General features: G+C 42.7%; 3 protein-coding genes and 1 long non-coding RNA gene across 5 annotated transcripts in view; 3 read left to right on the forward strand and 1 right to left on the reverse strand.

Moving 5' to 3' along the window:
• Positions 28,181 to 31,097, reverse strand: LOC110435905. Its single transcript, XM_021462007.1, has 4 exons — positions 31,049 to 31,097; positions 29,173 to 29,583; positions 28,921 to 29,003; positions 28,181 to 28,512 (listed from the first exon to the last, which is right to left on the reverse strand). Exons 1-4 carry the CDS (start codon positions 31,095 to 31,097, stop codon positions 28,495 to 28,497), a joined length of 561 nt encoding a protein of 186 aa, XP_021317682.1. The 3' UTR covers positions 28,181 to 28,494.
• LOC110435906 lies at positions 31,276 to 33,009 on the forward strand. The gene is made up of 4 exons (XM_021462008.1): positions 31,276 to 31,327; positions 31,900 to 32,108; positions 32,354 to 32,627; positions 32,726 to 33,009. Exons 1-4 carry the CDS (start codon positions 31,276 to 31,278, stop codon positions 33,007 to 33,009), a joined length of 819 nt encoding a protein of 272 aa, XP_021317683.1.
• On the forward strand, positions 33,305 to 35,435 carry LOC8071832. Its single transcript, XM_021460699.1, has 4 exons — positions 33,305 to 33,484; positions 33,566 to 33,658; positions 34,082 to 34,186; positions 34,750 to 35,435. Exons 1-4 carry the CDS (start codon positions 33,350 to 33,352, stop codon positions 35,113 to 35,115), a joined length of 699 nt encoding a protein of 232 aa, XP_021316374.1. The 5' UTR covers positions 33,305 to 33,349; the 3' UTR covers positions 35,116 to 35,435.
• LOC110435431 overlaps positions 69,229 to 72,089 on the forward strand; it is a 3,242-nt gene continuing 381 nt past the window's right edge. Inside the window, exons 1-4 of one of the 2 annotated variants that reach the window (XR_002453090.1) lie at positions 69,229 to 69,520; positions 70,787 to 70,887; positions 71,448 to 71,491; positions 71,781 to 71,829. This is a non-coding gene — a long non-coding RNA (uncharacterized LOC110435431). Of the gene's footprint in view, positions 69,521 to 70,786; positions 70,888 to 71,447; positions 71,830 to 72,089 lie in introns of both variants that reach the window. The other variant, XR_002453089.1, reaches the window with a different exon arrangement.

Consider the following 72,089-nt stretch of genomic DNA (forward strand, 5'->3'; position numbering starts at 1 on the left):
CGAGATATCACTGATTGTCTGAGCTGTCAATGTTGGATATCGCCCAGAACAATTCAGATTTAATTATCTCTTGTATTTATCATGTTGGATATTACTGAGATCTGTTTCTATACCTTGGAATGCAGATGACAGCAAGGGGAAGAGGCAGTGGCAGAGGATGTAGTAGGGGTGCTAATGCCCCAATTTCTGTCGAAGAGCTCATGCAGACTCAGATGAGATGATGCATACTTTTATGCAACACCTTCAGCATCAACCTGCGAGGGATAAGCGTGGAGCATTTATGAAGGGAAGACCTCCGGTATTCACTTATTCTACTGACCCTATGGAGGCGGATGATTGGCTACAGGCTGTGGAGAGGCAATTGAACATAGCCCAATGCAATGATATAGAAAAGGTGTTGTATGCTTCTGGACAACTTCAGGGAGCAACTTAGACTTGGTGGGTGTCTTATCAAGCTGCCCGTCCCAACAATGATCCTGCTGTCACTTGGCAGGAATTTTGTAGAGGTTTTAGAGCACAACATATCAATGAAGGAATGATGTTGCTCAAGCAGGAGGAATTTAGATCTCTCAGAATGGGCTCTCTAACTGTGGCTGAGTATCATGATATATTTGAGCAGTTAGTCCGCTATACCCAGAATGATGTCGAGGACGATGCTGATAAGCAGCATCTATTCATGAAAGGTCTTTACTATGAACTCAGGTTACAATTCGCTAGAAATACTAATCCTACTTTCTAGGCTCTTGTGAATCGTGCTATTGTGCTAGATAATATGCGCAAAGGTTAGGATAAGAAGAGGAGATGCTAGTACAAGGTTCTGCTAGTAATAACCACCAGCATTTTAATTCTTAGTAGAGGTTCTAGGGGCCAGTTAGTTAGTGGAACCACAACCAGCAGTCTCAACATTTCTAGAACCAACAAAAGAATGGGAGTCAGTGCCCTCCATTCCAACAGCGTAATCCTAATCAACAGCAGAGTGGTCAGCAGACACCCCGTTCATGAAATTCAAATGCCACCCCTATGAAGAGTAGTGCTCCTAATACTCCTAATAGGTGTTTTCGATGTGGGAAGGAAGGAAATCTATCATATAACTGCCCAGAGAAGTTCAACCAGCAGAACAACAATCAGAAGTCTACTTCTTATGTGGCAAAGGTGAACCATGTGTCTGCAGAGACAGTTCAGGAGGGACCGGAAATTATGATGGGTACGTTCAACATCAACTCTATCCCTACTGTTGTTTTCTTTGATTCTATAGCTTCACATACATTTATTTCACAAGCATTTGTTAGAGTTTATAGCATTCGACTGGTTGCCGGGGAGGGACTATACTAGTTTCTTATTGTTGCCCCTTAGCAAGTCTTTCTTGAAAGGAGTTAGATTTCCCTACCAGTCCTATGGTTTTGAGAACTTCAGACATATATATGATATTGGGGTTGGATTGGATGAAGAAATATACCATGGAAATTAAGTGTAAAGAGAAAGTAGTAGTGGTGACAACACCAAAAGGGGGCGGATCAGTGTTGATGTAGTAGTGTAGACTCCACCCATAGCTACAGTGAACTAGTGGGATGATGATTTTGATCCTCAGGACCGTGTAGTGAATGAATTCCCAAATGTTTATCCAGATGAATTGCCATGTATGCCACCTGACTAAGACATTAAATTTATGATTGAATTACTACCTGGTACTGCACCTATAGCTAGAAGACCATACAGATTGGGGGTTAATGAACTAGAAGAACTTAAGAAACAAATAAAGGTATTGAAATATAAAGGGTTCATTCATCCTAGTTCTTCACAATGGGGTGCACCAGTTATCTTTGTTTATAAGAAAGATGGTAGTTAGAGAATGTGTGTTGATTATCAATCAGTTAATGAGGTTACTATTAAGAATAAGTATCCTCTGTCTAGGATTGATGACCTATTTTATCAGTTAAGAGGTGCTTGTGTGTTCTCTAAGATTGATCCACGATCTGGTTGTCAACAATACAAGATTTGTAATTCAGGTATGCCAAACAATCAGTTAATGAGGTTACTATTAAGAATAAGTATCCTCTGTCTAGGATTGATGACCTATTTTATCAGTTAAGAGGTGCTTGTGTGTTCTCTAAGATTGATCCACGATCTGGTTGTCAACAATTCAAGATTTGTAATTCAGGTATGCCAAAGACAGCTTTCACAACAATGTATGGGTTGTATGAGTATACAGTCATGTCTTTTAGTTTGACCAATACACTAGCTTACTTCATGTACATGATGAATAAAATATTTATGGAGTATCTTGATAAATTTGTAGTGGTATTTATTGATGATATGCTGGTGTTCTCTAAAACAAAAGAAGAACATGTTGAACATCTGAGATTGGTCTTACAGAAGCTTAGAGAGCACAAGTTGTATGCGAAGCATAGTAAGTGTGAGTTTTGGTTGGAAGAAGTTTCTTTTCTTGGACATATTCTGTATAATGGTGGGATTGCAGTGGATCCTAGTAAGGTGAAAGACATGCTGAATTGGATGCCACCTACAGATGTAAGTGAAATTCGTAGCTTTCTTGGTTTGGCTGGTTATTATCATAGATTCAGTGAAGGATTCTCAAAACTTGCAAAACCTATGACTGCTTTGTTAGAGAAGATTGCTATATTTTTGTGGTCTGATAAATGCCAAGCTAGTTTTGTGGAATTTAAGAAGAGATTGACGATTGCACCTATGTTGGTATTGCCAGATTTGAGTAAGAGCTTCTCCATTTATTATGCTGAACAGTTGTAGCATATGCATCTAGACAGTTGAGGAAGCATGAATTGAATTATTCTACTCATGATTTAGAGTTAGCAGCTATGGTTCATGTGCTGAAAATCTGTAAACACTATTTGATTGGGCATAAGAGTGACATATATACTGGTCATAAGAGCTTGAAATATATCTTCACCTAGACAGGTCTGAATTTGATGCAATGTCGATGGTTGGAATTGATAAAGGATTATGATTTGGAAGTGCACTACCATCCTAGAAAGGCAAACGTCGTGGCCGATGTACTTTGGAAGAAACATGCTATGAGCTTCAAGCGACACCAGAGTCTGAGGAGTTGTGTGCTGAAATTGCACATTTGAACCTAGGAATTGTAGTTAATGCTATGAAAATAGAGGTGACTCCTACCTTAGAGAAGGAAATATTGAATGGTCAGCTAGAGGACGAGAAACTAAAGGAGATAGCACAGAATGTGGTACAAGGAAAGGCACCAAGAATCAGAATAGATGACAATGGTACACTCTGGTTGGGAAAAGGATGTGTTCCTGAAGTGAAGGCTATTCGTGATATTGTTGACGGTCCTTAATGCTCACATTTAACCATCAACTAATCATGGAAAAGGATCCAAATGCAACCAACACCTAGACTTAGGGTTTTATCTGATAGAATTCCATGAGTTTTGGTGTTTGTCTATTTCTGCAAGGGGTTATCAGGAAATACGGAAGAAAGTCCCACACGTCGGGTTTACATAGAGATATTAACTTGACGCGCAATTATCTACCATCTAGAAGAGTCCAGAAGCCACGGGAGCGAACGGGAGACGTGACGGGGCCGGGCACTGGGCGCCCGCCCTCCCCCTGGACCGATCAGGGTGAAGCTCGGGGATCATGCTCCACCGACCTAATACTTCAAGGAAAACCACACGATCAATGTTGGTTTGATCTGACAGCCCAGATTCATCTGAAAAGACTATATAAGCAAGCCCCCTGGCCCCTGGAGATCATACCTCTTCTACAGAATTAAAGTTAGGGTTTCAATTCTTCATCCAAGTATAGAGGATCCCTCTAGTTCTTCTAGTTCTACCTCTAGTTCATCTAGATCTAGTTCTAGTTCATCTAGTTCTTGTTCTAGTTTCTCTACTTCTAGTTCTAGTTAGTTCTAGCTGTAATCTAGAAATAGGGAGAGAGAAGAGGAGAGCGGATGAGGAGCCGGATCTGTCGGATCTTCCTCAACATTGTACTTTTGCAGCAACTGGTTCGTTCTTCATCGTTCTCCAGGTTCTTCAATTCATAATTCCTGAGTTCTTTAATTACTTTTATTTACATTCAAGTTATTTATTGGATTTCCGCTTGCATCAAGTGCTCTAATCTTTGAAACATTAGAGTAGTAATTAATAGATTAGACGTGGTGTTTAGTCTTGCAATTACCTGGAATTGCACCCAATCCTGCAGATTGTTGTGGTAGCCTTAGGGTAGTGACAGCCCTAACGGTCGACGTATTCCACCTCGTTCGAATCGGTGTTTGTAGGACCGTAGTCGGAGCTTCCTAGCCCCCTTCTCATCTCTTTCTGTGGTTAGTGTTCTGATGTCCCGAAATAGATAATCTTGAAGTAATTCTTGATTCTTAGATGAACTAGAGAACTCTCAGGAAACTTCCTCTCTTCCCACCAAAAATAATTATATAGTTATCCTTGGGCGATCTTGGATGGAATACTCCCGGGTGAAGGCTATATCGGTATCCGTGCGCTTGCGGATTTTTTTGTTTGCGTTTAAAATACCCAACAAGCTTTCTGGCACCGTTGTCGGGGAACGGTAGCTGTGCTAGTTTCGAACTAAGTCGTCCGTGTATCCTTTTTCTTTTCCTTTTTGACCACACTCACCTTACCATTTTCACCATACCACATGGATTTCACTCTAAGCATTAATGAGCATGGAATTTATTTCATAGCCACTTCATTAACTCCATGCTCATATGTAACATCTTCCCAATCCATTGGTCTCTCCAACATCACCACATTAGAGATCTCCAATCCCCTCATCCTTTCTATTTATAAAAACTTTAAAAGGGCGGTTGTCGATGCATATGTCTATATTAAATATTGCAGATCTCGTTGAGTTGATCTTGATATAGGTCAGCATTGGAGGGGAAACCACTTCGCCGACATGAATTGATGGTTTCCCAAGGACAAGCTTAGTGTCCTAAAACAAGCACTGATCAGATCGTAACATGAGCTTTTAATTATTTGCAACATTACCTTGTGTATTGAGCATATAAGGATAATTGTAAAAAAATTCCTTCGGGTATTCTTGTCACTAACCTTTCTAGGATTGGAGCAAGAAGATCGGATGAATGACAAGCACAAGGTATGTACAACCAATCATCATACAACATTGAATTAAATTCATCCAAACTTGAATTTTGCAAAATTCAAGCTTGGGGGAGTACTTTATATAAAAACATCATTTGCCAAGTTGCTATGTTGGTTGTCCCTACCTTTGAGACATGCTCAATTTGTTAAATAGTAATCACACTACTTCATCTCCACTTGAGTAGATCTCTATAAAAGCCATCACACTACCTTTGTTTATCCTAGTAAGTGTTAGTTTGGAAGTACTGTACATACTTCTATTGGTTTTTAAATTAAGCATGGTGCTTAGGTTAAACAGCCTTCCTTAATCTAATTAGACATGGAGTTTGGTTTGGTTATTGAACTAAAAACTGCTTGTGTAGACATTGGTATAATTTGTTGGACTAACCCCTGCCGGAAAACTTTCAATATCGACCTAGGAAGTCCTGAGATAAACTCACATTGGAGACAAAGAGAGACACACATGAAGTTTAACAATTTACACAAGGAAGGCATAGCTCACAAGAGATGATCCATGGTCGGTGCCACAAACACAATGCACAGCCGCTAAGAGAGGAAAGCTTCCACAAGGTGATACTGTACCATCACTTTTCAAGTAAGGTAACATCTTAAGGTACTTGACTATCACTTCTATAAGCTTCTCCTTGGTTCTGGCGTTCACATGAATAAAAGAGACAAACATGTATGATCTACAACTCTAGATTAACCAACCCAATCGATTCAGCATGTTTAGTCCTTCCACCTTTGTGATTCCACACTCCTAATCATATTAGCTAAAATATTGCACACTCAATCTTTGGAAGATATAAACAAAACATATATATAGATAGATTATCTTTCCATAAGGTTGAGCAATCTAATCTGACAAATGTTAAATGCTACACTCATGATCTTATTATCCATCAACTTTGTCTTGCTCACTATGCTTGAGGTTAGAGAAGAACAAATACACTTTTGGTTCTGTTGGTGTTTTCCACCAACAGGGCCCATGCACTTGATCTCTGCCTTGTCTCTATGAGTACCTACACTTCGAGCAAAATATGAAGGAGTTTTACAACTCCCAGACTCCACCAAGTGAAGAACCTAGATATACGGGCACAAACACACTGGAGATACTGGACACTCATGCAAACACAGCCCTGAGATGCTTGAGGATGTAACTACTAGAGTAACCTCGTTGTGGAAGTAATTACTGACCTTCTGCCGGTCAAGAGAGACAATCCAGGACGCCCCGTCATCTCGATCTCCATCGGCATGGTGGACTTCCCAAAAGCACTCTGCGACTTTGGCTCCAGCGTCAACATTATACACAGGGGAGGCCATTCCTGAACACCTCGGGAGCTGTCATCTATGCTAGGGCTACCAAGATTAGTTTCTACATCAAGAGGAAGAAGGAGACGTTTTCCTTCAAGAAACAAGACTACACAAATCCCAGAGCAATTCCGACATGAACCAAGGAAGAGGACCAACAAGAGGAACAAGAACAAGCAAATGTGTACCGAGTCAGCTAAGATGGTCACTGCATCTCAAGGAGGTCAAGATCATCAACTCAAGTCACCTTTCTTGATCAAGAAGGACGACCCTGGTGTTCCAAGCATCGAGTGCACAATCAACGGATATTCTTTTCAGAAGACACTCTACGACACCGGATCCAACGTCAACATAATGGCCGCAGTCACTTATCAGCTCCTACATGGAACCATGTCCCTACAACCAACATACATTCAGCTCTAGATGATTTTAAGGTTATTTACATAGGAGAAGACAAGTATGATCCTCCATCATCCTTAGGAGACCGTTCCTCAGCACCGTTAAAGCAATCATCTACATTGGAACCCGAGAAGTCCACATGCACTTCACCTCTAAGAAGGTACGCCACTATTTTAACTATATAGTTGAAGACTCTAAGTAGGTCAGGACAAGAAGGAGATGGCGCAACCACAACCAGAGAAGGCAAAATCATCAAGGACGGATGGGTAGACTATGATGGAGAAGTTGTAAGGTCTGAAGACATATAACTTGAACAGAACTGTCCTGAGGAGACCGTAGCACCGAGTCAGGTGTGGAGAAAGAAGATAGTTATAAATGAAGAGCAGGCCCCACCAGAACCACCGACTACGCCATCCAGCGAATCCCAGGACGACTGAGAAAATGGAGAGTCCCGTTCAGAGGACTTAAAAACACCGAACGCCTTGCCATGAGGTAAACTTGGTAGTTATCTTTTTCCTTTCAACTATTTAAAATAGTTTGCTTAGTTAATTAGGTTCATATCATCTTGAAAAGAAAATAAAAATGTTAAAAATAGAAAGCCCTATGTGAGTATGCTCATGGCATAAAACCCATAAGTACATCCACTGTGGTGGCGTAAAAATGAAATAAATATATTCATGTCCTATAAAAAATAAATTTATAAAAATAAATTTATGATCCTACTAAAGAGAGTAATATTTATTGAGGAGGCTCAACATGATAAAGGCTAGATATTTATGCTAACACTTAACTAGTTCCACAAAGCTTTGTTGTCTATTTGAGCTCCGCAGAATTCAAGGATCAAAGAAGACTAGCAGACGGAGGACATCCTAATCGCTGTGAGGGTGCTGCTGACATTCAAATACACCTTCACCACTTGCTAGCTACATTAGAAGAAACTACGTCAAAATCCAACTTAGGGGAGAGCACCCCCATTTATCCAGCTAAGTGTTTTACTCATGTTTATACTTTACTCAAATAATAAAAAGATGCACAATCATAAAAACCCAAATAAAGATTTTGTGCTTATATATATCTTTGCTTAGTTTGCTAAATAAATAAATAAACAAAGTTTGCTATGAACCCGCATGATAAGCTCTCACATGGAAATGATGAATAGTTGCTCTGCCATGACTAGTTCTCAAAATTAAAATCTCTCTCAAGTTTAGGCATGACTATTATTAATTAAGATTTGCTCTAAACCTGAACTTGTGGGAAGAGTACTTGATCTGAAGTCTAAGTCGTTAACGGATATGATATGGGAAGGTTGAGCTGCTGTTTATCTGTTCCTAGAGATGCTAGAAATCTGGAGAATTTTATCTTTGAAAATATTTAAAATATCACATGATGTGTTCCTGTATGATGAGAGTTTAAATTCCTACCATAGCCATATATACATACTTGCTAAACTTTGAGCCACACATTTACTTTACTGCTTATGAGCATTGAGTGTGGTCAAGCTGTGTAGACCCTTAGGAGCTTGTCATATGGTTAAATCAAGATTCACTTGCACGTTCAGTCATACATGCTGCTTCTACTCCGGAAGTACGCATCCACATATATCCACCCATTTCCATCTCCAGAACCACCAAAAAATATTCTACTCCTAATCCGGGTGAGAATAGCCAAAAACATTTCTGTTTTCCCCTGTGAAATAAATGCTCAAGTTATCTTGGTTACTACCACTTGCTACATTATTTCAAGAGATGAGTGCTCTAAAAAAAAGAGAAAAAAAAGGATATGAGGAAATAAAAAGGGGCAAGTGCCCAGAACCTCGAAAGAAAAGAAAAAGTGAGACGAGAGGTAACAATGGACAAGTGTCTGACAGTAGAATTAGGGGTACAAGATACCCACCTGAGAGAAAAGAAAAAGAAAAAATAGAGCATCTCATTCTCCTCAAAAAGTTTCAAAAGAGCAAGGAAGGTATGTATCCCCTCAAAAGAGCAAAAGCAGAATTAGACTTTCACCATCATTATCACCATACACCATTCATTCGCCACACATGCACATCTTGATTTGACTTATTGACTTGTTCTTCTAGATCCATGGTTTGACTATGCAATAAATGTCTTAAAAGTATGTATTAGCTGTCTCCCACCTATGAGCTCCAGATATCAAAACCTTATTAGAGTAGGGTGAGAGAGAAGACAATGTCACTATGCCTCATACCAAAAATACCACATACTTTGAGAGAAGGCATACACCTTTATTGCCTTGGTAAGGATCCAGAAATACCACAAAAGAGAGACTAGAGAGAGTCATACAAGGAATCTCTGAGTTTTATTTGAAAATCTGCAAAAAACTCCAAAGCTTTAGTTAATCGAAGAACAAGAGACATAGTGCTTGATTAGACCGTTCTATCTTTTAACTACTCAAGACAGAAGTGACGGTTACAAACCCCATGGTGAAAGGTAATATGAGTAAGTTTTAAGTCTTAACAGTTTACTCTAACCCAGAGATGATATCTTGTTTAAACGCATTTGTATCTTTAAGTCATAAAACCACTGCAGAAACTCTTGAGTCCATCTTTGCTCAGGGACGAGCAAAGGTTAAGCTTGGGGGAACTTGTTGACGGTCCTTAATGCTCACATTTAACCATCAACTAATCATGGAAAAGGATCCAAATGCAACCAACACCTAGACTTAGGGTTTTATCTGACAGAATTCCACGAGTTTTGGTGTTTGTCTATTTCTGCAGGGGGTTATCAGGAAATACCAAAGAAAGGCCCACACGTCGGGTTTACATAGAGATATTAACTTGACACGCAATTATCTACCATCTAGAAGTGTCCAGAAGCCAAGGGAGCGAACGGGAGACGTGACGGGGCCGGGCACTGGGCGCCCGCCCTCCCCCCTGGACCAATCAGGGTGAAGCTCGGGGATCATGCTCCACCGACCTAACACTTTAAGGAAAACCACACGATCAATGTCAGTTTGATCTGACAGCCCAGATTCATCTGAAAAGACAATATAAGCAAGCCCCCTGGCCCATGGAGATCATACCTCTTCTACAGAATCAAAGTTAGGGTTTCAATTCTTCATCCAAGTAGAGAGGATCCCTCTAGTTCTTCTAGTTCTACCTCTAGTTCATCTAGATCTAGTTCTAGTTCATCTAGTTCTAGTTCTAGTTCCTCTAGTTCTAGTTAGTTCTAGTTGTAATCTAGAAAATAGGGAGAGAGAAGAGGAGAGCGGAGGAGGAGCCGAATCTGTCGGATCTACCTCAACATTGTACTTTTGCAGCAACTGGTTCGTTCTTCATCGTTCTCCAGGTTCTTCAATTCATAATTCCTGAGTTCTTTAATTACTTTTATTTACATTCAAGTTATTTATTGGATTCCCGCTTGCATCAAGTGCTCTAATCTTTGAAACATTAGAGTAGTAATTAATAGATTAGACGTGGTGTTTAGTCTTACAATTACCTGGAATTGCACCCAATCTTGCGGATTGTTGTGGTAGCCGTAGGGTAGTGACAGCCCTACACTACAAGAAATCTGCTATCTTATGACTTTTTCCCCATGACATTAGACTAAATAGTCACTACCTTGACCAATTTATGACTTTTTTTGAGAGCCTAACTAAACTTAGTGACTTCGATTAATTTTTGTCATAAAAAATGTCTTCTTGCTAGTAGAATGGTAGTTTGTGACTTTATTTGTCATGTCATAACAACCAATTCACTATTGTCATATAGCAAATGGTATATTGTGACAAATATGATATGTCACAAAATATTTTATTGAATTTTTTGAACATTGTAATCCAAGGTGGCATATGGGTCCACTTGGCAAACTGCCACATCATCAAGTGGGTCCCATTGGCCATCTAGTTTTTTCTATTTGTTTTTGCTATATGTATTATGCCCAGTTTTGTTTTTTGAGATAATTCAGCCCAGCTGAAGCTGGGCCGCTGGCCCAATTCAAAATAAGCTAGTAAAACGCAAAAACTGCTGCTGTCTTGAGGGCTCGAACCTTGGGCACCAGCACCCTAACTTAAGTCCTCACCGCTGAGCTACAACAATGTTTTTGTCTATCATGGCAGTGTTCACTATTTTATTCTTTATCTGTGTATAATTTCCAAAGAGCTAGAAACAAATAGTTCTGAAATCGAACAAGTCCAAGTGCTTAGCGCCGAGCACCATGGACTTAGGAGCGCCGCCGACGGTCGCGTGGCTTAGGAGGGACGCTGCTTAGGAGCGACGCTGGAGCAGCCATGCACCGTGCGCTGCTGACAGCCACCTGCCTTTGGAGCGTCGCGAGAGCAGCCTAGCGCCGAGCGCGACGGGCGGCCGAGCTCCGCGGGCGGCCGAGCGCCGCTGGTGGTCGAGCGCCAAGAACCGCGAGCGGCCGAGCACCTGAGGAGCGCCGCCTGTTGCCCATTGCCCTAATGCCGCATATGTGAGGAGCGCCACCAGCAGCGCACTCCTGATCCCCTGTTCTCCAGAAACTCGATTTGGATCTGCTCGTTGTGGTGGCCTCCCAGGAATGGTACTGCCCACCTCTATTTGAATCCCCTTTGCATTTTGTTTGCCATCAGTGATTCTATGATGTCCAGCAATGGTAGTGCCCACCTCTACTATTTTTTATGTAAATTAATTAACCATGCTATGCCTATCTGAATGGCATCTATGTAAAATGCAAAGAGTTTGCTTAGGTTTCTCTGTGCTGCTTTCAGTTATTAGGTGTTGTAGAAATTAGATGAATAGATAGTTATACTTTGCTCAATCATCTTAGGCATTTTGTTTATCAAGTTTGTCTCATGGTTTTGTGCAGATGGACAGATCTTGGGTCCATAGTAGGATGTTCAGCAAGGAACATGTGGCTGGTGTGCAGGATTTCATGACCTTTGTTTCTGAGCGATTTACTGATGACGAACAGATTCTATGTCCATGTCGTCGCTGTTTGAATCGGGTTCACGGACCTAAAGGACAAGTGGAGGATCACTTGTATATTCATGGCATGGCTAGCACCTACACTAGATGGATACATCATGGAGAATCATTGGATGTTGTACCACATGTAAATGAGGGCCATGTTGATGAGCATGTTAGTCTCAATGAGGATCTTGTCATGAATGTGGATGAAGAAGATGACCCTGATGATGGCATGTATGGTTTGGTACAGGAGTTGTACACTGCTGAAGATGAAGGGAAAGGAAAGAAGTCCATGTTTGCAATTCTATTGGAAGAGATGAAGCAGGAACTCTACCCTAATGCCCAATGTTCAAGATTTTCTTTTGTGGTGAAATTGCTTCATATCAAGTCTTTTTATCGGATTCCTAATGTTGCATTCACAGCAATACTAAAATTGTTATCATCGTCATTCAAAAATTGCTCTATTCCTGAGTCATACGAGGAAGCGAAGAGGCTTATTCGTGCATTGGGGCTCGGATACAATTCAATCCATGTGTGCCCGAATAATTGTGTTTTGTTTCGAAAGGATCTAGAAAAAAAAGATGTTTGTCCAGTTTGTGGTGCATCAAGATGGAAAGACAATGATGGAAGAAAGAAGATTCCTGAGAAGGTCCTGCGACATTTTCCATTGATTCCAAGGCTAAAGAGGATATTTTCTTCTAAAAAAATGTCAGAGGGGGCACAATGGCATAAGTTGAAGAGGAAACCAATGGAGAATGAGCTCAGGCATCCAGCTGATGGCGAGGCATGGAAAGACTTTGACCGAAAATATGGGTGGTTTGCCGAAGATGCAAGGAACATCAGACTTGGCCTTGCTACCGATGGTTTCAATCCGTTTGGAAAAATGAGCTCCTCATATAGCATGTGGCCAGTGTTTCTTATCCCGTACAACTTCCCTCCGTGGGAGTGTGTAGAGCAATCTAACTTCATCATGGGCCTACTTATCCCTAGTCGAGAATGCCCAGGAAAGGATATTGATCTCTTCTTAGAGCCACTTATTGAGGAGTTGCTAGAGCTTTGGGAAGGTGTCCCTACTTATGATGCAATTACTGAGAAGAAGTTTGATCTACATGCTGCTGTAATATGGTGCATTCATGATTATCCTGGTTTGAGCACATTGTCAGGAAGAGTCACAAGAGGTTATTATGCTTGTGTGTATTGTGACAAAAATCCTTGCTCCAAAAGGTTAAGGAATAAGATATGTTATATTGGCCATCGTCGTTTCCTTTCTGTGGACCATCTATGGAGGAGAAGTAAGTTGTTTGATGGTAATGTTGAAAACCGTGAGAAGCCAGAGGAATTTACCACGGATGAGCTGATGGAGCAACTAGAGAGGGTTAAGGACATTAGACCAGGAAAGCATCCTGAAAGCAAAAAGAGAAAACGGGATGTAGAGGGCCAGTGTTGGAAGCGAAGGTCATGTTTGTGGGATCTACCATATTGGACAAGTTTAAAGCTACGACATAACCTTGATGTGATGCACATTGAAAAAAACATATGTGAGTACATCCTTGGTACATTTCTAGGCATGGCTGGGAAGTCGAAGGATTCAATAAATTCTAGGCTTGATTTGGAAGACATGGGCATTAGGAAGAATTTGCACTTGGTCCGTAATGGGAATTCATATAGCATTCCTCATGCCCCCTACATAATGACCAAAAAACAGAAGACTGACTTCTGTGATTTTCTGAAAAGTGTAAAATTTCCAGATGGATATGCTTCCAACCTAGCAAAATGTGTTACAGCTGATGGATGCAACCTCCAGGGATTGAAAACCCATGACTGTCATATTCTTCTTCAGAGGATTATATCTGCTGCTGTTCGAGGAATAATGCCCAAGGACATATATGAAGCACTTGCAGAATTAGGAAACTTCTTTCAGCAACTTTGTGCAAGAACTTTGAAGTTAGATGTGTTGGAAACATTGAAAGCCAATATCCCAATCATTCTGTGCAAACTTGAGAAAATATTTCCGCCTTCTTTCTTTGATGTGATGTTGCACTTGACTGTTCATTTACCTGAAGAGGCAATTCTTAGAGGTCCAGTACAATATGGATGGATGTACCCAGTAGAAAGAAGGTTGTTGACATTGAAACAGTTTGTGAGGAACACAGCAAGGCCTGAAGGATCCATTGCAGAAGCATATGTCGCTGCTGAGTGCTTGACCACTTGCTCAAGGTACTTCAATGATGATGTTGAGACATGGCACAATCGAGTGGGCAGGAATAGAGAGCATGTTGATATGGTGAGAAAAGGTGGCATGTCTATTTTCAAGCATGGAGTCGAGGTTCTTGGAGCACCATGGCTAACGTATCTTGAATGCGATTACGAAAAAATGGTTTGGTTTGTGCTAAACAATTGTGAGGAGGTTGAGCCATATATTAAGTATGTCACCACATTTTCTGTTTTAGCAGTTTCATATAACCAAATCAATAGTTCATCCTGTTGATGCAAAACTGATCTGCAAACACAAAGGGCTAATACCCGATTCAAACGTTAAGGCGTGCCAGCCGATTTGACCTTGCTATCGGCAAAGGTGATAACTCGAATACTTTAGTCCTGACAACAGCGATGCGCCCGGATGTCACGGCTAAGAGGTACTCACGCGGAACTTGAGAACACGCCAAGCTTAAGTCGACGAATTCCTAAGAACTCGTAACAAAAGGAAAAGGTATGACGAAGTCGTCGAAAAGTAAATGCTGGAATATGAGTAAAAACGTGTGTTTGATTCATTGATTGATTTTTTATTACAAGGCCCTAGGGTCTATATTTATACCCTGCTCAAAGAGCTACAACCAGACACGATTAGAATTCGAATTCCAAATTACACGGAATCCGTATACAAAACGATGCAAATAATTAAGGAAATAACAAAACTATCCCTCGTGACAAACCGAAACTCCTCCACATAACGACCGGCAGCTTCCGGACTCCCTCTTTGCATCATCGGCAGACCCTTTGCCATAGTCATCGGCAGACTTTCTTATCTAGCCATCGGCACCATATTACTGCCTGTGGACTTAGTCACGTTCAACTTCTCCCTCATCGGCAACCATCCTCATCGGCAACCCACTTTGTAAACATCGTACTGCCACCTTATCCTGCCATCCTAGACACATGCCCAAAAACGTTGTCAACACATGCCCCCCAGTTTCGGAGTATAAAACTATTAATGCTCCGAAATTCTCTGCAGTAATGATGCCTTTTCCCGCAATTAATGCTCCTAATCTGGTAACCGACAACCTCAATCTGAACAACTCTGATCCTATTCCTCCGCAGATTTCTCGAAATCCCCAACTTCCTAAACGGGCATTTTTCTCAGCCGTACATCGGCAACAATACCGTTACAAAGATCTGCCGATGTTCTGACCAGGATATTCGCACAAACGGTTACTTCCCTTCTATCCGCCCATCGGCAATATGACCGTTATAGAATATTGCCGATGGACCGACCAGGAGATCTCGCACAGTAAAATATCTTCAGATAATGACCGCTTCCCGTCAAATCACCTGCACAATCCCTGGATTACCGTGCGAACAGTTACCATATCCACCTGAGTACCCTCGGATTTCTCGGATGCGGCAAAGAGATAAGTCGGATTTGCCCTTGCCCATTTTGTCCTATAAATAGTTCCTTCTTGGGTACTCCTTGCCCATCACACCATTCTACTACCCAACTTTACTTTTCCAGCGGCGGCGCCACCAAAAACTCCCAAGGTCTCCGACAAGTACCCCTCTTCACCAACTCCGGCGCCTTCAAACGCTTCCTTCGCAGCAAGATGGCCGTCGGGTTCGTCGTCCCTGAGGTCAAATCTCCACCCCGTCTTCTGTATTTTTCTTCATATCCCTGTTCACTCGCAATTCATTTTACTGAACATCTTCCTTTTCTTTCCTCTTTGTATTTCTTTTTACGCCCAAAATCACTAGGAATTGTCTAACAAAATTGTCATCCCCACCGATCAACCACACCTTCAATGCCTCGGCCCTCTAGGGGACCCAGATCCAACTGACCTTATCAACGCAGAAACCAACAGGATCCCCTTCAGAGCCGAAAATTTTCCCTTAGATCTGTGGAAGGACACCTTCCGCTCTTGGCCCAGCCCAACTGTAGGGTGGAAAGACTGGTTCTTGAGGGTCAGCAACTCTAATGAAGTTCAGTGGGGTGAAAGGAATCTAGCCCAATGCATTAGATTGTCCATTGCCGATATGCATAGGAACGAGTCACTGCTGATAGCTGCATCCTACTTTTGGTCAGACACCCTCAATGCTTTTGCCTTTGGCCACGGCCCTGCTTCTCCTACTCTTGCCGATGTAGCCATGCTTACTGGTCTAGATATATCTTCTACCGATAGCACCCACTTTTTTGATACTGCCCCTAGTGCCAAAGTGGAGACTCGCGCTATCGGCGGTTGGTCGGGGTACATTCAGAAGTGCCGTGGGAAAGGATCTGTCACCATAAAGGAACAAACCACCTTTCTGAACATATGGCTGGACAAGTTTGTATTCTGTGGTCGATCGGCAGGACCGACTTCTGTCTACCTATCGGCAGCAGAAAGACTGGCTAACGGTGGCCGATTCCCTCTCGGCCGATACTTGCTTGGCGCTGCTTACCACCTTCTCCATCAAGTAGCCCAGAAACTTCTGCTCGGCCAATCCACTGGCAACTTGGGAGGCCCCTGGTGGTTTGTCAACATGTGGCTCAATCTGCATCTGCACAAGCGTCTCAACTTCAACCTGTTCACACAGCGTTTCCCAAGAGATATAGCTGAAAACCATGTATTGGGTGAAGAGGAATCGGCAACACGCGCCCCCTTGAACTTTGGCGAAGCTGTCATAGTTCTGCCTGGTTCAGGGGGTAATCCAGATCAGATCGGCCGATTCTTCCAGACTCTGTATGAGGGTTTGACCAGAGACGAACGACCATGGTTGGCTTATGATGACCCAGATAGCATGCTCCCTCTGACCTTCAATCCATTTGATGAAGCTCTCGACAGGGACAATGAGGCGATGATGGCAATTGTGACTCCCAGAATCATTCCAGTGAATTTCTTTGGTAGCACAAAAACCTCCCCTCAAACTTGCGAATTTTACAATCCATCGGCATTAGCTCGCCAGTTAGCTTTCGGCCAGTTGCCGATTGCACTTCCTTATGCCGATGTGATAAAACCCAGAGAAACTATCAACAACCTTCTTGAGTGGACTCGAGCAGCCCAACTACCACCAAACGCCGATATAGATGTAGATCTGTCAGAATGGGCTCCGGCTGCTTTTATCACTCAGGCATACAAGTTATGGTGGGCAGAATGGAAAAAGCATCTATTCTGCAGATCGACACTTTCATACCGCGGCATGATTGACACCGAATACGAAGTTCCCGATGACACTGTAAGTAACTCAAACCAACGTTTCATTTTCTCAATATTACCTCCATCGGCAGCTTACCCTTGTATTCTTTTTGCAGGTTGACAATATTCCTCCATTGGTTAGCAGGAGTGGCAGGCCGATCGACTTGTTTCCATCAGGCCTGATTTCCTCAATCGGCCACAATGCTCCCACTCTAGCTTCCATCGTGCATCGGGGTGTACGCCTCAGGAAAGTCATCACCAGAAGAACCCAGACATCACCAACGGTAGCTGCTCCCACTCTTGCGCGGGCTTTCAAGGCAATTTGTCAAATCTTTTCCTTTATGCTGACTATCTTTATATCGGCTATATTTATGCTTATAAACTCTTGTTCATTATTGCAGCAAACCGGCGCATCGGCGAAAGCCAGGTGTGAGAGTACCGATGCCCCCCAGTCTAGCCAACCCAAGAGAAAGGGCACCACGGGTGCTAAGACTGGAACAAAGCGCCAGAAGGTAGCAACTCCCCCTCCTCCTCCGGTATCTCCAATTCCGGTGGAGTCTTCTCCTTCTTCTCCAGAAGCCCAGCCACAGCAAGCACCATCTCCCCCACCTATGCAGGAAGCACCACAGATAGAAGAACCCCAACAGGAAGGATCTCAAACAGAAGATACATCAGCTGACATGGGTGAACAAACAACTGGCCCGGTGGGTCCAGTTATACCATCGGCAGTTCTCCCGGTTCAGACAACCGTTGTCCCTCCTCCAGGTAACATACTTTAACAATATCGCTACCGATGAACTTATTCTTATTTAGTCTCATAACTCCTTTTGTCTTCTTTTAGTTGATATCGTTCCATTGGCAATCTCAGCCGATCAACCTGTAGCTCCATCGGCATCTTTGGCCGATCAGCCTGCAGCTCCGTCAGCACTTCTCAGTCAAAGACAAGAGATCGCTTTGAAGCAAGTAAGTCACCGTTTACCGTTAGCACTATTTGCCGATTCTCTGAGTATGAGCTAATTTTGCTTTCCCTCCTAGGAACAAGATTCTCCCGATAGCCTGTTCTCCTTCGCCATCGATCTCTCTGAAGAAGAAGGTGAAGAAGCAAGCTCTTCTCAGACAGTCGGCATCACATCGGCAGAGATCAGGGTCAGGCTGGAAGAATTGTCAGCTCTCCTTCACCAGGACACAGCGCAATTGGTTGATGATTCCGACCCTACCAAGACCCTGTTCAGAACTCTCAGAGGCCAAATCCCAGCCGATGTTGAAGAAATCCTGTTCCAAGCCGCTCATCTGGAGAGTCGCCAGCTGCAGTACCAGAGAGCTTCTCGGCGTCTTGCCGATAGAGCCGCTCAGACTCAACTCTCCGATGAAATGAGGAAAGAGAAGCTTTTGACCGATGAGAAGCACAAGAACATCGGTATCCTGAGATCTTTTGGAGACGCGCTGAAGCAGAAGATATCCGATCTATCGGCAAGAAAAGAATCCCTGTTGGCGGAGCTCAAGGAAGTAGAGAACGCTCTGTCCCAAGCCCAACAGGAAGAGAGCCAATTGCCAGAGACGATCAGGCTTCTTGAGCACGAGCGAAATGCTCATGGTCGCAAGGCACTTCAACTGAAGAAGAAGCTGAAGCCGATAGAAGGTTCTGCCGATGATGACATCAAGGAGATAGAAGCAGCCAACCAAATTCGGCTACGCGCTATATCGGCAATCCAGACGCTGCTTAACACATAGAGTTTCCATCGGCATTATATCTGCGCTTTCCTGCTTCCTCAGCTTTTAGTCTAGCCGATAGGACTGTTATCGGCACCTAAACTTTTGAAACACCAAGTCTTGTCCCCAAGCATTTGGATCCAGCCGATAGGAGTGTTATCGGCACTTAAACTTCTATGCATCGACCCATATACTGGGGGTAGTACTTCTTTAAATATTTGCCGTTTAATGCTCTGGGAAATTCAATTCCTTCGAGGGTTTCTAGAATGTAGGCATTACCAGGAGCCGATCGACTTATCCGATAAGGACCCTCCCAATTAGGAGACCACTTTCCAAACTTCGAACTTTTGGTCCCAATTGGTAAAATTAATTTCCATACCAAATCCCCATCGGCAAACTCTTTAGCCTTCACTTTCTTATCATACCATCTAGCAACTCTCTTCTTATTTTCTTCTATACTCATTAAAGCTTTTAACCGATGCCCTGCTAGATCGTCCAATTCATCGGTCATCAAAGTGGCATAACCATCGGAAGTTAATTGATCTTGAAAAGATAATCGCCTAGATCCAGCCTTAATTTCCCAAGGCAACACTGCATCATGTCCATACACCAATTGATAGGGTGATACTTTGGTCGATCCATGACAAGCCATCCGATAAGACCACAATGCTTCATTTAATAATGTATGCCACCGCTTAGGATTTTCTTCAATCTTTCGTTTAATAAGCTTGATAATTCCTTTGTTAGACGCTTCGGCCTGCCCATTGGCTTGAGCATAATAAGGAGAAGAATTCAACACTTTAATTCCCATACCGATTGCGAATTCATCAAACTCCCCCGATGTGAACATGGTGCCCTGATCGGTAGTAATCGTTTGGGGAATCCCAAATCGGTAAATAATATGCTCCTTCACAAAATCAATCATATTGGCCGATGTGACTTTCTTCAAAGGAATAGCTTCAACCCACTTAGTGAAATAGTCAGTGGCAACTAGAATGAACTTATGCCCTTTGCTAGATGGTGGATAAATCTGGCCGATCAGATCGATGGCCCATCCCCGGAACGGCCAAGGCTTTATTATAGTATTCATAGCCGATGCGGGTGCTCTCTGGATATTACCAAACTTTTGACAACCTTGACATCCCTTGAAATATTTAAAACAATCTTCAAGTATGGTTGGCCAAAAATATCCATTCCTTCGAATCATCCACTTCATCTTAAAAGCTGACTGATGCGCTCCACACACTCCTTCATGGATTTCCCCCATCAAACTTCTAGCTTCATCATCACCCAAGCATCGGAGAAGAATTCCGTCGATAGTTCGATAATACAATTCATTTTCAAGGAGCACATACTTGGTTGCTTGAAATCGAACCCGTCTTTCAACTTTTTTGGATGGATCTTTTAGATAATCAATAATTTCTTTCATCCAATCACCGGCACCGACTTCCGATGTCGCATTAATCATTGGCTGATATCCCGAGGCATGCTGAGCTAACCGATTAGCGTCTTCATTATGCAATCGGGGAACATGCTCCAATCGGAAATCCTTGAATTCCTTTAACAGTTGCATACTTCTCTCGAAATAAGTTATGAGAACTTCACTTCGGCATTCATAGCTTCCGGCCAATTGATTTATAACCAACATAGAATCCCTGAATATTTCAACAGCATCAGCACGAACTTCTCTTAACAACTCCAATCCCTTGATCAGAGCCTGATACTCAGCCTGATTATTTGTTGATGTGGCAACAATCGGCAAGGAAAACTCATACTTCCTCCCCTTAGGGGAAACTAATACAATGCCGATTCCTGCCCCCCGGTCATAGGTAGATCCATCAAAGAAGAGCGTCCAGGGTACAATTTCCAAGGTTTCCACTAGACCGCAATGCTGAGTCACAAAATCGGCCATAATCTGCCCTTTGACTGCCTTAGCCGATTCGTAACGCAAATCGAACTCCGACAGCGCTAAAATCCATTTACCGATCCTACCACTCATAATCGGCATAGATAGCATGTATCGGACCACGTCATCTTTGCAAACAACAGTGCATTCGGCCGATAACAGGTAATGTCTCAGCTTGATACATGAAAAATATAAGCATAAGCATAGTTTCTCAATGGCCGAATACCTGGTTTCAGCATCAATCAACCTCCTACTCAAATAATAAATTACCCTTTCTTTCCCTTCAAATTCTTGAACTAAAGCTGAACCGATAACCGATCCATCGGTAGATAAATACAATCTGAAGGGCTTCCCTTGTTGAGGTGGAACTAGAACTGGAGGATTTACTAGATACTTCTTGATTTCATCCAGAGCCAACTGCTGTTCTTCTCCCCAAATAAACTCTTGATCGGCTTTCAATTTAAGAAGAGGACTGAAAGCACGAATCCTACCAGACAAATTCGATATAAATCTCCTGATAAAATTTACCTTGCCGATCAAGGATTGGAGCTCGGTTTTGTTGGTAGGGGCCACTACTTTATTGATGGCATCAATAGATCTTCGACTAATTTCAATACCCCTCTGATGTACCATGAAACCAAGAAACTGCCCTGCCGATACACCAAATGCACACTTGTTGGGATTCATCTTCAATCCATGCTTCCTTGTGCACTCTAACACTTTTTGTAAATCGGCAAGATGCTTTGAGAAATCTCCAGACTTAACCACCACATCATCAATATAAATCTCCACGAGCTTGCCGATGAACTCATGAAATATAAAATTCATAGCCCTTTGATAAGTAGCACCAGCATTCTTCAACCCAAAAGTCATGACTATCCATTCAAATAGCCCAACATGACCAGGACACCTGAATGCGGTTTTTGGAATATCCTCCTCCGCCATGAATATTTGATTGTAACCTGCATTACCATCCATGAAGCTGATGACCTGATGACCAGCCGCAGCATCAACCAGTAGATCGGCGATAGGCATTGGGTATCCATCCATCGGCGTAGCTTTATTGAGATTCCTGAAATCAATGCACACCCGAAGCTTCCCGTTCTTCTTGTAAACCGGAACAACATTGGAAATCCACTCGGCATACCGACAGTGCCGAATAAACTTAGCTTCAATAAGTTTGGTGATTTCGGCCTTAATATCAGGTAGAATGTTAGGATTACATCGGCAGGCTGGTTGCTGATGTGGCCGAAACCCAGACTTGATGGGTAACCGATGTTCAACAATTGATCGGTCTAAACCAGGCATCTCGGTATAATCCCAAGCAAAGCAATCTTTATATTCCTTTAACAAACTAGTCAATTGTTGCTTACTCTCAGGATCTAATTTAGCACTAATAAAAGTAGGCCTAGGCTTATCACCACTACCTATATCTACTTCTACCAAATCATCGGCCGATGTGAATCCCTGGCCTAATTTTCCATCATCGGCGAATCTATCCATTAAAAACCGTCGTCAGAACCGACTGCTTGGATCGGTGGAATCTTATAATCGGCAACTTTGAGAAAATCTTTCTCCCAAACTTCTCCTGAAATGCACCTGGTCCTTTCGTAAGTATCCGCTTCTGCCGATGCGATAACATAAGAAGAATCTCCTGGGACAATCTCAATCTTGTCACCTACCCACTGAACCAAGCATTGATGCATTGTAGATGGGATACAACAATTGGCATGAATCCAATCTCTTCCCAATAATAAGTTGTAAGCACCTTTTCCGCTGATCACGAAAAAAGTTGTCAGCAAGGTTTTGCTGCCGATGGTCAACTCTGCACATATCGCCCCCTTGACTGGAGACACGTTTCCTTCAAAGTCTTTGAGCATCATATCGGTCTTGGTCAAATCTTGATCCCCTTTCCCAAGCTTCCAATATACTGCATACGGCATAATATTAATAGCAGCTCCACCATCAACTAGGATCTTGGTCATTGGCTGCCCATCAACCCTTCCTTTGAGGAACAGAGCTTTAAGATGCTGCCTCTCGTCATCGGCAGGTTTCTCAAAGATAGCCGTCATCGGATCTAGAGCCAACTGAGCTATCTGATCAGAAAATTCCAACTCATCATCACTGGCTGGTGCAAGAAACTCCATCGGCAACATGAAGACCATGTTGACGCCTGCCGATGGACCTTCCCTCTTAGTGTCTGACGGCTGCCGACTTCCAGAGTTCTCTCCCTTGTTTAGCTCTTCTTGCCTTTCACGTTGCAATCTCCTTTTCTGTGTCTTGGTTAATCCTCCAGGGCACCATGGAGGAAGTGGCCTTTGCCTTGCCGTCGGGCGTCGGTTCTCCCTTGACTCCATACGATGCGTGTTAGCATCCCTGCAAAATATGAATTCATCGGGAACCCGCGCATCAGCCATTTCCTCGAGCTCTTCTTGGTTCCTGGGAAAATACTGGACACGGTCACTAAGTCTGTCGTGCCCACTAAATCTGCCCTCCAGCCGGTCATGAACTGACACCCTTCCTCTGATCGGCCCATTAAATCGCCGTTCATCATCATGATAATGCCGATCGATCCTATCGTACCGATCATAACCGTTGCACTCAGGGCAGTCTCTGACAGTAGGAAGCTTGATATTTTCCTCCCAACAATGGATGAAGAATGGACAATTCCAATGATCCCTGTGCCGATTCCACTCCTGTCGGCGTCCTTCTTCTTCCCGTCGATAATCTTCCTGCTGGCGCCGATACCGATCTTCCCGTTGTTGCCAATTTTCTCGAGGCCTTCTATGAGTTATGACGATACCAGATCGAGGAGGCCTTCCTGAGCTAGTTCCTTCCTGGACCAAGCCCTTACTTCTTGCATCGGCAGTAGTAACTTGATGCTGAGGATCTACCGATGCACTCTTCTCAGCTGTCTCCGATGTTAAGACCTTAGCTTTCCCCTTAGCATCCAACATGTTTGTCGGGAAAGGATGTTGGTCTATCTTCATCAGCTTCTGGGCTTTGGAACTGTCAAACTTGATTCTCCCTGACTCTATAGCCGATTGCAGCTGCTGTCTGAATACTTTGCACTCGTTGGTGTCATGGGAAGTTGCATTATGCCACTTGCAATATCTCATCCTCTTCAACTCTTCTGCCGATGGGATCACATGGTTAGGTGACAGTTTGATCTGACCTTCCTGAAGTAGAAAGTCAAATATCCTATCAGCCTTAGCGGTGTCAAAAGCAAACTTCTCTAGTTCCTTCTGCCCAAAAGGACAAGACATCGACTTCTTGTTTTTTACCCACTCTGCCAAGCCGATTACTGGTTCTTCATCAGAATCTGAGCTTGTTGCTTCATCGACAAATGACACTTTCCTATTCCACGCTCTTTTAGGCTCGAAAGGCTTGATGTCTTGATCAGAAATCCTCTGCACCAAATGACTTAAACTTTCGAACTCCTGAGAGGCATACTTATCCCTGATATGTGGCAACAAACCCTGGAAAGCCAAACGGCTAGCTGCCGATCATCCAGAACCAAGCTATAGCATTTATTCTTGACCTCTCGTATCCTCTGCACAAAACCCTCAACCGACTCATCATTACGTTGCCTCAACTTGACCAAGTCGGTGATCTTCTTCTCATGAACCCCCGAGAAGAAGTATTTGTGGAATTGCTTCTCTAGATCGGCCCAAGTAATTACTGAGTTGGGAGGTAATGATATGAACCAAGTAAAGGCCGATCCAGACAATGATGATGAAAATAGACGAACCCTCAATTCGTCCCTGTTACCAGCCTCTCCACATTGAATGATGAACCTGTTGACATGCTCCATGGTTGACGTGTCGTCCTGCCCGGAAAACTTTGTAAAATCCAGTACCTTGTACCGATGTGGAAGCGGGATCAAATCATACGCGGGAGGATACGGTGTCCGATAAGAGTAAGTGTTGACTTTGAGTTTTATCCCAAATTGTTCCCTCATTACTTCAACAATCTTATCGGCCCAATATGCATCGGCATCTTGCCGATGAGGCGGCTGCGGATCTGGCACTTGGTGGCGAACCTCCACGTGTCTGTTCGGGACATGATCTGCACGGAACATTGTATTGATCACCTGTCCTCCAATCTGCGGACCACCAAACTGCTGTCCACCGATTGGCTGTCCTCCGAGTTGCTGTCCAAAATTCATTGGCTGGTTGGGAATCCCCTGACCTTGGAACCCGGGATAGACCTGCCCTTGCTGGAACCCTGTAGTCTGGTAACTCTGCTGGGGCGATTGTGGAAAGGCTTGCTGTCCAAGCCATCCATTATTAGCGTTCATCGGCATAGGTGCTGCCGATGATTGGTAATTGGGTACCGTCGTTGAATTGACATACCCCGACTGGGCCATAGACCTCTGTTGCATCAGCATTGACTCTGCCGATGCGTTGGGCATCTGGAACATTGAATCTTGAGGATTTCCAGTGTGAGGCCTTGCAGTAGTAGTTGTGGTATACCGAGGACTCTGGTTCACCGGCGCATTGGGAGGTGCCGATGTCATAGGAGTTTTGCCCCTCATGTCAGTTATTTGTGATGTTCCCGGTGTCAACTCTGGAGGCATACCGTAACCCCACCAGTTGGGAGGAAGAGTCAACCCTGACATTGCCGATGCCAACATATCTGTTGTCAGTTTATGCTGCCCAACTGAAATTTGTGGGTTGGTTGTCATCGGCATAGATAGTGCACCAGTAGTCCCCGATGTACTTGGAGGGACGGCAGATTGTGCACTTGCAGTCGTCAAGGCAGCCGATGGAGCCGTGACCTCTGGTGCCGTTGGCTGATGATGGGAGGGGCCCACATAATCTGGTGGGATTTGTCCTTCCTTGAAAGTTCTTGCCACGGCATTGAAAACCGTATTAGACAGTACACCAGCTTGGTTAATCAACGCTCGATTGATGGCATTGTCAACCATATCTTGAAGCTTGCCAGGATTGGCGTCAAAGGTAACCTGCCGTGGTGCCGGCAGTGCATCTTTCTGGACCACTTCGCCGCTCCTGTTTATGCTGAAAGACCTCAGGCATTGCTGCTTGAACTCTTCCATGGCTTGGGCAATAGCTTGCTTCTGCTCATCCTTGAGGTTGGCCTCCGTCACGGGGATGACGTTCTCTTGATCGAGGTCAGAGATCGACATGTTGATCTTGATCTTGAATCCTGTCCCACCGAGCGTGCCAAAAGATGTGTTGATGCAAAACTGATCTGCAAACACAAAGGGCTAATACCCGATTCAAATGTTAAGGCGTGCCAGCCGATTTGACCTTGCTATCGGCAAAGGTGATAACTCGAATACTTTAGTCCTGACAACAGCGATGCGCCCGGATGTCACGGCTAAGAGGTACTCACGTGGAACTTGAGAACACGCCGAGCTTAAGTCGACGAATTCCTAAGAACTCGTAACAAAAGGAAAAAGTATGACGAAGTCGTCGAAAAGTAAATGCTGGAATATGAGTAAAAACGTGTGTTTGATTCATTGATTGATTTTTTATTACAAGGCCCTAGGGTCTATATTTATACCCTGCTCAAAGAGCTACAACCAGACACGATTAGAATTCGAATTCCAAATTACACGGAATCCGTATACAAAACGATGCAAATAATTAAGGAAATAACAAAACTATCCCTCATGACAAACCGAAACTCCTCCACATAACGACCGGCAGCTTCCGGACTCCCTCTTTGCATCATCGGCAGACCCTTTGCCATAGTCATCGGCAGACTTTCTTATCTAGCCATCGGCACCATATTACTGCCTGTGGACTTAGTCACGTTCAACTTCTCCCTCATCGGCAACCATCCTCATCGGCAACCCACGTTGTAAACATCGTACTGCCACCTTATCCTGCCATCCTAGACACGTGCCCAAAAACGGTGTCAACACATCCCTAATATTTAAATTAACTATCACTTTCAGGATATATAGGAAGGAGTTGGAGAATGAAGGATGTCGTGATGTTGAAAAAACTTTTGAGAAGCAATTTTCTTCTTGGTTTAAGAAGCATGTGGGTTTTCTTCCATTATTTTTTTGAATAGTTATTAGTTCTTTTGGTTTCAGTAAAGTTAGTTTACTCTTTACTTTTTGCAGATTGCAAGACTCCGTTATGTGGATGGAAAAGAGATAGATGATGATCTGTTTGCATTGTCACGTGAACCTGACATGCGAGTTCGGATTTTTTCAGCGTGTCTTGTTAATGGTGTCAGATACCACACCGTAGACCGTGAGAAAAATAGAAGAACACAAAATAGTGGAATTTTGACTGATGGTACACATAATGGCGAGAGCATTGACTTCTATGGTTGCTTGAAGAACATAATTGAACTGAAGTACTTCTCAGAGTCAAGTGATCACCGAACAGTGGTCCTATTTCGGTGTGATTGGTTTGATACTCATGGAAAAAAGTTCAAAATGAAAGACGATGGGATCTTTAGAAGCATAAACCACGGCAGTTTGTGGTACAAGGATGATCCTTTCATTCTAGCATCCATGGCAGCAAAGGTATTCTACCTAGAAGACAACAAGTATCGCGACAAATGGCGAGTTGTTCAAAAGTTTGCACATAGGCACTTGTGGAATGTGGATGAAATTGATAAGGATGATATACCCAATGCAGTGCTATTGTCCTACCAAGATGATGAGTGTGTTGTTGTTCAGGTTGCACTTAACGAAGGAAATGTGGAAAATGAACAGCCGCCAGATGAAAACTATGATATTGTGGATGCTGATGTAGTTGATGATCTCCGCAGACAAAGAGAAGAGGAAGTTGAACAAGACGAGTCCAACGGTGAGGAAGATGGAACCGAATTGCAATATTTCAGTGACAATGACAGTCCAACTTGCCCTGCTGATGAAGATGATGATAGTGATTATGAGTAGTTGATGCTCATATATGTGCTGCTACTAATAAAAGGTAAAAATTCTGCTATTTTCAAATAGGTGGTGCTGCTACTAATAATGGTGAGATGTAATAATTCTGCTAATATTTGCAGGAAGATGACGACTGAGGAACAAGAAGCTGGACCACATCTTATTTTGGTCTTAGAAATCTGAACCTGTAATGGCCTGTATTGACTTAGAAATCTGAAAATGTAATGGCTTCTATGGCCTTAGAAATCTGAAATTGTAATGGCTTATATGTTGGCATTTGAGCCTGCAGTTTGAGAACTTGTTTGTGTGAATGAAGATGCACATTTGGTCTCATTTTTTGTTCAACTTTTCTTTGGCTGGTGGCCTAAAATGGCTGTATATTTTTTGTTCAACTTCCAGATGCATTTATCTTGTTTTTTGCCATTTACCTCTTGTGGGCAGTGATTGTGCCATTTATCTTGTGGGCAGTGACTGTTTACATTGCAGCCAACATTAGGCCACAATCTGTACCCTTATCTTTTGCTTCTCTGCCATCAATTAGTTTAGCCAACAGAAGACTGATGCAATTAGTTCATATAGAAAGACATACATTCATTCATTCATTGCATTGCACTTCACTGGAAACATACAGCCACACACACACGCACACACTATTGTCATACATTTGGCATACATAGCTTCTAAGCTTCTAACAGAAGAGTCATTACATGAAAGGATGATGAGGACAACAACAAAGATAGCCTTGAAAACAATAGCAGCACCAATTGGACTCTTTCCCTTCATCTCTCTCAGTTCTTTCACTTCGGTCTTCAAGTTGCCAATCTCCATCTTCAATTCCCCACAAGCTTGCTGGAACCCTTGAGCAACAGGAACAGCATGTTGCCATGGTCACTTGAAATTTGCAATCTGCAGAAATTTGCAATCTGATCAGACATAAGTTGCATACAGGATCATCAGAGAGTTGAGATGCGATGCGTTCAACAGCTTCCAGCATCTGATGATCAGGGATAATCATAACCTGATTACTATTTAATGTCATTATCTGGATGCATCCATAAAGTTTCTTCTTCAAGAACACAAAAATGAGTCAGAATTATGTCTTGCCATGTCCAGTAAAATATGGCATTTGCATCTAAGACTAAAGGTGAACTGGAGAATTCTGGGTAGCTAGAAAATTAACTGTTCCTGGTCAAAAAAAAATCAAATCAATTGTGCTTTTCAATTGATATCGGTAGCATGTCACTTGTAGTCAGAAAATCATGAGATGCAACAAGTTAATCATCTTGGTATGAAACCATCACTTCTCAGTAGTACCTGGCACACTTGAATTGCGCATCTTTCCATTGATACTTGAGAAGGGCAGCTGCTCCAGCGTCGGGGAAAATGGCAGTAACTTTCTGCAAAACAGCAAGTGGGATTAGAAACAACCTTGTATCCAAACCTGTTGTGGCCATTGGCACGGCGACAGCTTCTGGGCACAAGGGAGGCACAGAAAATAGATCAGCAGCAAGTTATTGGATGTGGCGGCATTTCATCGAACACCTTGCAGGCAGAGGAGGTGCTCACCAAGGATGAAACTTCTCCTGGCCAAGATGACGCCTAGCGGCGAGCTCAACACAGAGAAACAAGGAACGAGGACGCCGCGGACGGAATCAGAGGGAAAAGCATTGACGAAGTCGAAGAAGGCCGTCGGCGAGGTGCAGTCCGCGGGCGGCGTGGCTGTCACGAGCAGAGGCGCGCGTACGAGGGCAAGGATGAGGGCAGCGTGAGCAGCAAGGATGGCCGTGCGTCTCCGCAGCAAGGATGAGGCGCGCATATGAGGGTGAGGCTGCTGCGACGACCGTAGTAGCGAGGCTGCAGCGTCGACGGCCGTAGTAGCGAGGATGGCCGTGCATCTCTCAGGCTGCAGCGATGGTCGTAACCATCTGGCAGCGTTTTCTTTCAATTTAATGAAATTCTCATGATTATTGATACCCCCTTCAAAAAAGTGAAATATTCACACTTTATTCCAAAAATTTTTTTTACACTTTACCCTTTTGAATAGTTCACCCCAAAAATCAAAAAGTTTTCAAGATTCCCCGTCATATCGAATCTTGCGGCACATGCATGAAGCATTAAATATAGACGAAAACAAAAACTAATTGCACATGTACAAAAACGACTATTCATAACATGTACGTGTGCAAATTAAAAAGGGAACATAACGACTACCAAATCGGAACCCAAAAGTGTACCGACAGGTGCGTATGCATGTTCATAAAGTGTTATATTCATGGTATAGATATGTGTGGCTTTTGGTCTATTCCACGTAGATATATAACGTAGGATAAGAGGCCTCAAAAAATAAATAGAGGCCTAAAAAAAGCTGGAGAATCTACCTAGACCCTCAACGTGGAGTGAAGCTTGAATAAAAAATGAAGTATACAGTTAAAAATCCCTCACTTTTTGTAGGTATAGTTAGATTCCACCCGAAATAAAATGCTCCGAAGGATCAGAACATATACCAAATTGAATCCAAATTTCACTACGTGGACTTTCTTGCAAGAAAAATGTGTGCTATACATGGAAATATAGGGAATGACCAAAGTGTACACCTTATCTCTTCCTCTCTTTCCACATAGAGTAATTAGGTTTCTTATATGGTACTTCCTCCATCCCAAATTGTAAGTCATTCCAAGAATCTTGGAGAGTCAAAGCATTTTCATGTTTGACCAAACTTATAGTGAAAAATACTAAGATTTATAACGTAAAGTGAGTATATTATGAAAATATAATTAAAGAAGAATCTAATAATACTTGGTATCATAATAATAATTATTTTATTATATAAATTTGGTCAAACTTAGAAAAATTTGACTCTCCATGATTCTTGGAATGACTTACAATTTGGGATGGAGGGAGTACAAAACCTCGTTATCTAAATTCAAGCCCTTAATCTATCTAGTATAATTTGTTCTCTGATTTACCATGTGATTTGAATTTGACAGGAAAGTGTCGGCTTCCACCAATGCACCAAAGAAAACATTTTTAATACTTCTTTAGATAACTCAGCTAATTTAGATTTTTTAATGCAAATGTGGGAGCTTTACTAGCTTGCGTTTGTTTGGGCAAATGAAGAAAACGCAACAAACAGTAGAAAAAAAAAATAAAAAAACATTTCCCACTCGCTTGGGACAGTGAGTGCCGAACCAAATTGGTTGGGCCTGCCTTCCCGCTGCTCAGCCAAAATGGGCACCAGTCTTCCCGCTGCTCAGCCAAAATTTTAGATGCAAAATTATAACTTTGTCCATATGTATTCTATAAGCTCTTAACTAGGCCAAGGGTAGTATGATAATTTTATAACTTCCCTGGCCTGTTACTACTTCTACCTCTGCCCCAGAACCCTAGTGCCAAAATCCAATCCCACCCCCAGCCACCACCACTCCCTCTCTCACAGTCTCACCCCACGCTGCTTCCCTACAAGCCGCCACCACGGCACCACGGCCGGCCATCGCCACGGTAGCCAGCGGGAGTCCAGCCCCAGCTAGGCACCCAAGTTGCCCTATCGCTCCCTCTGAAGCCGCTCGCCCTCCCACCCTCCGAAGTGGTTCAGCCTCCTGCCCCTTCGGAGTCGCTCGACTCCACCAGCCACGGACAGGCCCCGTCAACTGCAGAAGGCCGACGTCCAAGATGGCTCCTGGTAAGAAGCAGAAGAGCCAGAAGCCAACCAGCCCACCAAGAGGTAACAATGGTCACTTTTATAAGATGGCTAGGATTGGGCTTTAGTGTTCTGTGCTTGGTTCACTGAAAGTAGCATGTCCAACAATTTTCTTCTGTAATTTTGGCTTCTTGACTTGCTGTCATGTATTGAATTTCCTGTGTTCATTAAGATCTAGCTGTTTGGTGCACCATACCATCGTAGCAGCAAGATATAACTTATGTTTTATGGTAGTAAAAAAGTTTGGTTGTATGCAATGTACGGATGTATGCTGCTTATTAGAGTTCCTGAGCTTTCTATGAAACAGGCATGTTCAGTTCCTGCCTTAAACTAAAAGAGTTATTATTGCCTTGTGTAAATCCTGCTTGTGGGTAGTTAGTGTCATTTTCAGATCAAGCACATGCAGTCCGAAAGATTTCAGCAGTTGAGTGTTGTCACCTCATGTTGAACTAAGGTTGTTGTTGCTGTGTTTTTGTTCTGAAAAACCTGAATGTGCTTGAATGATATGTTAGATTACACTGACAATTTATTGCTGCTATGTAAGATTACATTGCACTTCTGCTGATTCCTAGTTTTTCTTTCTCATTCAAATACAGAGCCTCCACTTACTGACATTGAGATAAAGAGGATGCAAAACATTATTGAGAACAATCGGTTGTTCCAGCGCCTTGGTCTGGTACAATTACGTCAGATGGTGAATGCAAAGCCAATCGGTGCTGCAAAGCCTATGCGTGCTGCTAGTGAATACTCTGGTTCATTGTATGAACCTGAAGATGAGGACATTGCACAAGAAGCAGTTGATAAGGTAGCTTGGCATGTCTAGCTTTTATATGTACTTGTCATATATCTTGTGATAAGGTAGCTTTGGAGAGAGAGAAAAAGAATAGGCCTATGATATCTTGTTTTTATTTGGCTCTGCTTGGCATGTCTAGCTTTCTGAATACATTTCTGTCTTCGATTATGATCAGCTTATGAAAAAAAACTAATTCATAACAATGGCGTAGCAGGACACCATGGACTCTCTTTGATCTTTTAATTTATTTTGTGTAGGAGGCAATGCTAGATTTGGAGCCCTTGCAGCATGAAATTAGCAGCACTCTGCCAAAGAATATCTTTGCAGGATCAAGAACGTCAAAGAGAGTGACGGCAAGACCGGAGGAGCAAAGCCAACCGGTTATCACTAGGAAGAGGGCAAGGGAATTATTAGAAACTGCAGAAGATTCCAATGTTGCAGCTACAGACCTAGAAGATGGTGCCTCAGATCAAGAGTTGATTGTTGCCAATGCTGATACCCAATCTGACAGCCACAACATGACTCGTCAAGGCAAGTTATTGTACCTTTTGTTTCCATGATGAATGATGTGCTTATTTGTGTTAATGGGTCTATGATTTTCACTAATTATTTTTCAAATGTTATGATAGATCCATGTAGGGAGAAAAGACGTATGGGTAGAGGCTTGGAAAGGATCTCTAGAGGATTTGACAACAAGATCAAACTGCACATTGCTCCAGGCAACAAGCGGCCGGAGGCACCGATGCAAGCTGCAAAGCTAGCATCGAAGGCTGGTATTTTTATTCGGGGCCGTATCCCAATCTTCCCTCATTGGAAGGATTATAAGGACCCTAATGCTTTGGAGATTATGAATGACTACATGAAAAACATTGGTGTAAGTGCACAACTTGTGTTTTCTTTTGCTCTCCATTAGTGTTTGCTGCATTAGGTACATTCTAGTGTACTGGTCGATAGGATTTTCTTAAGTTAAAATTTTAGTAAATTGTTCTAGCCACACCAAATTGAAATGGTTCTATCTCATTCGAATAATGAGGCTAACTTGTTAAATAATATGCTGGTGCTATGTTTTCTCACATTGCATAATTACCACTTGAAATATGCATGTTATGTTAGTGCTCATACCTTAATTATATTCTTCGAGTGCCTTCTAACCATGTGCTCATGCTTGTGTGTAGACACAATTTGACGTTGACATAGAGAGTAAGGCAGTGAAAGATGCATGCTCAGATATACTCAGAAAAGCACAATGCAATATGAGGTACCTGTTGAAAAAGAAATACTTCAATGGTGTACCAGCCAGTCAGGTGAGAACAACTTCACCAGTGGCTAGTATGACCGATGAGCACTGGACAAAGCTTGTGGAGATGTGGTCTGACCCAAAGCACAAGGTATACTTTCTAAATATTGCTCGCAAATGTTTACTTAAAGTAAATGGGCCAACTGTCCCACTAGTGCTTGCATTTCCACAGGAGAAGTGTTTGAAGCTAAAAGCTAACCGTGAGAAAGTGAAGTTACAACAAAAGACTGGATCTCGGTCCTACATAGCTCATTGCCATGCTGTGGTAAAGCTACTATTCTGATTTCTTTCATTGCTATGCCTACCAGATCAAGGTTCTCTCGCTCTCGATCGCTAGCTCTATCTGTGTGTTGTGTGTATGTGGGTGGTGTTCTAGCTACCTAAATTGTTGGCATACTAAGATCCCATATTGGAGTAGTTATTTTGTGAGTCAAACTACAATTGCATGCTGCATGTTAGCATAACTGAGATGAAGTGATTTGTCCTATGCCACTCTTATTTTAGAAATGCAACAGTATATGTTAGCATAACTGATATATGGATCCTTGTGTTTTTTCCTAATAGTTATGCAACTTACCATTGTTGGATAACTTAGGCTTTCTCATTGCTCCTATTCTTAGCTCATGTATTAGTCAATAAGAGCCTGATCAAGTCACTTGTTTAATTTGTGGTTTCTATGCAATTTCAGAAGCAAGCTAAATATAAGGATGCACCCCCTACAGTGATTGACCTATTCAAGGAAACCCACTGCAGCAGCAAGACAGGTTTTAGTGAAGAGGCAAGGAACAAAATCGTGAGTACTTATCCCTAACTTCTATTGTTATTGGGATGAGCAACATCTATGAAATCTGTCATCTATATTTTGTGCCTATTGTCTACTCAAGTGGCTGGCTGCTCTATTCTTTTAGTGTGTTCATTTGCTTTGCTCTACTACTCAGGACACACCCTTTCTTTCTAAAATTCGTTCTTGTATTCTACACAAGAGATTCCTTCTTATTTTTGAAGACAGAATATTGACATGTGAAATATTAGCTTCTAGCTTTGTACAGATATATGGAGCTCCTAGTGGTTGGATATGGCCAACCACTTAATTTGGAACCTATGCACTTGTTTGCTTGTAACCTGGATTAATAAATTAAGTACTTATGAACCTGCATGGCTGGCCTAAATTCTGTCTCTCTATTTGTACTTATTTGTCCATAAATTAAGCTCTCAATTGTTGAGGACTGCTATGTATATTGATTCTTCAGATAAAGACCTTTGTAGCTGATCAAGTGTTATTTCTATACTTGATAAAGACCTTTATAACCAAAAAATAGTTGCTGCTAGGCTGACTTCTTTTATGGATTTTGCCAGGCTGAAATGGAGGCAAGAGCTGCAGCTCCACCAAAAGATGGGCAAGATACACTGACCCTTACTCAAGTTGTACATGAAGTTATGCCGAAGTCAACCTTCCTTCGCAATGTTGGTATGCAACCTACTAAGACAGGGAACAAAGCTGCTAGAGTTGATGCACGTGTACAAGAGCTTGAGAATGAACTAGTGGCTGAGAAGGAAGAAGCAGCATTAGCTCGTGCTCAGGTTCTAGCTGAGTTAGAGGAGGAAAGGGCTGCAAGAAAGAAGGTGGAAGAAGATCAAGAGATGTTAAGGAAGCAAATAGGTGAGATGCACGGATTCTTCCGTTCTTTCCTTGGTACCCAACCAGCACCATCACAAGAGTAAGTTTCTGGGATACCCAACAGCTAATTGTGAAGTCCAGCTGTTCTGGACAATAGACTTGATTTTGGAGGTGTTGTTGATTATTTGTGGTCTAGTAATCAACTGAAGACCTGAGATCTATTTTGGCACTTGTATGTGATGTTACATGAGGCTGCAGATATGAACTGTGAACTTACTCATGTGAACTTATTTGAGATGGCTGTGGTTTTCTATGTGTAATGTCATGTGAATTTGGATTATGCCTGGAGATGGCTATTCATGTGTAATTTTCTGTGACTTTAGACTATGACCAAGTGATATATTTGGTGCAATTCAATTTGTAATTCTGGTTCTTGATAATCGAGATTTGAATGTAACAATATTTTGTGTGTGTGTGTGTGCTGTTGTAATGGGCATTTAAAATTTCAAATTTGTATTCTGAATTTGAATTGTGGGCTGTTATCTTTTGGGCCAGCCCAATTATCTTAGTAGGCTGAAATAACCTGATATAGGCTGGACAAAGAAAAAAGAAATCGGGCCAGCCCGATTATCTTAGTAGGCTGGACAAAAAAAGAAATATGCTAAAATCGCTTGGGCCAAATGTGATGGGCTGCTCTAGCAAAAAAATCAGCTACAAGGTATTGGGCTGGCCCATTTATGCGTGGATTTCTACATGGGTTTAAACAGGCCCAATGCGAGTTATGACATTTTTTGCCTTTGCCACCTCAGCAAGCTATCCTATGTGGCATTTGCTTACGTGGAAAGCTTCAAGAAACTTATGACTTTAAATCAGTTGTCATAATTGTTTGTGACTTTCTAAATCAAAGTCATAATTCTATGACTTTGCCCACTAAAAGTCATAAGTGGTCATTAAAGACAGTCATCTTTTGACATTTTATTTTTTGTCAACTTAGAGTCACAAACGACACCTTGTGACTTATTTTTCAGGTATTATGACTAATGTCAAATGTCAAAAGATGACAGATTTCTTGTAGTGCTAACGGTCGACATATTCCACCTCGTTCGGATCGGTGTTCGTAGGACCGTAGTCAGAGCTTCCTAGCCCCCTTCTCATCTCTTTCGGTGGTTAGTGTTCTGATGTCCCGAAATAGATAATCTTGAAGTAATTCTTGATTCTTAGATCAACTAGAGAACTCTCAGGAAACTTCCTCTCTTCCCACCAAAAATAACTATATAGTTATCCTTGGGCGATCTTAGATCTTAATTAGTACACTCACGTTCCCTGTGGAAAATCGATACTCTGGAATACTCCCGGGTGAAGGCTACATCGGTATTCGTGTGCTTGTGGATTTTTCTGTTTGCGTTTAAAATACCCAACAGATATGATTCTAAAAGAGGCCCATGAATGAGCTTACTCTATTCACCTTGGTTGTACTAAGATGTATCTCGATCTTATGGAGAAGTATTGGTGGTATGGATTGAAGAGAGATGTAGCTGAATATGTAGCCTTGTGCGATACTTGTCAGCGAGTGAAAGCTGAACACCAGAGGCCAGCTGGACTGTTACAACCAATGAAGATTCCTGAGTGGAAGTGGGAAGAAGTTGGCATGGATTTCATAGTGGGTTTGCCTCATACTCAGAGATGATATGATTCAATATGGGTAATAGTGGATTGATTGACTAAAGTTGCTCACTTCTTGCCAGTCAAAACCACTCATTCAGGAGCATGATTAGCATTATTGTATATGGAGAGGATAGTTTGTTTGTATGGAGTGCCTAATAAGATTGCATCTGATAGAGAAACCCAATTCACCTCCACTTTTTGGAAGAAAGTGCATGATTCCTTCGGTAGAAAACTGAAATTTAGTACCGCCTATCATCCTCAGACAGATGGACAGACAGAGAGACTCAATCAGATATTGATATGTTGAGAGCTTATGCATTTCAATATGGAACTAGTTGGGATACAAGTTTGCCATATGTTGAGTTTTCCTGCAATAATTGTTACCAGCAATGTCTTAAAATGGCACCGTTTGAGGCATTATATGGTCATAAGTGTAGAACACCTTTGTTTTGGAATCAAACTAGAGAGACTCAGGTGTTTGGTCTAGATGTGCTTAGACTTGTAGAACAGCAAATACAAATCATTCGGGATAATCTGAGGGTTACTCAGTCTCGTTAGAAAAGATATGCAGATACACGTAGGAGAGAACTAGCTTTCGAGGAAGGTGATTATGTCTATCTGAAAGTGTCACTGATGAGGAGTGTGAAGAGGTTTATATGAAAGGAAAGCTAGCTCCAAGGTATGTTGGTCCATTCAAAAGGTGTGGAGATGTAGCTTATCATTTGGAATTGCTTGAAAGTTTATATGGTGTGCATGATGTGTTCCATGTGTCACAACTTAAGAAGTATTTGCATGTACCTGATGAGCAAATACCAATTGAAGAGCTTACTATAAAAGAGGATCTCACATATGAGTACCCGGTTAAGATTTTGGAAACAACTGAGAGGGTCACTAGTAGCTAGTCGGGTCATTAGAATGTGCAAAGTGCAATGAATTGATATTCAAAAGCATTGGTGTTGGGTATTTTAAACGCAAACAGAAAAATCTGCAAGCGCACGGATACCATTGTAGCTTTCACCTGGGAGAATTCCAGAGTATCGATTTTCCACAGGGAACAAGAGTGGACTAATTAAGATTCAAGATCGCCCAAGGATAACTATATAATTATTTTTGGTGGGAAGAGAGGAAGTTTCCTGAGAGTTCTCTAGTTGATCTAAGAATCAAAAATTACTTCAAAGATTATTTATTTCGGGACATCAGAACACTAACCACAAAAAGAGATGAGAAGGGGGCTAGAAAGGTCTGACTACGGTCCTACAAACACCGATCCGAACGAGGTGGAATACGTCGACTGTTAGGGCTGTCACTACCCTAGGGCTACCACAACAATCCGCAGGATTGGGTGCAATTCCAGGTAATTGCAAGACTAAACACCACGTCTAATCTATTAATTACTACTCTAGCGTTATAAAGACTAGAGCACTTGATGCAAGCGAGAAACCAATAAATAACTTGAATATAAATAAAAGTAATTAAAGAACTCGGGGATTATGAATTGAAGAACTTGGAGAACGATGAAGAACGAACCAGTTGCAGCAAAAGTATAATGTTGAGGAAGATTCGACTGATCCGGCTCCTCCTCCGCTCTCCTCTTCTCTCTCCCTATTTTCTAGATTACAACTAGAACTAACTAGAACTAGAACTAGAGGAACTAGAACTAGAACTAGATGAACTAGAGGGATCCTCTCTACTTGGATGAAGAATTGAAACCCTAGCTTTGATTCTGTAGAAGAGTTATGCTCTCCAGGGGCCAGGGGGCCTTGCTTATATAGTCTTTTCAGATGAATCTGGGCCATCGGATCAAACCGACATTAATCGCATGGTTTTCCTTGATCCTTTAGGTCGGTGGAGCGTGATCTGCGAAACGGGTCCGAACTGGACACAGTAGCTGGGCGGGCGCCCTAGGGAGTAGGGCGGGTGCCCTGTCCCTGAGCCCTCTCGGCTTCCCGTTCGTTCTCATGGCTTCTGGAGTCTTCTAGATGATAGAAAATTGCACGGCACGTTAATATCTCTATGTAAACCTGACGTGTGGGCCTTTCCTCCGTATTTCCTGATAACCCTCTACAGAAATAGACAAACACCAAAACTCGTGGAATTCTGTCAGATAAAACCCTAAGTCTGGGTGTTGGTTGCATTTGGATCCTTTTCCGTGATTATTTGACGGTTAAATATGAGCATTAAGGACCGTCAACAAGCTCCCCCAAGCTTAACCTTTGCTCGTCCCTAAGAAAAGATGAACTCAAGAGTTTCTGCAGTGGTTTCATGCCTTAAAGATATATATGCGTTCAAAAAAGATCTCATCTCTGGGATAGGGTAAACTGTTAAGATTAAAACTTACTCATTTTTCCTTCCACCATGGGGCTTGCAACCGTCACTTGTGTCTTGAGGAGTTAAAAGATAGTACGGTCTAGTCAAGGGCCATGTCTCTTGTCTTCGATTAACTATAGCTCTGGAGTTTTTGCAGATTTTCAAATAAAACTCAGAGATTCCTTGTATGACACTCTCTAGTCTCTCTTTTGTGGTATTTCTGGATCCTTACCAAGGCAGTAATGGTGTATGCCTTCTCTCAAAGTATGTGGTATTTTTGGTATGAGGCATAGTGGCATTGCCTTCTCTCTCACCCTACTCTAATAAGGTTTTGATATCTGGAGCTCATAGGTGGGAGACAGGTAATACATACTTACAAGACATTTATTGCATAGTCAAACCATGGATTCAGAAGAACTAGTCAATAAGTCCAATCAAGATGTGCATGTGTGGCAAATGAATGGTGTATGGTGATGATGGTGATAACAATGGTGAAAGTCTAATTCTACTTGTGCTCTTTTGAGTGATACATACATTTCTTGCTCTTTTGAAACTTTTTGAGGAGAATGAGATGCCCTATATTTTCTTTTTATTTTCTCTCAGGTGGGTATCTTGTACCCCTAATTCTACTGTCGGACACTTGTCCGTTTTTACCTCTCGTCTCACTTTTTCTTTTCTTTCGAGGTTCCGGGCACTTGCCCCTTTTTATTTCCTCGTATCTTCTCTTTTTTTTAGAGTATTCACCTCTTTAAATAATGTTGCAATTGGTAGTATCCGAAATAACTTGAGCATTTATTTCACAGGGGAAAACAGAAATAGGAGAATGTTTTTGGCTATTCTCTCCCAGATTAGGAGTAGAATATTTTTGGGTGAATCTGGATATGGAAATGAGTGGATGTATGTGGATGCGTACTTCCAGAGTAGAAGCAGCATGTATGAGTAAACGTGCAAGTGAATCTTGATTTAACCACATGACAAGCTCCTATGGGTCTACACAACTTGACCACACTCAATGCTCATAAGCAGTAAAAAGTAAATGTGTGGCTAAAAGTCTAGCAAGCTTGTATATATGGCTGTGGTTGGAATTTAAACTCTCATCATACAGGAACTCATCATGTGATATTTTAAAGATTCTCAAAGATAAAATTCTCCATAATTCTAGCATATCTAGGAACAGATAAACAACAGCTCAACCTTCCCATATTGTATCCGTTAACGACTTAGACTTTAGATCAAGTACTCTTCCCACAAGTTCAGGTTTAGAGGAAATCTTAATTAATAACAGTCATGCCTAAACTTGAGAGAGATCTCAATTTTGAGAACTAGTCATGGCAGAGCAACTATTCATCATTTCCATATGAGAGCTTATCACGAAGGTTCATAGCAAATTTTATTTATTTATTTATTTAGCAAACTAAGCAAAGATATATATATAAGCATAAAACTTTTATTTGGGTTTTTATGATTATGCATCTTTTTATTATTTGAGTAAAGTATAAACATGAGTAGAACACTTAGCTGGATAAATGGGGGTGCTCTCCCCCAAGCTGGATTTTGACGTAATTTCTCCTAATGTAGCTAGCAGGTGGTGGAGGTGTATTTGAATGTCGACAGCATCCTGACAGCGATTAGGATGTCCTCCGTCTGCTAGTCTTCTTTGATCCTTGAATTTTGTGGAGCTCAAATAGACAACAAAGCTTTGTGGAACTGGTTAAGTGTTAGCATAAAATCTCTTAGCCATTATCATATTGAGCTTCCTCTAATAAATGTTACACTCTTTGGTAGGATCATAAATTTATTTTTATATTTTCATTTTTATAGCACATAAATATATTTATTTTATTTTTATGCCACCACAGTGAATGTACTTATCGGTTTTATGCCATGAGCATACTCACATGGGGCTTACTATTTTTAATATTTTTATTTTCTTTTCAAGATGATATGAACCTGATTAACTAAGCAAACTGATTTAAATAATTGAAAGAAAAATGATAACTACCTAGTTTACCTCTTGGCAAGGCGTTTGGTGTTTTTAAGTCCTCCGAACGGGACTCTCCGTTTTCTCAGTCGTCCTTGGATTCGTTGGATGGCGTAGTCGGTGGTTCCGGCGACGCCTGCTCTTTTTGTATAACTATCTTCTCTCTACACACTTGACTCAGTGCTATGGTCTCCTTAGGACAGTTCTGTTCAAGTTATATGTCTTCAGACCTTATCACTTCTCCTTCGTAGTCTGCCCATCCGTCCTTGATGATCTACCTCCTCTGGTTGCGGTTGCGTCGTCTTCTTTTTGTCCTGACCTGCTTAGAGTCTTCAACTATATAGTTAGGGTCAGTAAAATAGCGGTCTACCTTCTCAAAGGGGAAGTGCATGTAGACTTCTCCAGTTCCAATGTAGATGATTGCATTAACGGTGCTGAGGAACGGTCTCCCAAGTATGATGGGTGGATCATACTCGTCTTCTCCCATGTCAATAACCTGAATGATCGTCTATTTTGACAGGGACATCAGTTACTATACCTTCAATCTTTCACAATGTTTGATATGCCATCTGGAGCGGAATGTATGTCGATTTTAGGGTCATGGTTCCAAACAGGAGCTGATAGGTGACTACGGCCATTATGTTGATGCTTGACCCGGTGTCGCAAAGTGTCTTCTGGAAGTTGTATCTATTAATGGAGCACTGGATTCTTGGGATACCTGAGTCGTCCTTTTTGGTCAGGAACGGTGATTTAAGTCGACGATCTTGACCTCCATGAACTGCAGTGACCATCTTAGCTGACTCGGTCCACATTTGCTTGTTCCTGTTCCTCCTGTTGGTCCTCTTCCTTGGTTCATGTCAGGATTGCTCTAAGACTTTTGTAGTCTTGTTCTTGAAGGAAAACGTCTCCTTCCTCCCCTTGATGTAGAAACTGATCTTGGCAGCACTAGTGTAGATGACAGCTCCTGAGGTGTTCAGGAATGGCTTCCCTAGGATGATGGGTGCCCTCTCATCAGTATCAGTCTCTATCACCACGAAGTCCGCTAGGGCGTACATGGTACCAACTCGGATGCAGAGGTTCTTCAATATTCCCTTTGGGAAACTTAGCGTACAATCTGCAAGCTGCAAACACATGGTTGTTTCTAGTAAAGGATGTGTAAAGAATTTTTCGTAGAGTACCCTGGGCATAATGATGACGCTGGAGCCAATGTCGCAGAGTGCTTCTAGGAAGTCCACCATGCCGATATAGATCGGGATGACGGGGCGTCCTGGATCGCCTCTTGACCGGCAGAAGGTCAGTAATCACTTCCATAATGGAGTTACTCCAGTTGTTACGTCCTCAAGCATCTCAGGGTAGTGATTGCCTGAGTTTCCAGTATCTCCAGTGTGTTTGTGCTCGTAGATCTAGGTTCCTCACTTGGTGGAGTCTAGGAGTTGTAAAAGTCCTTCATGTAACACCCTAGGTGTTAAAGCATGCACTTAGTCTTACCAAAATATGCATAAGCATTCTCATCAAGCATAGCATCACATGAGCATGGCATCCATCCAAAAAAATGTGATTTTGTGTGCTTTATTCTATGTGATTAAATATGCTACAAATATGATACTTGCTTCTAAAATTGTGGAATATTCAAACTAGGTTGAATTGTGTGCAAGAAGACTTAAGAATATTTTTGTGCAATTTTTGGAGCCATAGAATTTGAGAAATGGAATTTATACAAAAATCCCAAAATGAATTTATTTGAAAACCTAGAACTAGTTTTAATTTGTAATTCAAATTCTATTTGGAATTTGGTCTTGCTTATTAAAACAAAGTTGTAGGGTTTTTGTTTTGGAACAACTTTGTTTTTGGGGGAAGAAGGTGGAAATGACTTTAAAATGGTCCAAATGAATTTAGAAAATAATTTGAGAAAAGAAATTCAAAAAAAAATGGAAAAAGGGGGCAGGCGCTGCTGGGCCAACCCCGCCTCCCTTTCGGCCCAGACAGCGGCCCGGCCTGCCTCCCCCTCCCCTCTCTCCCGCGCGTGCGGACGCCCGCCTCGTCCCAGCCAGCGACGGCCACGTGGCGGCCGTACCCCGGCGATGGGCGCGCCACGGCCGGCCACCTGCACCCCCTGGTCGGGACGCCGACCCGCGCCCCCAGAAACCCTCATCCATTCTGTCGCCCGCGCCCCTGCCTCCTCCCTCCACTCGCGAGCGCAACCGCAGCCGTAGGAGCTCCGCCGCAGCGCCATCGCTGGAGAAGCTCTGCTGCTCACCGCCGGCCAAGCCAGTGCCCCAATCTCGACGCCAAAACCACCAGCGCGCTTGCCGTCGTCGCGGTAAGCTCCTGCGAACGCTCTACCGAGGTGAGAGCCTGTCAAACGCCGTAAATCGCTCGTCGGAGTTACTCCGACCTCATCGGAGAGCTCCGCCGCGTTGAACCTCGTTCGTTTCCCCCTCGTTTCGCTTGCTTTTTGGCGTGTTAGCTCCGTAGTTCGACGGGGAAGCTCGGAGGAGCCTTTGCGCTTGTCCTACCGCACCGGAGCAGCCTGGCCACGGCGAGCAGCGCCACCGTGCCGCCATGCATGCTCGTCGGAGGTGCTCCGGCCATCCTCCGGCCAATCCGAGGGTACCCCTGGGTGTGCCTCGCTGCGGGGAGCACAATGGTGCTCACCCCGTGGCCGGGAACCTCACCGCCGGCGAGATCCGCTCGTCGGAGGTACCCTCCCTCTTGGTCTCACTGGCCAGTGGGGTCGGAGGACCACTGTCAGTTGCAGGGGGACCCCGTTAGGTGTAGGTCTGGGTGTCTTTAGTGTTTTTGATCCCGATTTCGAATTGATTTTCAGAAAATGTTTTCCAGAAATCGATTTAAAACTTGTAAATTCCATATCTTGAGTTCTACAACTCCAAATTTGATGAAATAAATTTTGGTGTGCTCTCTATTTTCAGATCTACAGTTTGATGTAATTGCATGTCATGTTTGAACACTTTTTCTAGACATAAATAATTAATCCATGCTTTTGCTAAACTTGGAAAATGCATAGTAATTAAAGTAAGACTCAGAAAAATGTGAAACTAGTTTTGTTGGCTCTGCATGTAGATTTAATCACTGGGAAAATGTTGCTACACATTATTTGGTGTATAAATGAATTTCTAGTGATTTAAATGCTTGCATGGCAGTATTTTATGATTTTTAATAATTATTTGGATCAAGCAATTAATCTGGAAATTTTTGTGGGTGTTTCCTATGATATTAGACAAATTGTAAAAATATGAAATCTGCTGTTTGACACATATACCACAATAGAGCAATTGTAATTGCCCTTATTAATTAATATTGTGAATTTTGTAGCTCAAAATAAGTATCCAAAAATTATGAAAAATTTATAGTAGACTTTATGCTTGACTGGTAGACTCCTGTAATTTTTGGGGAATTTATTGATAAATAGAAATGCATGCTAATCTTGATGGGCCTAGAAAAGAATAATTAAATTATAATTGTTATTTGTGGGTTAAATGGAATAAGAAGGGGTTTGGTGCATCTTTGAAGTAGCTTGTGTGTTGCTGGTTATACTTGAAAACAATTTGTAGAAGAGAATGCAATAGATGTTTAATTCGATTGGCTATTCTTGGATGATGTTGACTACCTTGTAAAGAGCATGACCAATTAAATCACCCATGCATCATGTCATGATCATTTGGTACCTTCTCATACAAGCATCCACTCGGGCATCCCACACTCCACTCATGAGCATACATGCATCATACAGGCTCGCAAGAGAACGAGGTGGGACCCGAGGAGCCAGAGGAGATTCAGGAGCAGGAACCTCCGGAAGCACCAGAACCCGGAGAAGAGCTATAGAAGTGTCCGGATCACCGACCCAGCACGTTTGAGAAACGCAAGCCCCGGAGCATTCTGAGTCTCCCTATTCTCGCTAACTTACATGATATATTATGCTTGTTCTATTATATTTGCATCTAAGTGATAGGAGTTGGTTGATACCGTTGATGCATTGGTACTCCTTGATATCACCCCTCGTTTATCTACCTTGTCCTATGTAGATAGGTATGGAGTCTATGCTTAGCTTGCTTAGTCCGGTAGAAGTCGGGTGCTTTTCTGTCACCTGCGAGATATAGGTGGATACCTGCTTGATTAAGCAGTGATTGCTTTGGGAAAAGAATAACCAAGTGTGGAATGGAATTGGAGACCGGGCAGGGTCTTATGGTGGGTTGACCATAGTGCCCCTGCCTGTGTCGATTAAGGACCGATCGTTGACGGCCCTCTTGTCATGTTGAACGCATGCCCCACACTTAGCTGGAAGGATAAGTCGTTCCGACCGCGAAGCCTGAACACTATCCGGGCTGGGAATCGAGCCGCCATGCGCTGTATTGGTGATGGTTGAGGAGAACGATGAGGGCGTGGCGCGCAACCTTGGTATACCTTGGATACCACGGTCGCCAGAACGGTCCTCGGGTACTGGCGGTGCCTGCCGAACCCGCGAATTGGTCCTGGATAGTGTAATACGGTGATCTGTAACTCTCTTGATCAGTGAGTGTGGTTTGTGTGGGGAATACCTCGCCAGCTGGTTAGAAATCGATTCGAATCGCCATCGCTCCTGGATAGTGAGCACTTGACATGAGCCCTGTCCTCGTAGTAAGGACAATGGAACACTTGGGTTATAATGATAAATGGTTTTATGAATGATATGATGAGGTACCATCATATCACTATACTTGCTTGTAATAGTGCAGGTGCAAACCTAGATAATAGGTAATGATACTATCAACTTGAGCAAATTAAAAGAAAAAAGATTTATGTAGGGCAGGTTAATAGAATCTTGCAGTTATGCAAAAAGGTTGTCAGCTACCCCACTATATAGCCTTCATGATCCTTGAAGAGTCTTTATTTTAATTTATGACGGGTAAGTCTAGCTGAGTACATTCTCGTACTCAGGGTTCCATTCCCATGTTGTTTTGCAGATGGTCAAATGTACTATGGTTATTGCATCCTCTGCCTGTACCCAGCTATGGGTGATGACTAGACCAAGGGCGATGGTCACTCCGTCTTTTCTTTTGCTTTTGTGGGAATGACCAAAACTATGGCACTGTATCAGACTAAGTATGTGTGTGTGTTATCTTGAACTGTGAAGCTTCCGCTACTTGAGAACTTGGTTTGTAATAATTTTAAGAACTCCGATGTATTTTCTAAATGTTGTAATCTGGATGTATTTGTGGATGGCGACCGCTAAACTTATTACGATCTTGGCTGTATGTACGATATGTGGTTTGAAATCCTTTGAGATTTCATGGACTACCGGGATTATATGGGCTTAAGCTCGATGGTTCGACTATGCAGATGGTCACTATTAGGCTTAATCTCTTATAATTTGGTCGGTTCTGTTACAGCTGGCATCGGAGCAAGGTTTAGCGAGTTACTGTTCATAAGTACGTTCTAAACCAAATCTAAACCGGTTTAATAAAAGATTTTACTAATTAATGATGATCAAGGTGTTAAACTAAGTTTTGGAAAAATATCTAGTGTGCCATGGTCATATCCTTTATGCCTAGTTAAGGACTCTAAGGTGGCTAGTGAAGTACTGACTTGGGGTTCAATGCATCATATTTCTATTTCGTCGCTCATACGGCGTGCAATAGTATGAGTGCCATTCATTTGAGTGGTAATGTATGGATCAATTTTTCTTCTCCGCCACGGTAAGTGGGAGCTGTGAGAGCATGATCGGATACACTGCCGGTCAAGGGGAGTGTTGTTAGGTGCTGTGTCATGCACACATGTTCTGGTGTGCTTGGGAACAGTACCGCATGTTGGGAATTCCGTCCTGAGAGGCGATGCCGTCATTAGGGCGATGACGTGGGTAGTAACACGTCGTATGCATGGACGGGTGTCTGTGTATGTGGGGTGTATAGCTTTAAATTCTTGTTCTGCATGATCATACTGTGGGTGGGCTGAAATGAGTTTTCTGCAGGTACACTAACCACGTTCTCGCTTAGAACGCTAGTTACGTATAAGAGAACGCCGTGTGCCACCGCATATACCGCTTAGTGTTAACTTTTGTTTCTAAGTTTGTGAGATCGTAAGTTCGTGCATGCATCATGTTCATTTCATATCATTGCTTACTTTCCCCCTTAATTTAATCTGTCCCAATTCTAAATAAAATAATTAAAGGTAATCCTCGATCTTAACCAAGGTATTCCATTTGCAGCAGATGGCACGCACTAGGCTCACCGCTCGCAAGTCCACTGGTGGGCGGGCCCCTCGCCATCCGTTGGCAGCTAGGAGCTCATGGCATAAGAGCAAGTTCCTGGGGGAGTTTGGGATGCCCACTTTGCTTTGGAGGGTGCTCAGTTCGATGGGGTATCCTGAAGGAAGGGAGCCTCGCTACTATTGGGATAAGGAGCCGCTTGGTGACGAGACACTGGTGGAGATCGAGGCAGTTGTCCCTACCAGTGGAGGTGACCCCACCTGGGGCGGCTGGGTGTACAAGTCCTGACGCACCACGCCTTTCCACGGCGCCAGCATGGCAGCTTTCGCAGTTCTGAGGGACCTCATGGCGAGGTTTCCATAGGAGCTGGCTCACGCCTTCGCCGGGGTGTTTCCCCGGGGTGACACCTACACCTCGGTGTGGGATCAGTCCAAGGTGAATGCTCTAGAGAGGAGTGCGGATGAGGACCAGCACAGTGACAGCGCGGCTATGAGTGCTATGTATGCCTTGATGAAGACCTATGGAGGCCTGGAGCATTGTTTGGGTCGCTTGTTCGGGTCTCTTCTCACAGTCCAGGATGAGAAGCGCCAGCTGCAGCGTGAGTTCGACACTGAGGTTGAGAGGCTGCAGTCAGAGTTGGCCCGCGTGACCCGAGAGAGGGACCAGGCGGTCCAGAAGAACAGTGAGCTAAGCCAGGACCTGCTTGCAGTGCGAGAGTAGAGAGACAGGGTGACTACTGCTCACAGGAACTGTGAGCGCATGCTAGTCCATGTGCTTGGTTAGAGGAATTGAGCCTGGCACGAGGAGGACACTTTGAGGGCCCGACAGCTAGAGCTTGAGCAGCAGCTAGCTAATGTTGAGGAGTACAATGAGAACTTGCATGAGGTGATCCACCAGCTGCATAACCAGCTTCACCATCACCACCTGCCTGGAGCAGCGGAACTAGACTCTGAGGACGAGATGGATGAGGACCCCGAGATAGGAGCAGCTGCTAGTGGAGATGAGGACGAGGAGGGCTCCGGCATGGACAGTGACCATAGCGAGTAGATGCTAGGGCTTAGAGCTAGTCCTTCTTCTTTTGATGTTGTTGTTGCATGGCATGTCTTGTACTTTTGGATCTGGGCTATGTAAAACTTTATGAGATGATGTTGAAAGTCCAGTGTATGTATGCTGGCGAGTTTGGATATACGTAAACACTGTTGTTTGAATGTTGAGTAATTCGTTAGTGATGTTGTGCGTAGATGATGAATTGTTGTGCCTCTGTTTATTGCGCGAATTTATTACCTCAGTAAATTCAGTACGGCATAATTCTACACATGTCTACCGTTGATGGCAACTCCTAACGATTGCTTATCATTGACGTATGCAGATGGTGCAGACACGTGGCGGGGGTAACAGCAACCCGGGTCTTGGAGCAGGTACATCCGGAGGTGGGGCTCAACGGAATGAGGATAGAGCACCAACACCGCCACCACCACCGCCTCCTCCGTACACTGCGGACGTGTTTTTCGCGCAGTTTCTGGGGAGCCAATGCAACATGGAACAAATGCAGCGCAACATGGAAGAAACTCTGCGCAACATAGCTGACAACACCCGCCGTGGGGATAACCAGGGCGGCCGTGAAGTCAACCAGTACTGCTCTTTCAAGGACTTCATGGAACCGCTCGAGGCATATGAGTGGATCAACACCATGGAGCAGAAGTTTCGTCTTCTTAGGATGACAGAAGAACTTAAGGCTGAGTATGCGGCACACCAGTTGCAGGGACCCGCTGGGATTTGGTGGTCCCATCACCGTACTACCTACCAAGAGGGGACCCCAATCACCTGGAACCGCTTCACCACCGCATTTCGAGGAAATTATATTCCTCCGGGTGTGGTGGAGATGAAGGTTGGGGAGTTCATGAGGCTGTCTCAGGGGACGAAGTCTGTGAAAGAATATTTGCATGCTTTCAAAAATCTCGCCCGCTATGCCCCCGAGTTTGTAAACACGGAGGCCAAAAAGATTGCTAGCTTCCAGAGAGGCTTGAATCCAAAGATGCTGAAAACCATGGGTACAGGGACCCGGGCTACCTTCAATGCTTACATCAGTGACTGTCTAGCCTAGGAAAACAATAACAACAACTATAGTTCATCCAAGTCTCGTAAGAGGGCTTTCGAAGCCGGGTCATCCCAGTCCAGGGCACCAGTGGCAGGGTGACAGCAGTATCGTCCTCCTGCCCCAGGTGCTAGGTTCAAACCACCGCAGAGAAGGAACACCGGGCATCCAATGCAGCAGAAGCTGTACAAGGTGGCGATAGCTCCTGCCAAGCCAAAGGCAATTCAAGCTGCGGCACCTGCCGCCAACAATGCGCCCAAGGGTCCATGCTATAACTGCCACAAGATGGGGCACTTTGCTAAGGAATGTCCCTACCCCAAGAGGCAATAGCCTACCTATCTAGCTCGTGTGCACCATACCTCGATCGAGAAAATTCCGGAAGGAGAACCGGTAACAGCAGGTATGTTTCCTGTCAACCAACATCTTGCAGTTGTTTTGTTTGATTCTGGATCATCGCATTCATTTATGAGCCAAGCATTTGCACAAAAGCATAATCAACTAGTTACAGATCTGGGTTATGGCTACCGCATCAGCTCAGCAGGGGCAGATGTGTTGACCAATAGAGTGGTTCAAGGGGCAACCTTGGATATAAGTGGTCGAGTATTTCGAGTGAATTTAGTGGTCATGCCTGGGTTAGTTTTGGACATTATTATGGGAATGAACTGGATGAAAGAGTGGGGTGCTATCATAGATACTGGGAAAAGGATGTTATCTCTCAGAGAACCCCAGGGCAGTAGCTCTTTTCAAGTACCCCTGCCCCGTCGCCTTGACTTTGCTAGCATCTCTTGTGCTACGCACATGGTTCCATTGCCATAGATACCAGTAGTCTGTGAGTTCTCTGATGGTTTTCCCGAGGAATTACCAGGACTTCCCCCAGACAGAGAGGTAGAGTTTGCAATCGAGTTGATACCAAGTACAGCACCAATATCTAGGAGGCCGTACCGGATGCCGCCGAACGAACTCGCTGAGTTGAAAAATTAGTTAAAATAGTTACTGGATAAAGGGTTTATCCGGCCAAGCTCGTCGGAATGGGATTGTCCGGCGTTGTTTGTGAAAAAGAAAGATCAGTCATTGCGCATGTGCGTGGACTATCGTCCGCTCAATGCAGTGACAATCAAAAATAAGTATCCTTTGCCGAGGACTGATATCTTGTTTGATCAGTTGTCCAAGGCAAAAGTGTTTTCCAAGATAGATTTGAGGTCTGGGTATCACCAAATCAAGATTCGTCCGCAAGATATCCCGAAGACTGCTTTTTCCACCATATATGGGTTGTATGTGTATCTTGTCATGTCCTTTAGGTTGACGAATGCTCCTGCATACTTCATGTATCTGATGAATTCAGTCTTTATGCCAGAATTAGATAAGTTTGTTGTAGTGTTTATCGATGACATCCTGATTTATTCAGAAAATGAGCAAGATCACGCCGAGCATCTGAGAATCGTGTTAACACGATTACGAGAGCATCAGTTATATGCCAAGTTCAGCAAGTGTGAGTTCTAGTTGAAGAAAGTTCCTTTCCTAGGACACATTTTATCTGAAGAAGGGATTGCTGTGGATCCATCCAAAGTGCAGGAAGTCATGGATTGGAAGGCACCAACTTCTGTCTCGGAAGTTAGAAGTTTTCTTGGTCTGGTCGGGTATTATCGTCGTTTCATACCTGACTTCTCCAAGATTGCTAAGCCAATGACAAGTTTGCTACAAAAAGATCATAAGTTTGTCTGGACAGAGGGGTGTGAACTAGCCTTCTGCACCTTGCGAAAGTTGCTAACCACCGCTCCTGTTCTGGCACAACCCAATATAGAGAAGCCTTTTGATGTGTTTTGCGACGCGTCGAAAAGTGGCTTGGGGTGTGTGTTGATGCAAGATGGCAGAGTGATAGCTTATGCTTCACGACAGTTGAGGAAGCACTAAGTCAACTACCCAACTCACGACCTCGAGTTAGCAGCAGTAGTACACGCTTTGAAGATTTGGAGACACTATCTGCTGGGAAATAAGTGTCATATTTATACCGATCATAAAAGTTTGAAGTACATCTTCACTCAGTCCGAGTTGAATATGAGGCAACGACGGTGGTTAGAGTTAATCAAGGATTATGATCTGGAAGTTCACTATCATCCAGGCAAAGCTAATGTAGTAGCAGACGCTTTGAGTTGTAAACCGCATATCAAGTGGTTCAACCGTTGTTTGAGGATGGTTTCAATCTCATGCATCCTGAAGTCTTATGTCACATACAACTCAGTTGTTCCCTCGAGAGTCAAGTCACTGAAGGTCAGAGGACAGACAAGGGTATTTTCCACATCAAAGAGAAGATCAAGGACGACCCAAAAACTCAATTTCGAGTTGATGAGAAAGGGGTGCTGTGGTTTCAACATCAGTTAGTAGTCCCAAAAGATCGAGAATTGAAGAACCATATCATGGATGAAGCCCATCTCTCCAAGCTTTCTATTCATCCTGGCAGTAGTAAAATGTATCAAGACCTAAGACCCCACTTTTGGTGGACCAAAATGAAGAAAGAAATAGCCGCATACGTAGCCTGTTGTGACACGTGTTGCAGAGTTAAGGCCATCCACATGAAACCTACAGGTCTGTTGCAACCGTTATCAGTCCCAGAGTGGAAATGGGAAGATGTCAGTATGGACTTTATCACAGGTTTACCAACGACAAGGAAGGGGAATGACTCGATTTGGGTAATCATAGATCGATTGACCAAATCGGCCCATTTCGTTCCTGTGAAGACTCGTTACCGACCTCCTGAGTATGCTGATATTTATATCGCAGAGATCGTCAAGTTACATGGCATTCCCAAAACCATCATATTGGATAGAGGACCACAATTCACCGCTCACTTTTGGGAGCGAATGCATAAGAGTTTGGGGACCAGTCTAATAAGAAGCACCGCATATCGTCCCCAGACTTTAGGTCAAACTGAACGGCTAAATCAAGTGTTAGAAGATATGCTGAGGGCCTGTGTACTGTCGTCCAAGGGATCATGGGAGTCATGGTTACCTCTGGCTGAATTCTCATATAATAACAGCTATCAAGAAAGTATCAAGATGGCTCCGTTCGAAGCTTTGTATGGCCGAAGGTGTAGAACTCCGTTAAACTGGGTTGAACCTGGTGAAAGAAGATACTATGGTATCGACTTTGTGAATGAAGCTGAGAAAAAGGTGCAGATCATACAGCAGCATATGCGAGCGGCACAATCACCACAAAAGAGTTATACTGATAAGAGAAGAAGGACACTTGAATTCAATATAGGTGACTATGTGTACCTCAAGGTTACGCCAATGAAGAAAGTTCAACGTTTCCGAGTTCGAAGCAAGCTTGCACTCAGATATGTGGGACCGTATCAAGTACTAGAGAGGAAAGGCCCAGTGGCCTACAAGATTCAGTTGCCTGAAGAGTTGAGTTCGATCTTTCCGGTCTTCCATGTGTTGCAACTACGGAAATGTTTGAAAGTACCTGAGCAAAGGATTGAACCTAGAGGGATCAAAATAAAAGCAGACTTGAAGTATAAAGAGCAGCCAGTGGGGATCGTGGATACCAAGGAACGAGTAACCCAAAACAGAATTGTCAAAACATACAAGGTGGTGTGGAGTCATCACGACAATAGGGATGCCACCTGGGAAACCGAGGATTATCTAAAAACAGTTTATCCAAAATTTCATAAGAAATGGTTAGTAACCCAAATCTCGGGACGAGATTTCCCTAAGGGGGGAAGGGCTGTAACACCGTAGATGTTAAGCATGCACTTAGTCTTACCAAAACATGCATAAGCATTCTCATCAAGCATAGCATTACATGAGCATGGCATCCATCCAAAAAAATGTGATTTTGTGTGCTTTATTCTATGTGATTAAATATGCTAAAAATATGATACTTGCTTCTAAAATTGTGGAATATTCAAACTAGGTTGAATTGTTTGCAAGAAGACTTAAGAATATTTTTGGGCAATTTTTGGAGCCATAGAATTTGAGAAATAGAATTTATACAAAAATCCCAAAATGAATTTATTTGAAAACCTAGAACTAGTTTTAATTTGTAATTCAAATTCTATTTGGAATTTGGTCTTATTTATTAAAACAAAGTTGTAGGGTTTTTGTTTTGGAACAACTTTGTTTTTGGGGGAAGAAGGTGGAAATGATTTTAAAATGGTCCAAATGAATTTAGAAAAGAATTTGAGAAAAGAAATTCAAAAAAAATGGAAAAAGGGGGCAGGCGCTGTTGGGCCAACCCCGCCTCCCTTTCGGCCCAGACAGCGGCCCGGCCTGCCTCCCCCTCCTCTCTCTCCCGCGCGCGCAGACGCCCGCCTCGTCCCAGTCAGCGACGGCCACGTGGCGGCCGTACGCCGGCGATGGGCGCGCCACGGCCGGCCACCTCCACCCCGTGGTCGGGACGCCGACCCGCGCCCCAGAAACCCTCATCCATTCTGTCGCCCGCGCCCCTCCCTCCTCCCTCTGCTCGCGAGCTCAACCGCAGCCGTAGGAGCTCCGCCGCAGCGCCATCGCCGAAGAAGCTCCGTTGCTCACCGCCGGCCACGCCAGTGCCCCAATCTCGACGCCAAAACCACCAGCGCGCTCGCCGTCGTCGCGGTAAGCTCCTGCGAACGCTCTACCGAGGTGAGAGCCCGTCAAACGCCGTAAATCGCTCATCGGAGTTACTCCGACCTCGCCGGAGAGCTCCGCTGCGTCGAACCTCGTTCGTTTCCGCCTCGTTTCGCTTGCTTTTTGGCGCGTTAGCTCCGTAGTTCGACGGGGAAGCTCGGAGGAGCCTTTGCGCGTGTCCTACCGCATCGGAGCAGCCTGGCCACGGCGAGCAGCGCCGCCGTGCCGCCATGCATGCTCGTCGGAGGTGCTCCGGCCATCCTCCGGCAAATCCGAGGGTACCCCTGGGTGCGCCTCGCTGCGGGGAGCACAATGGTGCTCACCCCGTGGCCGGGAACCTCACCGCCGGCGAGATCCGCTCGTCGGAGGTACCCTCCCTCTCGGTCTCACTGGCCAGTGGGGTCGGAGGCCCACTGTCAGTCGCAGGGGGACCCCATTGGGTGTAGATCTGGGTGTCTTTAGTGTTTTTGATCCCGATTTCGAATTGATTTTCAGAAAATGTTTTCCAGAAATCGATTTAAAACTTGTAAAATCCATATCTTGAGTTCTACAGCTCCAAATTTGATGAAATAAATTTTGGTGTGCTCTCTATTTTCTGATCTACAGTTTGATTTAATTGCATGTCATGTTTGAACACTTTTTCTGGACAGAAATAATTAATCCATGCTTTTGCTAAACTTGGAAAATGCATAGTAATTAAAGTAAGACTCAGAAAAATGTGAAACTTGTTTTGTTGGCTCTGCATGTAGATTTAATCACTGGGAAAATGTTGCTACACATTATTTGGTGTATAAACGAATTTCTAGTGATTTAAATGCTTGCATGACAGTAGTTTATGATTTTTAATAATTATTTGGATCATGCAATTAATATGGAAATTTTTGTGGGTCTTTCCTATGATATTAGACAAATTGTAAAAATACGAAATCTGCTGTTTGACACATATACCACAATAGAGCAATTGTAATTGCCCTTATTAATTAATATTGTGATTTTTGTAGCTCAAAATTAGTATCCAAAAATTATGAAAAAGTTATAGTAGACTTTATGCTTGACTGGTATACTTCTGTAATTTTTGGGGAATTTATTGATAAACAGAAATGCATGCTAATCTTGATGGGCCTAGAAATGAATAATTAAATTATAATTGTTATTTGTAGGTTAAATGGAATAAGAAGGGGTTTGGTGTATCTTTGAAGCAGCTTGTGGGTTGTTAGTTACACTTGAAACCAATTTGTAGAAGAGAATGCAATAGATGTTTAATTCAATTGCCTATTCTTGGATGATGTTGACTACCTTGTAAAGAGCATGACCAATTAAATCACCCATGCATCATGTCATGATCATTTGGTACCTTCTCATACAAGCATCCACTCGGGCATCCCGCACTCCACTCATGAGCATACATGCATCATACAGGCTCGCAGGAGAACGAGGTGGGACCCGAGGAGCTAGAGGAGATTTAGGAGCAGGAACCTCCGGAAGCACCAGAACCCAGAGAAGAGCTATAGGAGTGTCCGGATCACCGACCCAGCACGTTTGAGAAAGGGAAGCCCCAGAGCTTTCTGAGTCTCCCTATTCTCGCTAACTTACATGATATATTATGCTTGTTCTATTATATTTGCATCTAAGTGATAGGAGTTGGTTGATACCGTTGATGCATTGGTACTCCTTGATATCACCCCTCGTATAACTACCTTGTCCTATGTAGATAGGTACTATGCTTAGCTTGCTTAGTCCGGTAGAAGTCGGGTGATTTCCTGTCACCTGCGAGATATAGGTGGATACCTGCTTGATTAAGCAGTGGTTGCTTTGGGAAAAGAATAACCAAGTGTGGAATGGAATTGGAGACCGGGCAGGGTCTTATTGTGGGTTCACCATAGTGCCCCTGCCTGTGTCGATTAAGGACCGATCGTTGACGGCCCTCTTGTCATGTTGAACGCATGCCCCACACTTAGCTGGAAGGATAAGTCGTTCCGACCGCGAAGCCTGAACACTATCCGGGCTGGGAATCGAGCCGCCATGTGCTGTATTGGTGATGGTTGAGGAGAACGACGAGGGCGCGACGCGCAACCTTGGTATACCTTGGATACCTCGGTCGCCGGAACGGTCCTCGGGTACTGGCGGTGCCTGCCGAACCCGCGAATTGGTCCCAGATAGTGTAATACGGTGATCTGTAACTCACTTGATCAGTGAGTGTGGTTTGTGTGGGGAATACCTCGCCAGCTGGTTACAAATCGATTCGAATCGCCATCGCTCCTGGATAGTGAGCACTTGACATGAGCCCTGTCCTCGTAGTAAGGACTATGGAACACTTGGGTTATAATGATAAATGGTTTTATGAATGCTATGATGAGGTACCATCATATCACTATACTTGCTTGTAATAGTGCAGGTGCAAACCTAGATAATAGGTAATGATATTGTCAACTTGAGCAAATTAAAAGAAGAAAGATTTATGTAGGGCATGTTAATAGAATCTTGCAGTTATGCAAAAAGGTTGTCAGCTACCCCACTATATAGCCTTCATGATCCTTGAAGAGTCTTTATTTTAATTTATGATGGGTAAGTCTAGCTGAGTACATTCTCGTACTCAGGGTTCCATTCCCATGTTGTTTTGCAGATGGTCAAATGTACTATGGTTATTGCATCCTCTGCCTGTACCCAGCTATGGGTGATGACTAGACAAAGGGCGATGGTCACTCCGTCTTTTCTTTTGCTTTTGTGGGAATGACCAAAACTATGGCGCTGTATCAGACTAAGTATGTGTGTGTGTGTTATCTCGAACTGTGAAGCTTCCGCTACTTGAGAACTTGGTTTGTAATAATTTTAAGAACTCCGATGTATTTTCTAAATGTTGTAATCTGGATGTATTTGTGGATGGCGACCGCTAAATTTATTACGATCTTGGCTGTATGTACGATATGTGGTTTGAAATCCTTCGAGATTTCACGGACTACCGGGATTATATGGGCTTAAGCTCGATGGTTCGACTATGCAGATGGTCACTATTAGGCTTAATCTCTTATAATTTGGTCGGTTCTGTTACACTTCATATTTTGCTTCAAGTGTACCTTCTCATAGAGACAAGGCAGAGATCAAGTGCATGGGCCCTGTTGGTGGAAAACACCAACAGAACCAAAAGTGTATTTGTTCTTCTCTAGCCTTAAGCATAGTGAGCTAGACAAAGTTGATGGATAATAAGATCATGTATCATTTAAAACATTTGTTAGATCAAATCGCTCAACCTAATGGAAAGATAATCTATCTATACTTATGTTTTGTTTATATCTTCCAGAGATTTAATGTGCAACATTTTAGCTTATATGATTAGGAGTGTGGGATCACGAAGGTGGAAGGAATAAACATATTGAATTGACTGGGTTGGTTAATCTAGAGTTGTAAATCATACATGTTTGTCTCTTTTATTCATGTGAACGCCAGAACCAAGGAGAAGCTTATAAAAAGAAATGATAGTCAAGTACCTTAAAATGTTACCTTACTTGAACAGTGATGGTACAGTATCACCATGTGGAAGCTTTCCTTTCATAGCGGTTGTGCATCGTGTTTGCGGCACCCTCCATGGATCATCTCTTGTGAGCTATGCCTTCCTTGTGTAAATTGTTAACCTTCATACGTCTCTCTCTTTGTCTCCAAGGTGAGTTTATCTCAGGACTTCCCAGGTCAACATTGAAAGTTTTCCTGTAGGAGTTAGTCCAACAAAATATCCAATATCTACTATAGCATACTTATCGGCTCAAAGATCAACCTAGACACCATGTCTAATTTGATTTAGGAGGGCATTTTAAGCTAAGCACCATGCTTAATTTAAAATCCCTTGGAAGTAAGATCAACATTCCTAACTAAGCACCATGCTTAATTAAGAGATAAATGAAACTACTCCAAACCTAGACATATACTAAAGCAAATAAAGTTAGCATGAGAGCATTTATAGAGTTCTACTCAAGTGGAGATGAAGTAGTATGATTAGTATTTAAAAAATTGAGCATGTCTCAAAGGTAGGGACAACCAACATAGCAACATGGCAAAGGATGTTTTTATGTAAAGTACTCCCACAAGCTTGAATTTTGCAAAATTCAAGTTTGGATGAATTTAATTCAATGTTGTATGATGATAGGTTGGACATACCTTGTGCTTGTCATTCATCCGATCTTCTTGCTCCAATCCTGGAAAGGTTAGTGACAAGAATACCCAAAGGAATTTTTTTACAATTATCCTTATATGCTCAACACACAAGGTAATGTTGCAAATAATTAAAAGCTCATGTTACGATCTGATCAGTGCTTATTTTAGGACACTAAGCTTGTCCTTGGGAAACCATCAATTTATGTCTGCGAAGTGGTTTCCCCTCCAACGCTGACCTATATCAAGATCAACTCAACGAGATCTGCAAAATTTATTATAGACATATGCATCGACAACCGCCCTTTTAAAGTTTTTATAAATAGAAAGGAAGAAGGGGTTGGAGATCTCGAATGTGGTGATGTTGGAGAGACCAATGGATTGTGAAGATATTACATATGAGCATGGAGTAAATGGAGTGGCTATGAAATAAATTCCATGCTCATTAATGTTTGGAGTGAAATCCATGTGGTGTGGTGAAAATGGTAAGGTGAATGTGGTAAAAAATGAAAAGAAAAAGGATACACGGATGACTTGGTTCGAAACTAGCACATCTACCGTTCCCCGGTAACGGCGCCAGAAAGCTTGTTGGGTATTTTAAACGCAAACAGAAAAATCCGCAACCATATGGATACCGATGTAGCTTTCACCCAAGAGTATTTCAGAGTATCGATTTTCCACAGGGAATGTGAGTGTACTAATTAAGATTCAAGATCACCCAAGGATAACTATATAATTATTTTTGGTGGGATGAGAGGCAGTTTCCTGAGAGTTCTCTAGTTGATCTAAGAATCAAGAATTACTTCAAAGATTATTTATTTCGGGACATCAGAACACTAACCACAGAAACTAGGAAGGTCTGACTACGGTCCTACAAACACCGATCCGAACGAGGTGGAATACGTCGACCGTTAGGGCTGTCACTACCCTAGGGCTACCACAACAATCCGCAGGATTGGCTGCAATTCCAGGTAATTACAAGACTAAACACCACGTCTAATCTATTAATTACTACTCTAGCGTTATAAGGACTAGAGCACTTGATGGAAGCGGGAATCCAATAAATAACTTGAATGTAAATAAAAGTAATTAAAGAACTCAGGAATTATGAATTGAAGAACTTGGAGAATGATGAAGAACGAACCAGTTGCAGCAAAAGTATAATGTTGAGGAAGATCCGACAGAGTCGGCTCCTCTTCCACTCTAGTCTTCTCTCTCTCCCTATTTTCTATATTACAACTAGAACTAACTAGAACTAGAACTAGAACTAGAGGAACTAGAACTAGATGAACTAGAGGGATCTTCTCTACTTGGATGAAGAATTGAAACCCTAGCTTTGATTCTGTAGAAGAGGTATGCTCTCCAGGGGCCAGGGGGCCTTCCTTATATAGCCTTTTCAGATGAATCTGGGCCGTCGGATCAAACCGACATTATTCGTACGGTTTTCCTTGATCCTTTAGGTCGGTAGAGCGTGATCCGCGAAACAGGTCCGAATTGGACACTGTAGCTGGGTGGGCGCCCTAGGGAGTAGGGCGGGTGCCCTGTCCCTGAGCCCTCTCGGCTTCCCGTTCGTTTCCGTGGCTTCTGGAGTCTTCTAGATGATAGAAAATTGCGCGGCATGTTAATATCTCTATGTAAACCCGACATGTGGGCCTTTCCTCCGTATTTCCTGATAACCCCGTGCAAAAATAGACAAACACAAAAACTCGTGGAATTCTGTCAGATAAAACCCTAAGTCTGGGTGTTAATTGCATCTGGATCCATTTCCATGATTAGTTAACGGTTAAATATGAGCATTAAGGACCCTCAACAATAGGTAACTTGGGAAAGAGAGGATGATCTAAGAAAATCGTATCCATAGTTGTTCGAGTAAGCACTGTTCAATCTCGAGGACGAGATCCTTTTAAGGGTTAGAATTTGTAACATTCAAATTTTAATTTTCAATTAAATAGTATTAATTGGATTTATTCAAGTATTTTTATGACATTTAATGTAGTAAATAAATAAATTTTGTGAAATTAGAATCTATCATAGCGATAGAGACATGTTTTTAAACTCATGCTAGAGCATATTTTATTTTGAGCTGGTTGCTTTTGGTTTGAATTTATTTGCATTCCAATTCTATTTAGAAAAGTCTTTGGAAAAGAAAATAGAAAAAAAGAGGATAAACTACCTGCTGGCCGAAAGCCCTACCCCTTTCCTAGCCGAAGGCCTAGCCAGCCGTAGCGAGCCCCGTGACCCTCCCCTCTCTCTCGGCCTGATGGCCCATTTCGTGTGGCCTCGGCCTGTTGGTATAAATTAACTACACTCCATTAAATCAGTTTTAAGTAGGCTTACCCTCAAGCGCACATATATCATACCAGTGTCACATTTTACCCAGAAGTATATAGACTTAAACCTTACAATTAGGCTAGATCATATCAAAACAAGGAAATAGCTAATGCACTCTGGTACTAACTCTGGTACACTTTGTATAATATCGTCTTATCAGACAAATATTCCGAATAGGAGAAGAAACAAAGTAACCTCCTACCAGGAACCTATAAGCCTATCTATCCTATCAATGAGATGTGGTCTACATAGGATTCAACATAGCTATAAAGTCATCTACGTGAGCTACCACAGATTCTAGCTAATCATGGGACATTCATAAGTTGTCGGTGTTTTGATCCCTGGGGGTAACACCAACGAGTGAATAAGGGGTACCCCGGATGGTTATACAAGAATGACACAAAGATTTATCCTGGTTCGGGCAAAGGAAGGCCCTACGTCCAGCGGGGGGGGGGAGAGTGTATTATCTTGCACCTAAGTGCTTGTACAGGGGCGAATACAAGTGAATGTAGCTGAGGATTCTAAGTCCTAGCTTGCTGTGGTGGTGTGTGAATCGTGTCCTATGAGACCTGTGTTGATGCAAAAGTAGATCTGCAAACACAAAGGTCTAATACCCGATTCAACGTTAAGGCGTGCCAGCCAATTTGACCTTACAATTGACAAAGGTGATAACTCGAATACTTTGGTCCCGACAATAGCGATGCGCCCGGATGTCACGACCAAGAGGTATTCACGTGGAACTCGAGAACTCGTCGAGATTGACTCGATGAATTCCTAAGAACTTGTAAGTAAAAGGAAAATACGCAGGTTACGAAGTCGTCGAAAAAGTAGATGCTGGAATAGATGTAAAAACTTGTGTTTGATTGATTGTGTATATTCTTACATTGCTACAGGGTCTATATTTATACCCTGTTTAAAAGAGTTACAATCAGACACAACTAGAACTCGAATTCCAAATCGAATGGAACCCGTATGTAAAGCAAACTCTAACAACTATGGAAAACATTAATTTATCCACCACAACCGATTGACACACCATCACCATCCGACCGACAATTCCTGTGCCTCCTTCTGTGTCCATCGGCAACTCACCCTTCGTAGCCATCGGCAACTATCAGCATCAGTCATCGGCATAGATCCATTACCACTCCTAGACTTGGCCACATTCTGTTGTTTCATCATCGGTATCAACCCTCATTGGCAACTCTTCTATCTACTAATCACCACTTTATTCACCTACCGATCTATACCTCATTAACTCCCACATACGTGTCCAAAAACAGTGTCAACACATGCCCCCCAATTTCGGAGTATGAAATCATTAATGCTCCGAAATTCTGCTAAGTAATGATGTCTTTCTGTAATTACTCCCACCTGACAGTAATTAATTGCCAAATCCAAACAACCTTAGCCTGATTCTCCACCATGCTCCTCGAATTTCTTAACTTCTCGAACCGAATCTCCTAAATATACGTTCATCGGCAACATTTCCGTTAGAGAAGACTACCGATGAGCCGATCAGGAGATCTTGCACAGTAAGATATCTTTAAAATCATGACCGCTTGCTGTCAAATCACCTGCACAATCCCTTGATTACCGTGCGAACAGTTACCATATCCACCTGAACACCCTCGGATTTCACGGATATGGCGAAGAGATAAGTCAGAATTACCCTTGCTCACTTTACCCTATAAATACTTCCTTCCTTGGCACTCTTCCTCCACCTTGTCATTCTACACTCACCAAACCCATCTTCCTGACGGCGGTACTGTTCGAGGAACCCAAGAACTCCAGCAAGCACCAGCAGTTCTTCAATCCGTCGATCCTATCCTTCCCCATGAAGAAAATGGCCATCAACTTCACTGTCCCTTAGGTCAACTCTCTTCATCTCCCCCTTTTTCTTGTCGTACTTTTATTTTCTAAAAATCTATTTATTGAGTACGTTTTTCCTCTCCTTTGTTTTTTCTGTCCTCCCAACCTTCAAACCTTTTAGGAATTGGCTGATAAAATAGTGATTCCCACCGATCAACCCCACTTTCAATGCCTTGGTCCATTGGGAAATCCAGATCCTACCAATTTGATAAATGCAGAAACAAATAGGATCCCCTTTAGAGCTGAGAACTTTTCATTAGATCTATGGAAAGACACCTTTTGATCCTGGCCTAGTTCTACCAAGGGGTGGAGAGATTGGTTCCTGAGAATCGGTAACTCAAATGAAGTCCAATGGGGTGAGCATAAACTAGACTAGTGCATTAGGCTATCTATTGCCGATATGGAGGGAAATGAATCACTGTTGATAGCAGTTTTGTATTTCTGGTCAGACATCCTCAATGCTTTCATGTTTGGCCATGGCCCTGCTTCTCCTACCCTTGCTGATGTACTTATGCTCACTGGTCTGGAAATAGCAACTGCCGATGATAGCCACCTGTTTGATAGTAAGCCTGAACGTAAAGTGGAAACTCGCAACATCGGCGGCTGGTCAGGGTACATTCAGAAGCATCGGAAAACAGGACCAGTTGGGCCAAGGGAACAAGCCATATTTCTGAACATGTGGCTAGATAAATTTGTTTTTTGCGGCCGATCAGTAGGACCAACTTCTGCTTATCTATCGGTAGCAGAGAAACTAGCCAGCAACGGTCGCTTCCCATTTGGCCGATACTTGTTAGGATCTGTTTATCACCTGCTTCATCAAGTAGCCAAGAAGCTTCTGTTAGGCCAACCCATCAGCATCTTTGGGGGACCTTGGTGTTTCATCAACATGTGGCTCAGTGTTCACATGCACAAACGCCTTGGTTTTGACCTCTTCGCACAGCGCTTTCCCAAATATATCGCCGAAGATCATGAATTGGCTGATGAAGAATCGGCAACTCGCCCACCCTTAAACTATGGTGAGGCTGCTATAGTCCTACCTGGTACTGGTGACAATGAAGACCTGGTCAGCCGATTCTTCCCAACTCTATATGAGGGCCTTTCCAAAGATCAGCGGGCATGGATGCCTTATGAAGATCTAGAAACCCTTTCGACGCTCTCAACAAGGACAATGACCTGATGATGGCAATCATCACTCCATGGGCCATACCGGTTAACATTTTTGGCAGTGGGAAGACTTCCAACCCTACTTACGAATTTTATAACCCATCGGCATTGGCTCATCAACTGGCTTTTGGACAGCTGCCAATTGGACTCTGTTATGCCGATGTAGTGAAGCCAAGGGAGACTATAACCAGCGGACTTGAGTGGATAAGAATAGCTCAGCTTCAGCCAAATGCCGATACATCAGACATTGATTTACCGGCATGGATCCCAGCCCTCTTCATTACTCAGGCGTACAAATAGTGGTGGGAAGAATGGAAAGAACATCTGTTCTACACATCGGCTCTAACATATCGCGGCATGATCGACCCCAAGTATAAGGTCCGCGATAACACTGTAAGTCTTCAACCGATATCTCAGCTCTTTTGTTACTTCTAACTTTATCGGTAATTTTACTCTCTCTTTTCTAAACAGGTCGATAACCTGCCACGATAGTCAGCAGAAGTGGAAGACCAATTGAACTCCTGTAAGGTCCAATCTCTATGATCGGTCACAACGCACCAAGTCTGGCAGCTTTAATGCATCGAAATGTGCGTTTTAAGAAGATAACCACCAAGCGGTCAAAGATGTCCCCATCGGTTGCTGCTGCTACCCTGGCACTGGCTTTCAAGGTAGACTTTTGATTTTATTTACTTATACTGATTCTGTTTCATACTCACATAATCTTTTCAGGATACATCGGCTACCTTGGGAACCTCATGTGTAAGTTTTGTCTTTTAACAAGATATCATCAACATTCTTTCATAATTTTATTCATGAAATCTGGCTTATTATAACAGCAAACTGGCAAAATCGGCAAAGAGTAGAAGCGCCCAAACAAGTGTCGATGCTCCCCAGCCCAGCCAAGCCAAGAGAAAAGGCCCCAAGAGCACCAAGTCGCAACCAAAGCGCCAGAAGACAGCACCACCTTCCCCTCCTCGTCCAGTGTCACCGATTCATGTGGAATCATCTACCTCTTCATCAGTTTTCTAGACACAGCAAGTACTGTCCCCTCCTCAATCAGCACCTCAGCCACAAGATGCTCCAGCCGATGTACCTGAGCAGACTGCCGATCCAGCTGATTTGAATGTGTCATCGGTTGTTCCCCTAGAACAAACAAGCACTCTCCCCCCTCAAGGTAAAGTGCTGATCATAACATTATTACCAATGACTCTTATTTTGACTAATCATAATCACCTCTGTAATTTCTCAGTTGATATCATTCCATCGGCAACTTTAGCCGATCAACCCATAGCGCCGACAGTATCGTCAAGCCAGAGAAGTGAAATTGCTCTGAAGCAAGTAAGTTATCTGATTTTCATCTTTTACATTATTAATATTTGATCATCAAATAACTTATCTTTATTCTCTTTTAGGAACAAGTCTCCCCAGAAAGCTTATTTTCTTTTGCCATTGATATCTCCGATGATGAAGGCGAATAAGTGAGCTCCTCCCAAGCAGTAGGGATTTCATCGGCAGAAATCAAAGCCAAGCTGGAAGATCTGTTAGCCCTGCTGCATCAAGATACTGCCTAGTTGGTCAATGATTCTGATCCAGCAAAGCTTTGTTCAAGACCCTTTGCGGTCAAATTCCAGCCGATGCTGAAGAGATTCTATTCCAAGCTGCTCATCTAGAAAGCCACCAGCTTCAATATCAGAAAGCTACCCAATGTCTTGCTGATAGAGCTGCTCACGTCCAACTCAGAGAGGAAGTAATGCAAGTAAAGGGCCTTGCTGATGAGAAACATAAGAGCATCAACATTCTGCAGTCCTCAGCGGAGACACTGAAACAAAAGATTTCTGATCTATCGGCAAGAAGGGAAGCTCTGCTAGCCAAGCTCAAACAAGTTGAAGAAGCCTTAACTCAAGCTCAGCAAGAAGAAAGCCAGCTGCTTGAGATGATCAAAAATCTCAAACAAGAATGTAACATCCAGGCACGCAAGGCACTGCAGATGAAGAAGAAGCTGAAGCCAGTAGAGGGTTCTGCCGATGAAGACATCCGGGAGATAGAAGAAGCTGACCAGATTTTCCTACGCGCCATATCAACCATTCAAGTCCTGCTGAATCTGTAAATTCTTCATCAGCGGCTTGTTTTGTTCTGCCCTTAGAAACTTCTGATCATTCTAGTCTAGCCGATAGGACTGTTATCGGCACCTTTTAAAACTTTATGCACTGTCCCAGATACATTTCTACCGATAGGAGTGTTATCGGCACTTAAACTTTTATGCATCGACCCAAATACTTGGGTAATACTTCTTTAAATATTTTCCATTTAATGCTCTGGAAAACTCAACTTCTTCGAGAATTCTAAAATATAAGCGTTACTAGGACCAGACCAATTTATCCGATAAGGTCCTTCCCAATTGGGAGACCATTTTCCAAACTTTGAACTTTTAGTTCCAATCGGCAAAATTAGTTTCCATACCAATCCTCCGTCAGCAAACTCCTTAGTTTTTACTTTTTTATCATACCATCTAGCAACTCTCTTTTTATTCTTTTCTATACTCATCAAAGCTCTCAACCGATGCTCTGCTGAATCATCCAACTCATCTTTCATCAAAGTAGCATAGTCATTGGCAGCGAACTGATCTTGAAAAGAGACCCGTCTAGATCCAGTCTTAATCTTCCATGGCAACACTGCATCATGCCCATATACCAGTTGATAGGGCGAAACTTTGGTCGATCCATGACACGCCATCCGATATGACAACATAGCTTCATTCAACAATATGTGCCATCGTCTAGGATTTTCTTCAATCTTTCGCTTGATGAGCTTAATAATCCCTTTGTTAGACGCTTCGGCTTGTCCATTGGCTTGAGCATAATAAGGAGAAGAATTAAATACTTTAATCCCCATACCGATTGCAAATTCATCAAATTCTCCCAATGTGAACATAGTACCCTGATCGGTAGTGATTGTTTGAGGAATACCAAGTCGGTAAACGATGTGCTCTTTCACAAAATCAATCATGTTAGCCGAAGTTACTTTCTTCAAAGGAATAGCTTCAACCCATTTAGTAAAATAATTAGTGGCAACTAAGATAAACTTATGCCCTTTGCTTGATGGCGGATAAATCTGGCCGATTAAATCAATAGCCCTTCCCCGGAACGGCCAAGGCTTAATAATAGGATTCATGGCCGATGTGGGTGCCCTTTGAATATTACCAGACCTCTGACATCCTTGACACCCTTTGAAATACTTAAAGCAATCCTCAAGTATAGTCAGCCAATAATAGTCATTTCTCCTAATCATCCACTTCATCTTAAAAGCCGACTGATGTGCTCCACACACTATGGATCTCACCGATCAAGCTTTTGGCCTCATCATCACCCAAGCACATGAGTAGAACTCCATCTATCGTTAGATAATATAACTCTTCTCCAAGGAGTACATACTTAGTAGCTTGAAACCTGACACGCCTCTCAACCCTTTTAGATGGATCTTTTAAGTAATCAATGATTTCCTTTCTACAATCACCGGCACTGATTGCCGATAACATATTTAAGATAGGTTGATATCCCGAGGCATGCTGAGCCAACCGATTAGCCTCTTCATTGTGTAACCGAGGAACATACTCTAATCGGAAATCCTTGAATTCCCTCAACAGTTGTATGCTCTTTTCATAATAAGTTATCAAAACTTCACTTCGGCATTCATAAATTCTAGCCAATTGATTTATAACAAGCATAGAATCGCCGAAGATCTCAACAGCATCAGCATGAACCTCTTTTAACAATTCCAACCATTTGATCAGAGCTTGGTATTCAGCTTGATTATTTGTTGACGTGGCAACAATCGGGAAAGAGAACTCATACTTCTTTTCCCGAGGAGAAACTAATACTATACCGATTCCTGCCCCCCGGTCACACGTGGATCCATCAAAGAAGAGCATCCAAGGAACGATCTCCAATGCCCCTACTACACAGCAACGCTCAGTCATGAAATCGGCCATAATCTACCCTCTAACTGCCTTAACCGATTCATAGTGCATATCAAATTCTGATAGCGCCAAAATCCATTTGCCGATTCTACCACTCATAATCGGCATAGGTAGCATGCATTGGACTACATCATCTTTGCATAAAACAGTGCATTCGGCCGATAGCAAATAGTGTCTCAACTTGGTACATGAAAAGTATAAGCATAAACATAATTTTTCAATTTCCAAATACCTTGTCTCAGCATCAACCAGTCTTCTACTTAAATAATAAATCACACGTTCCTTCTCTTCAAATTCTTGAATTAGAGCTGAACAGATGACCATTCCATTGGTAGATAAATACAATTTGAAAGGTCTTCCTTGCTGAGGTAGAATCAGAACTGGAGGATTTGTCAAATAATTCTTGATTTCGTCCAATGCTCACTGTTGCTCCCTTCTCCATGCAAACTCTTGATCGGCTTTCAACTTAAGTAAAGGACTAAAAGCACGAATCTTACCAGACAAGTTAGATATAAATCGCCTGATAAAATTTATTTTGCCGATCAGAGATTGGAGTTCAGTTTTGTTTGTGGGAGCAACTATTTTGTTGATAGCATCAATAGGTCTCCTACTAATTTCAATTCCTCTCTGATGCTCCATGAAACCAAGAATTTGTCCTGCCGATACACCAATTGCACACTTATTAGGATTCATCTTAAAACCATGTTTCCTTGTGCACTCCAACACCTTTCGTAGATCGGCAAGATGCTTTGTGAAATCTCCGAACTTAACCACCACATCATCAATATAGATTTCCACCAACTTGCCGATGAACTCATGAAAGATAAAATTCATAGCCCTAAGTAGCACTAGCATTTTTCAAGTCAAAGGTCATGACTATCCATTCGAACAACCCAACATGACTAGGACATCCAGTACACCACAACACCGCATCAACGTCAGACATCGGACGCTAAAAAATATATTTATCGATGGATGATCTGACGCTAAAGATAACTCACGAATGATCTGTCGCTAATTCCTCATTTAGTGACTTCTTATCTGTTGCTATAGGTAACCATATTTAATGTTAAATTGTCTGTCGCTAAAAAGAGGTGTAGCGTCGACTCGTCTGTCGCTAAAGAGAAATGGCCCCATCAAGCTCGCACACCAGGCTTACATTGAGCTTGGGTGCCGCTTAAATTGAGTTAGTGCACGATTTTTTACCGTAGCCTACAAATACAATGAGGAACCTAAAATATTTCACTATGCTTACCAAAAGTAATTTTAAATTAAACTGTACATACTTCAAATAGGATTCAAAAAAATTCTAAAAAATATATTTTTGCTCATGCACTAGAGTTGTTGGGATTTTTTTCAGCTAGGAGTAATTCATCTTTTGTTTCTAAATTACAACAAAATAATTGTCATAATTCTATGTTTTGTTAAAAAATTCTATAATTTTTAATTATTCAAATAAAGTTGGATGGAGAAATGACCAGCATAAAAGTTATAGATCTTGATGAGTTCTACCACTTTGATGCTTACATTTTTTTATTTGAAATTATTTATTATTTACTATTACAAATTCCGTTAAGAAGCTCTCATATTTTAAAGATTCAATTTTTTGAATTGTTCAAATAATGTTTGATTAGAAAATGACGAAAATAAGAGTTATAGGTGTAGCTAAGTTATTTTGTTACATATATTTCTTTCTAATTTATAGACATCGTTAGATTGGACATGTCCCTTTAAGTTGTATTATTTTCATTCTACAAATAAAAGAAAAATGAAATATTTATATTAATTCATCTTTATTACATACAGCCTATCCTTATATAGACCATGGCCCAAATCGGCCCATCTAAAACGCTAGACTATATAACCCGTTCCTTTCTCTCTCTCCAACTCCTTCCCTCAGCCGCACCCGCACAACTCTCCCTCTCCTCTCTCGAGCAGGCGCGGATCAAGTGCAGGGGCATGGCGCCGATGGCGCGGCACATCCGGCGGCGGCGCAGGGCCTAGAGCCTGGATGGACACGGGGCGCGGTACCTCAGGCGGCGGCGCTGCGAGGCGGGTGCCTCCGGCAGCAGCACAGGGACATTTTGTCCCTCCGACGGCGGCGCGGTTGTGCAGGGTCCTCCGGCGGTGGTGCGGGTCCTAGTGCCCCAACGGACGCGGTCGTCCGCGGTAAGTGAGCTGTTGCTGCTGCTGCCATCCCATCTGTTGTGTAGATTATTTGTTGCTGTTGTCCTGTTGGTGCGCTTGGGTTGCTGGGTTAGCAGCTGTTGTTTGAAGGTGCTCCTGTTAATCTGTTATAGCCACGCTTAGCAGTGAGTTGGACCTCTTAATTTGCAGTAGTTCTCAGTCAATTGATTAGAGAGTTTTGCTAAGGAGTGAGTCCCTCCTGTATGCAGTTTTTCAAAATTACAGAGAGGGAGACAGTAAGCTGGCAAAATTCGAGCTGTGGTCTGTTATTTTTGTTTTTCATTAGTGTAATTTTTTCCTTGCTCAATTTGTTATGGATATAGATACCTTGGCAAGCAGCAGCAGTACTTGGATTAATGCATTGCACTTGGTTTTAACTGAAATTTCACTGACGCAAAACCAGGATCACAAAATGTCAGCTATATGGTTTTATTTTTTACCAATCCTAAGAGTTCAATTTTTGAATATAATAATACGAAAACATACATAATTGTCTTTTTTACCATAGCAGCCCCTCTGTCTATATTCCAAACAAATACGAAGCAGACTTGATTTCTATTTATGTGAGGAACATACCAAGATCATTTGTAGAAAATTCCCCAGCACTGTCTTTTGCAATGGCAATAATGGAGCCCTAAATTGGTTACTATTTTTGCAATGAAAACTCTTGGAGTCTGTAATTTTGTATTAAGGACGGGTATTGTCACGCTTCAGACAATGCAGTGTTGTTTCAGAACCAACATAATAAATACCAAATCCTTATTTGCACAGGAGTTCTTAAGGTAGATACAATTTCAATTCATAATTTATAGCGTGCTTAACAAACTTGCTTCATTTTTGCAAATCTATACTATCATGCTCCTTTTCATAAATTATTTAGTGAGTAGTAAGTATCCATCTTAGAAGAAGAAACAGGAGTCACTTGCTCAACAGTACAGTTGACTCCACCAAGTTATAGCTTAACTATTTTGATTAATGCTTGCCTAGATTTCTCAGAACAAGCCGACCATGTGGAAAAAAGCATTAGTTCATGGCATTCACAGAATAGAAAAAATTAAGTTAGCTCAGTTCATGATAATTTTGAATCTTTTGATCTGCTTTTTACTTGTACCAACCAATTCCTGAACTACAAGCTATAGTATGGTACCCTCCAGCTCGCACCAACCAATTCCTGAATCTTTTGGTTGAAGTAATATTGTTGTCTGATCAATCTATAGTTTGACTTGGTTTGATTCTGCATGTATGCAGATATATAGCTTCGGAGTACTTCTTTTGGAGCTGTCGATAGGTAGAATGCCGGTAGACCACAATGCCTATAGGCTAGAGGGCAGTAAAGCCTGGTAACTTTGGTATGTTCGCATGATAACTTCCTCTTTCCCTTTTGTGGTTAGATGTAAATTTGTATCTAATTAGTAGTGTCTGCAATGTTGAAACAACAAATTATGTCTATTTATATATAATCATGGTGTTCCTTAAAGAATTAATTTAGTTCTTATCGTGTAATCTGTGTATATTTAGTATAACATGTTAGTTATCCCGTAGCAAGGCACGGGCACGAACTTAGTTAAACTAAAATAATATAAACCTATGCCTCACATGAATGAGTAAAATGTTCACTGATAGTTGACCATGTTGTGCAGGCTTATGCAGCATATATATTTTCTTAAAATAAGGATGGTCATCCAATAATAATATACCTAATATAAACATGTGATTAGAACTTACTGGTGATCTTTGGGATGCATCTTACAAATGCTTTCTAAGGCAAACATGACACAACCATCCACAGGAGTACTGAAACTCCTATGTTGTATCTTTTTTGTGCAGTCTATAATCTTTAAAAAAACCAGTTTTGTTTTTCCTTTTTTGGACATGTAAACTGAATCCACATATATATGCTTTGTTGCAGGACCTCAACAACCATCCATAGGAGTACTGAAACTCTAAAGATTGGTATTATCTTCTATTTTCTGCTCAGTTCTTGACTGCTACTATCTTCATTTGTTTGCTTGATCCTTGACTGTACTTGACTATTTTAGTTCAAGCATTTCACTAGTACAGGTGAATTACATTTCTTTTTAGTTTCAGTTCAGATGTATGACATGGTTACAGTCAAGTACAATCACCTATCTTATTTGAGAAGTACAGGACTAATGTTTAGAACGTTTATTTTCTTTAGCAGTATGTGACAGGCATGCTCTTGTTTCTCTAATAGCTCCTTCCTCTACTTTTGTTTCCCCAGGATGCTAATGCTTCCCTTATCGGACCTGCAGGCTTGAGCTTGCTTCAAGGTATGTCTTCTTCCTGCCAAGTCGAGAAAAACTCTTCGATGTTAGAAATGTCATGTCTAACAAAATGGAATTTGTATCTGTTCACTCAAAAAATTTACCAAAGGAGATAAGTAGTTTTTCCAACATTAGTTCCATGTAATAACTTGCCAAAGCATTAGTGTCTTTTCTTAGTACTAGTGTCTGTCCAAAGCATGGTTGATGCAAAATAATAACCTTCTGTATTGTTTTATTTTGCAACACATACAACCTATTGTATTGAT

Source organism: Sorghum bicolor, chromosome 5, assembly GCF_000003195.3.
Source record: "Sorghum bicolor cultivar BTx623 chromosome 5, Sorghum_bicolor_NCBIv3, whole genome shotgun sequence".
In the NCBI taxonomy this organism is placed as follows: domain Eukaryota; kingdom Viridiplantae; phylum Streptophyta; class Magnoliopsida; order Poales; family Poaceae; genus Sorghum; species Sorghum bicolor.

What these genes read in the sequence shown, in the direction of transcription:
- LOC110435905 (XM_021462007.1), bottom strand. Translation starts at nt 31,097, where the DNA reads ATGGCCGGCCGTGGTGCCGTGGTGGCGGCTTGTAGGGAAGCAGCGTGG. An exon ending in TTGTAGGGAAGCAGCGTGGG is followed by an intron (nt 29,584 to 31,048) that starts GTGAGACTGTGA and finishes ACTTTTTTGAAG; the next exon opens with GGGGTATCAATAATCATGAG. An exon ending in CAGGAGAAGTTTCATCCTTG is followed by an intron (nt 29,004 to 29,172) that starts GTGAGCACCTCC and finishes GCTGTTTTGCAG; the next exon opens with AAAGTTACTGCCATTTTCCC.
- LOC110435906 (XM_021462008.1), top strand. Translation starts at nt 31,276, where the DNA reads ATGGCTCCTGGTAAGAAGCAGAAGAGCCAGAAGCCAACCAGCCCACCA. An exon ending in GCCAACCAGCCCACCAAGAG is followed by an intron (nt 31,328 to 31,899) that starts GTAACAATGGTC and finishes ATTCAAATACAG; the next exon opens with AGCCTCCACTTACTGACATT. An exon ending in CACAAGAAGCAGTTGATAAG is followed by an intron (nt 32,109 to 32,353) that starts GTAGCTTGGCAT and finishes TATTTTGTGTAG; the next exon opens with GAGGCAATGCTAGATTTGGA.
- LOC8071832 (XM_021460699.1), top strand. Translation starts at nt 33,350, where the DNA reads ATGAGGTACCTGTTGAAAAAGAAATACTTCAATGGTGTACCAGCCAGT. An exon ending in GGTCTGACCCAAAGCACAAG is followed by an intron (nt 33,485 to 33,565) that starts GTATACTTTCTA and finishes GCATTTCCACAG; the next exon opens with GAGAAGTGTTTGAAGCTAAA. An exon ending in TAGCTCATTGCCATGCTGTG is followed by an intron (nt 33,659 to 34,081) that starts GTAAAGCTACTA and finishes ATGCAATTTCAG; the next exon opens with AAGCAAGCTAAATATAAGGA.